Source organism: Hoplias malabaricus, chromosome 4 (assembly GCF_029633855.1).
Source record: "Hoplias malabaricus isolate fHopMal1 chromosome 4, fHopMal1.hap1, whole genome shotgun sequence".
In the NCBI taxonomy this organism is placed as follows: Eukaryota; Metazoa; Chordata; class Actinopteri; order Characiformes; family Erythrinidae; genus Hoplias; species Hoplias malabaricus.
In genome coordinates, this window is record NC_089803.1 from 71,221,531 (window position 1) to 71,292,219 (window position 70,689).

The 70,689-nt window shown below is 48.2% G+C and overlaps 3 protein-coding genes across 8 annotated transcripts in view; 2 read left to right on the forward strand and 1 right to left on the reverse strand.

The window, feature by feature from the left end:
- Positions 1 to 2,238: 2,238 nt before the first annotated feature.
- kics2 (KICSTOR subunit 2) lies at positions 2,239 to 9,493 on the reverse strand. Of its 5 annotated transcripts, none has more exons than XM_066668068.1 (4): positions 9,300 to 9,493; positions 6,732 to 6,984; positions 4,795 to 5,083; positions 2,239 to 3,519 (listed from the first exon to the last, which is right to left on the reverse strand). In XM_066668068.1, exons 2-4 carry the CDS (start codon positions 6,973 to 6,975, stop codon positions 2,700 to 2,702), a joined length of 1,353 nt encoding a protein of 450 aa, XP_066524165.1. In that variant the 5' UTR covers positions 6,976 to 6,984; positions 9,300 to 9,493; the 3' UTR covers positions 2,239 to 2,699. The 5 variants fall into 5 exon arrangements, with proteins under 5 accessions (XP_066524165.1, XP_066524163.1, XP_066524160.1 ...); XM_066668066.1 differs by lacking the exon at positions 9,300 to 9,493 and adding an exon at positions 8,104 to 8,217; XM_066668063.1 differs by lacking the exon at positions 9,300 to 9,493 and adding an exon at positions 7,920 to 8,049.
- Positions 9,321 to 43,768, forward strand: ipo8 (importin 8). Of its 2 annotated transcripts, none has more exons than XM_066668061.1 (25): positions 9,321 to 9,516; positions 10,951 to 11,032; positions 11,953 to 12,109; positions 17,468 to 17,626; positions 19,989 to 20,145; positions 20,354 to 20,443; positions 21,739 to 21,833; positions 21,919 to 22,003; positions 22,855 to 22,989; positions 23,171 to 23,270; positions 24,544 to 24,620; positions 25,204 to 25,320; positions 25,860 to 25,949; positions 26,324 to 26,489; positions 27,968 to 28,128; positions 30,774 to 30,899; positions 31,839 to 31,914; positions 32,053 to 32,178; positions 33,635 to 33,732; positions 36,167 to 36,262; positions 36,699 to 36,919; positions 38,159 to 38,364; positions 40,109 to 40,336; positions 42,380 to 42,509; positions 43,620 to 43,768. In XM_066668061.1, coding segments are annotated over exons 1-25 (3,063 nt in total). In that variant the 5' UTR covers positions 9,321 to 9,432; the 3' UTR covers positions 43,621 to 43,768. The 2 variants fall into 2 exon arrangements, with proteins under 2 accessions (XP_066524158.1, XP_066524159.1); XM_066668062.1 differs by having other exon boundaries at positions 31,839 to 31,905.
- Positions 43,769 to 45,661: 1,893 nt separating this feature from the next.
- tmtc1 (transmembrane O-mannosyltransferase targeting cadherins 1) overlaps positions 45,662 to 70,689 on the forward strand; it is a 36,763-nt gene continuing 11,735 nt past the window's right edge. Inside the window, exons 1-3 of the mRNA XM_066668898.1 lie at positions 45,662 to 46,057; positions 58,642 to 58,819; positions 70,667 to 70,689. The exon at positions 70,667 to 70,689 is cut by the window's right edge and continues 51 nt beyond it. Coding sequence (XP_066524995.1) covers positions 45,786 to 46,057; positions 58,642 to 58,819; positions 70,667 to 70,689 — 473 coding nt within the window. The 5' untranslated portion in view covers positions 45,662 to 45,785. The remainder of the gene's footprint in view (positions 46,058 to 58,641; positions 58,820 to 70,666) is intronic.

Here is a 70,689-nt window from a genome sequence, read left to right on the forward strand (position 1 = left end):
AAAGCAGCCCCCGGGGACTCTCAGCAGTGATATAATAGATGACATCCAATGTGGCGACTCCACAGGGGGGTGAGGTGATGCGATGACGTTACAGGGTCTTTTCAGTGTAGCTCTCTGGCGCCATCTGCAGTGCACATCAGCTGTGTGTCATTACCAAACAGTTACCAGCTCTGGCTAACTTCTGTAAAGGGGCCATTAGCTACATTTCAGTTTAAACATAGATGTTGGATCATTGATTTGATGGCATTCAGCCACAAAAGCATTAATAAGGTCAGGTGCTGTTGCTGGAGGATCTGATTGGCTACTTCAACTCATCCCAAAGGTATTGAATGTGGCGCTATCAGTGCAGGAAGAGCAGTACCATTCCTCCACAGCTGCATACGGGGGACTGGGCAATGGAGGCATTAAGCTCATGTGCAGCTGCTCCAGGACTGTATCCCAGTGTTGCCTGCAGTGTAGTTGTTCTTATCCTGAAAACAGATTATGCTACTAAGCTAATGCTAAATTCGACTTCTCACACAGTCAGAAATACAACTTTAAATGTTCATAAAGTATCACGGTTTTTCACTTATGAAGAAGAAACATACAGATTCCCATTCTACAGTCACTCAAACATAAACAAGGCCTAATGCAATTTATATATCATAGGCTGCCATTCTAACGCAAAATATATGTACGCTAATTCTATTACATTCTATTACCATCTTTAAACTACGGCAAATAATTGTACCTTATTCTATTAAAATTGTAAATGTAACAATTGTGTTGATTTCACACAGACCTTTTTCTTTCCAGGACTTTTATTATGTTCTTTTATTTTACACCAGTGGTCACAAATAAACAGTCCGTGGTCTGAGTCCGGACCCAGCCGCTGTCCGATCTGGACCTGGACCTCTAACTGATAAACCACTGAGACTATTGTTAACTTTTGAACAGAGTGCGTGATTGACTCTTCTAGTCGTTACGGTGCAGGTTTAGCGCTCCAGGAAACTCACAGACCAATCACATGTGTTTCTTCATATCACACGTGAGGCTCCTCAGCCAATCAGATCTGTGCATTATGATGAGCGCTGTGACTCCACTGAGTGACACACACAGGGCAGGGTCCAGACGCCGCTGTCCTGGGGCCAGTAAAAACAGCCCAAGAGACGAGATAAAAGCTCTTTTGGGACACTTGAAATTCTCATAACGATGAACATGGATTCGCGCCCTTCAGCAAAAACAGCCAATCAGATCGCTGGTTATTGAAAGGTCAACTGCAACTACAAAAGTCATTAGGGACTTTATTTAAATATGCATTTTTTTCTAAATCATTGTTTTATTTCTAAATTGTATTTAAAACGAAAACAGGACATTTTATTTAGAGGATTTGTTACTTATAATAACAATAATAAAACTATAATAAAACTCCTGTGCAGCAGGTAGGTGTCGCAGTCACACAGCTCCAGGGACCTGGAGGTTGTAGGTTCAATTCCCGTTCCGGGTGACTGTCTGTGAGGAGTGTGGTGTGTTCTCCCTGTGTCTGCGTGGGTTTCCTCCGGGTGACTGTCTGTGAGGAGTGTGGTGTGTTCTCCTTGTGTCTGCGTGGGTTTCCTCCGGGTGACTGTCTGTGAGGAGTGTGGTGTGTTCTCTCTGTGTCTGCGTGGGTTTCCTCCAGGTGACTGTCTGTGAGGAGTGTGGTGTGTTCTCTCTGTGTCTGCGTGGGTTTCCTCTGGGTGACTGTCTGTGAGGAGTGTGGTGTGTTCTCTCTGTGTCTGCGTGGGTTTCCTCCAGGTGACTGTCTGTGAGGAGTGTGGTGTGTTCTCTCTGTGTCTGCGTGGGTTTCCTCTGGGTGACTGTCTGTGTGCTTTGTTGTGCTGTGAAGGACTGGCGCCCCCTCCAGGGTGTGTTCCCGCCTTGCGCCCAATGATTCCAGGTAGACTCTGGACCCACCGTGGCCCTGAACTGGATAAGGGTTACAGATAATGAATGAATGAATGAATAAAACTCCTATTCTTATTCTTACTCCTAATAAATCTAGAGCATAAAGGCCCTGTCTGGTTGGAGTGTGTGTAAACGAGCATTTACCAGTTCAACAGCTGAGAAATATATTAGACTTGAATTCAAATCTAAATCAAAACTGTAAACATCATCAATACCAGCCATAACAATAAGAACAGAACCATACAATAACACTGAGACATTAGTGAGAGGTCTTTATAAAAATCACACAACTTTTCAAATTTATTTTTAACCACTTTTATTTTAGCACAAACAGAGGGACTCTAAAAGCAATCTCTTCACTGTTAAAAATGTCTAGTAAATTAAAAATGAAAAGAGAATAAAGCAAATACTGTGATTAGAGCAAGACTATCGTAGTCTGTTAAAAATTAAAGGGGCGGGGCACTTTGGTCTGATGAGGATTGGTCACAGAATTCACAGTAAGAAAAATTAGCGTTGTGTACTGGACCTCTGATATTTCAGTGAGATTAAAAATAAAGTTTAAAACTGATATCGTTTGCAGCAGCATCACGACTCAAAGAGCAACTGAGAGAACACACTTCAGAAACGTGGAGAGGCCCTGAACAAATCGATTTCTTCTCCACGAAGGAATTACTATTCAATAGAACTGCATGCTTGCTCTGGTTTAAGTCGTTTAGGAGTGGGATGCTCTTCCTGCAGCGCTGCAGTCAGACGTGGTCTTCAGGGACTGGACATGGTCAGCCTTTGGATCCTGGCTTGAGTGAACTGAAGGGCTTTGAGTTCCTCAAAGAAATGCAGATCTCCTGCATGAAGGCCACCACATGCGAGTCCTTCTCAGACTTCCTCCCGTCGAAGATGACCAGGAAGGTGAAATTGGGCTCCGGCCGCGCCAAGAAGTACGTGCTCTGGACCTTGTCGTCATAGAAGTGCACCACCTTCTCCAGTGTGTTGAGTTCGGCTGCTCGGTCACTCATGAGCATGATGACGTTGGGCCAGTGCGCGAACGGCCTCTCGCCCCCGGGAAGCGAGACCACGGCTGGAAACAGGTCCACTCCTTTGGGCGCTTCGCGGTACGAATGCGGGTGATGGTAGCCGTGACCCTGGAAGTTCTCGGAGCCGCGGTTGTCGAACACCAGCGAGACGTTGAAGGCATCATGTTTGCGGATGAAGGCCGACAGCTTGCCGAAGTAGTCTGGTGAAGTGTGGGCGGTCAGGGACTTCATGTCGGCCGGCGGCGCTTGTCGGCTTAGCGCCTCGTGGAAGTAAAAGGAGAACTTGGCCAGCAGCGCCCCCTGCAGGCGTTGGAGCCACAGGTAAAGGTGCGGAGGTTGAGCGGTCCGCTGCGACTGGCCACCGAACAGGTGCTTGCGTGTCTCGATTTGGCGCTCGAAAGCCTGGCCCCACGCCTGTAACTTGGTGTGGGCGCCGTGGAGGTTGAGTAGAGAAGGCAGGAAACACCACTTCGAAATCTCGGCCTGGCAGCGCAGCAGCTGGGTCAGGACATCCACCTCCACCTGGAAACTCCCCTCCAGACGACTCAGGATGGGGTGGTGGAACCTACGAGTCAGAAAAACCAAAACGTCTTGTTCATATTAGAGCCAAACGGTCACAAATACAGCAGCAGATAATGAATTATTATTGTCTAATAATAATTAGACAGGCTCCTTGAGGAGTGTGGTGTGTTCTCCCTGTGTCTGCGTGGGTTTCCTCCGGGTGACTGTCTGTAAGGAGTGTGGTGGGTTCTCCCTGTGTCTGTGTGGGTTTCCTCCGGGTGACTGTCTGTGAGGAGTGTGGTGTGTTCTCTCTGTGTCTGCGTGGGTTTCCTCCGGGTGACTGTCTGTGAGGAGTGTGGTGTGTTCTCTGTGTCCGCGAGGGTTTCCTCCGGGTGACTGTCTGTGAGGAGTGTGGTGTGTTCTCTCTGTGTCTGCGTGGGTTTCCTCCGGGTGACTGTCTGTGAGCAGTGTGGTGTGTTCTCTCTGTGTCTGCGTGGGTTTCCTCCGGGTGACTGTCTGTGAGCAGTGTGGTGTGTTCTCCCTGTGTCTGCGTGGGTTTCCTCCGGGTGACTGTCTGTGAGGAGTGTGGTGTGTTCTCTCTGTGTCTGCGTGGGTTTCCTCCGGGTGACTGTCTGTGAGGAGTGTGGTGTGTTCTCTCTGTGTCTGCGTGGGTTTCCTCCAGGTGACTGTCTGTGAGGAGTGTGGTGTGTTCTCTCTGTGTCTGCGTGGGTTTCCTCCGGGTGACTGCCTGTGAGGAGTGTGGTGTGTTCGCCCTGTGCCTCATTCTCCTTCAGAAGAGTTCCACAATCAGAGATTACCCCCCCTCTCCTCACTCTTCTGTGAAATGGAGCTCAGTTCTGATTCCGTGTTGGAACCTTCCAGTTCCACCTTAAATATTGCAGAAGCCTCATGCACTAGGATGAAATTTCTTCACTATTTAAGGTGGAACTGGAAATTTACAGCTAACTCTCGAGACCATCAGCTGCTCCTTGTGCTGTTTTCTGCTCGTTCTGAAGTAAACGGCCATAATCCACTGAAACTACATTAAACTCAGAGAATACACTGAGTATACCGACATCTGTGGGTTTCCTTCTCGCCGCGGATTCACAACACAACCCTCCGTTTGGAGCGTGACTCTGAAACATCTCAGTTTGAAGGGCCATGTCGCTCTGACACTTCACCCCACCCCTCACTCCCAACAAGAACTGAGACCCTCCCCAAACACACACCTAGGCAAAACAGAGAGGTAGGGCTAAGTGGTAAGGGCCAGGGCCGCCAATTTAAGCATCCATCATGGCATGGTACCACACCAAACACAAACCCCCTACTCTGTACTGACCTGGAGCTGTATTTCTGCAGGATACTCTCCAGCGTGCTCACCAGCTCCTCAGAGTTGACCGTTTTCTGAGAGCTGAGAGAGTGCACCTTCTCGTACAGGTCGGCGATCTCCATTCGGGCCTGTGTGAAGTGGCACAGCTGCTCGGAGAGGTGGGATAGAAGCTCTTCCAGGTAAGGGCTGGGGCCCCCGGGCGGGTGACGGCCCATGGACACCACCTTCTTCAGTTCGTTGTGTAAGGACGTGTAAATGGTCCTGATGGAGTCTTTCCTGCTGAAGAACGACTGACCTCCTGGAAACAAACACAGAGAAACATGAATCCAAAGCAGCCCCCGGGGACTCACAGCAGTGATATAATAGATGACATCCAATGTGGCGACTCCACAGGGGGGTGAGGTGATGCGATGACGTTACAGGGTCTTTTCAGTGTAGCTCTCTGGCGCCATCTGCAGTGCACATTATTATTATTATTATTATCGTTACACTTATATAGCGCCTTTCCAGACACCCAAGGACGCTTTACAATCTACACTGCTCAGAACGCTCAATTCACACACACACTGGCGAGAAGCGGCAGCCAAACGCGCACAGCGTACTCTCAACCAGAAACGACCGTCCACCTGGAGGACTGCATCGGGCACTAGGATTTAACCCAGGACAGAGCGCCAATCCATATCTGGGCTCACACATACAGACATTCATTCACACACCAGGACAGTTATTAGAGAAGCCAATTCACCTACCCTCCATGTTTTTGGACTGTGGGAGGAAACATCAGCTGTGTGTCATTACCAAACAGTTACCAGCTCTGGCTAACTTCTGTAAAGGGGCCATTAGCTACATTTCAGTTTAAACCTAGATGTTGGATCATTGATTTGATGGCATTCAGCCACATAAGCATTAATGAGGTCAGGTGCTGTTGCTGGAGGATCTGATTGGCTATTCACACTGGAATAGATTTCAGTGGCTGAACCTCCGAGACATGCAGGACTTTGGACCTCAGTACGTGTCGTAATTATAATCTCTGAACGCTGATCTAAGTTCTGTGTAGCTTTATTAGAATGACTGGGTGAAGTGAAGTATTGCTAAAACATTATAGCATAGTAATAACAATGAAAACTAACAACAATAAATGAAAACAAATAATTACAATATTAAAGAGGACACATCCTCCCTCATCTCCACAGTTCTGGTTCTTAATGAAACGTCTGTGACCCTCTTTGGTCCAAACCCCACGAGCCCCACAGCAGTGTTCTCCCCCTGTGTAAACAGCCCCTGTTCAGAACGCCCGCTTTCAGCACCTGTTCCTTTAAATGATAACGAGCCGCTCACTGTTCACCCCGACCCCGAGCGCACAGCAGTGAGGAGCGAGGAGCAGAAGCTCTGGTTTTTAGCCGTTTTCACTCTGTTCTCTTTCTTCTCCGTTTTTACTCAGTGCTCTTATTTCTCCGCGCTCGTTGTGTCTGTTTTGCTGAGTTTAACCTCGTCTTTACGCTCTGCGCTGTGATTGGACAGACTCAGACGAGGGGGCGGGGCCATTCTAAAGTCTCTGCACTTGACGACAGAAGCGGAGCAGAATCAGAACGCCTCGTTTTATCCCGTGTATTCTGATTTAGGCAGCACACAGAAAACTGACTGGGGTCTTGTTTCACAGTGTGTGGGTTGGTGGGCTTCAGATCCCCATTGAACAAGTGATTTATTTATAACATGTCTGCGTTTTTAATTATAAAACTAACCACTGTAATGTTAACAAACAAAATGTCACGTGTTGATCTGATTTACAGAATAAAGTGCACCTCTGTCTCTCCGTCACCAGTTCTACAGTGACCCAGTCTTTCCTCTCTGGTCGGCAGGGACATTTTTATACCTTTCTGTTTCTGTGGCCAGGTTCAGGGCTGGATGTCTTTGATTAACAGAGTTAAGGTACGCCTCGGTCTCACCCAGTTTCTGCCCAAGCAGCGTCATGTTGTGGTAGGCTTTTTCCGCAGCAGCGAGGTGAGCCAAAGCGGCCAGCAGCGAGGCCCAGATGGCGGCGCCACTCCGGCTGCTGTCCTTCTCCTTCTCCACGTAATCCTTGGCCCGGTCAAAGGACAGCATGCCCAGCTGGGTGAAGAAACTCTCAAGGATCGCCCGCTCCTTTGGGACAGGCCGCAGCTCCTCGTCGCGCACAGACTCGCTCATCATGGGGAAAACCTGAAGGGAGTGGGGCAGGAAACAGGGGTTTATTACTCCTGGGGCTCCCCCTAGTGTAATTCATTTTTATAGCACTGTACAGAAACAAATGGGGAGGAGGAGGAAGTGGTAGTAGTGGTGGTGGTGGGTTCCTACCCTCCTCCAAATGTTACACAGTTAAGTTTCTGCAGGGCTGTGCCCGGACTAGCAATGACAGAGACTCTACTCTCCCTGTTACAGCTCAGTGGAACGTCACAATGAATTTGCAGCTGTGTTTTTAATGGTAAAATATTACATAGTGTTCCTTTAATATCTAGAGAGAGAGAGAGAGAGAAAGAGAGAAATAAAGAGAGAAAGAGAGAGAGAGAGAAAGAGAGAGAGAGAAAAAGAAAGAAAGAGAGAGAGAGAAAGAGAGAAAGAGAGAGAGAGAGAGAGAAAGAACAGGAGAGAGTGAGAGAGGTGAGGGAGAGACATAGCATGAGAGAGAGACCGTCAGACAGACAGAACAGTGAGTGAGAGGGAGAGAAAATAAAGGTAAAGAGAATTACAGTCAGAAACAGAGAGAGGGTGTTCAGTTCCACCTTAAATTGTGTTGTGCTGGGAGACAGGTACTGTCCGGTCAGCAGGGCTCTTGCCCCATTTAAGGTGGAATTGAAAATTGTTCCCAACTTTCAAACTCTCGCTGCTGCCTTAACAACCAGTACACCTTTGTCCAGCTGCAGCGAGCTGTGTGTAGATGGAGTGTCAGGCGCCAGGCATTAACTGCTGCACTATTTAAGGTGGAACTGAGAGTTTCAGTAAGAACGCATTCATAGAGCATAGCTCCCGAGCAGCTAGCGACACCAACACAAACAAACACGACAAACACGAACTGTAGAGCGTCCGAAAGACCCTTCTGACCAGCTCCAGGAATAAAGAAATAATAATCAATAGACAAACAACATAAACATCCAGACCTGCTTTAACGGTACGAGTCCTCCGCTATCATTACATCTCCCCATGACAACAGTACGGCAAGCGAGGAGGGTCAGCGGCGGCCTAAACCTCTATCAACGCGTTTTCAAAGTCTCTGCGACTGAACGACACATTAAAGCGTGGGAACAAGATACAGACACTTTTGACTTTCGCCAGTCCACCTACCAACGTGTGTTTTTGGAGTGTGGGAGGAAACCGGAGCACCCGGAGGAAACCCACGCAGACACAGGGAGAACACACCACACTCCTCACAGACAGTCACCCGGAGGAAACCCACGCAGACACAGAGAGAACACACCACACTCCTCACAGACAGTCACCCAGAGGAAACCCACGCAGACACAGGGAGAACACACCACACTCCTCACAGACAGTCACCTGGAGGAAACCCACGCAGACACAGGGAGAACACACCACACTCCTCACAGACAGTCACCCGGAGCGGGACTTGAACCCACAACCTCCAGATCCCTGGAGCTGTGACAGAGACACTACCTGCTGCGCTACAGTGCCGCCCTACAGGGGAATAATAATACAGGGGAAACCAGGAGCCTTATATTTAGAAAGCACCAGATTAGAGATCTCAGTTTGTGAGCCGAGAAAACCCAGACATTACAGAGGTTTGTTCATGTCTCTGTAACTGTTCTGTTCCTTGTTGCATTCCTAGTGTTATGTGAGTCAGCTCACTGTGCTCTGCAGATAAACTGTACATGAATCATCACAACAGATAACACAAGGGTATGCAGAAAATGTATGGGTCCTCACTGCTTCTGGATTATACTGAATAACCAGGATACACACACAAAATCAGTACTTCACTACACATACACTTGCTCAGCGCTGCAGTGACACTGACGTGGTGGTGGTGTGTTAGTGTGTGTTGTGCTGGTGTAGAGTGGATCAGACACAGCAGTGCTGCTGGAGTTTTTAAACCCCTCAGTGTCTGGACTGAGAACAGTCCACCGACCAAAAACATCCAGCCGACAGCGTCCTGTGTCACTGATGAAGGACTAGAGGACGAGCGACACACACTGTGCAGCGACAGATGAGCTACTGTCTCTGACTCTACATCTACAAGGTGGACCAACGAGGGAGGAGTGTCTCACAGAGTGGACAGAGAGTGGACACAGGGTTTAAAAACTCCAGCAGCACTGCTGTGTCTGATCCACTCTACACCAGCACAACACACACTAACACACCACCACCACGTCAGTGTCACTGCAGCGCTGAGAACGATCCACCGCCCATTTCATAAGCTACAGTGCTCCTGTGTAGACAGTGGCCATGCTGATTCAGCTCTTCTGTGATTGGCCCGCGGTTGCCATGGTACCGCCGGGCTGTCGTGAAGCGCTGGTGTTTACCCTGTTTTGCGGCGGAGGGCTGTGTGTTGGCGGTAGTCGGTGTGGAAGTGGAGGACAGGGGCCGAGTGGAGTCCGCCTTTAGCGCCGCAGTAGTCCGCTGGTTTCCGAGCAGCAGCCCGCCCTGCCGAGCCCCATGGACCCCAACCGGATCATACAGGCCCTGAAAGGCACCATAGACCCGAACCTGAGACTAGCGGCGGAGAATGAGCTCAACCAGGTGAACACACACTTCCCCCTGCTCTCGTGTGTGTGTGTGTTTGTTTGAGAGAGAGAGACACACACACACACAGAAGCTTCATCTGTAGAAATACTGCGGAATTTATCACTATAACTGCCTTTGTCCTGGACCGTCTCTCTCTCTCTCTCTCTCTCTCTCTGTGTGTGTGTGTGTGTGTGTGTGTGTGTGTGTGTAAAGCAGACTGATTTTTGTAATGGTGTACATTGAAACCGAGTGACAGACGGGAAGAGAGATAGAGAGAGAAAGCAAAATAAAGAGAGGAGCTTCTGCTGGAGAACTAAAGCAATCACTTCATCCACAACCTTTTTCCTGAACCATGTCAGTTCTCTCTCTCTTTCTTTCTCTTTCTCTCTCTCTTTCTCTCTCTCTCTCTTTCTCTCTCTCCCTCTTTCTCTCTCTTTTTCTTTCTCTCTCTTTCTCTCTCTCTTTATTTCTCTTTATCTCTCTCTTTCTCTCCCTCTTTCTCTCTCTTTTTCTTTCTCTCTCTCTCTTTATTTCTCTTTCTCTCTCTTTCTCTCTCTCTCTTTATCTGTCTCTTTCTCTATCTCTCTCTCTCTCTCCCTCTTTCTCTTTCTCTCTCTTTATTTCTCTCTCTTTTTCTTTCTCTCTCCTCTCTCTCTTTCTCTCTCTCTCTATTTCTCTTTCTCTCTCTTTCTTTCTCTCTTTCTCTCTCTTTATTTCTCTTTCTCTCTCTTTCTCTCTCTCTTTATCTGTCTCTTTCTCTATCTCTCTCTCTCTCCCTCTTTCTCTATCTCTCTCTCTCTTTCTCTTTATCTCTCTTTATTTCTCTTTATCTCTCTCTTTCTCTATCTCTCTCTCTCCCTCTTTCTCTATCTCTCTCTCTCTTTCTTTCTCTTTATCTCTTTTTCTCTCTCTCTCTCTCTGGCCATTTCTCTTTTTAACAGCAGAACTTTTCACAGCAGTTTCACTGAGGAACTGTGATAAATCAGTGGTGAAAGAGAACAGTTAACTTTCACATCACACACTGTTTACAGATGAGCTACTGTCTCTGACTCTACATCTACAAGGTGGACCAACGAGGGAGGAGTGTCTCACAGAGTGGACAGAGAGTGGACACAGGGTTTAAAAACTCCAGCAGCACTGCTGTGTCTGATCCACTCTACACCAGCACAACACACACTAACACACCACCACCACGTCAGTGTCACTGCAGCGCTGAGAATGATCCACCACCACATCACACCTGCTCTGTGGGGGTCCTGAGCGCTGAGGAACAGGGGGAAAGGGCGTTGACTCTGTTTTTGCACATGATGTGTATTGTAGCATGTAAACACCACGACACAGACTTCACCGTAACCTGGGAAAACCCCTGATTTTAAATGGAGGAAGTCTGTAAAAATGTACAGCCATTGTACTTCAGGTGTGACCTCTCTTTTCACTTTTGTTTTCCAGTCGTACAAGATCATCAACTTCGCTCCGACTCTGCTGCAGATCATCGTGTCGGAGCAGGTGGAGTTCCCTGTGCGGCAGGCAGGTGAGGACCACACGCGTGATGTCACAGAGTTCGTAGACGCTCCGTGTAATAAGTGAAATCAGCTGGTTTTAAAGCGACACTAGGTCATTACATTAAAGGAGATGTTCAAGATTTGAATCCTGTTTATTTATCTTTATTTATTTATAAAATTCAGACGATGTCTCCTCAACAAGTGCAGTCGGTTTGTGCCGTGTTTACGAAGCCCCACTGTCTGTAAATGGGTAAAAAAAAAAAGCGTCTCGGTCTGGTATGCTAAGATTTCTCTCTCTCTTTCTCTGCTCATTGACACAGAAACAGCATCCAGAGTGATTTAGACAAAGAGACCTGAGGGTAGTGCTCTATTCCTGCTCCATAGGTGGCAGATGTTGATGTGTTTCAGATCATTTAAGGTGGAAATGTCTCCAAACTCAGGAGACGGCTAACTGCTAAAAGACGGCTAACTGCTAAAAGACGGCTAACTGCTAAAAGACGGCAAACTGCTAAAAGACGGCTAACTGCTAATGGGACAAGACAATTGTAGATGTTCCCATTAAACGTACAGCTTCAAAACCACTGAGATGCTTCACTTACCTGTGATAGAGCCTCTGTCATTGCTACCATGGGCTCAACACTGCAGAAACTGCGCTATGTAATTTTAGGAGGAGGGAAGGAAATCACTCCCCGTCTCCACCTCCCCTTTAATTACACTCTGCAACTGTAGGGGCAGCCCAGGATCAAAAATACTAAACCTTACCTTGTGTTGCTTTAAGCCCCCAGTGCAGACCCAGTTTGTACAACCTTCATAGGAGTGTGAAATGAAACGAGACGCTCTGGAGCAGTCACCGTGCTCAGACAGAAGGGTGTTCAGAGGCGTGTGGTGGGCATGGTTTCAGTTTCACTCTGTGTCTGGCTGATTTCACGATGCCCTTTGTGTCCCATAGCTGCCATCTACCTGAAGAACATGGTGAGCCAGTACTGGCAGGACCGGGAGCCCACCCTAGGGGAGGTGGTGTTCCCCTTCAACATCCACGAGAACGACCGCGGGCAGATCCGCGAGAACGTGGTGGAGGCCATTATTCAGTGTCCTGAGTCCATACGGTCAGTCAGTAGCTTGCACACTAGGGTCCTCAGTAGTGCATCTAAACCAAAATGAGGACTTTCTGGAGAGGCTTGTTGCTTAACCTTGTGAGTGGAGGAGTGAATGTTCGTAATGTTTTTATTGTTCCCCACTGAGGCTCTGACGATGTGTGAACATAAAATCGGAGTGGGGGGCGGGGGTGGAGACTTTTATTCTGCGGAAATAAAGGGCCTCTGTTACACAGGGGATCAACAAGAGGCAGATTTAAGGGCTTGTGTGAGAGTGCTCAAAGTTTTAAAATAACATTCACCCACTTTATTGTCTCCATAAAGGGAGTGAAAACTTGGAAATGCACTTTAGATTTGCATTTCATAACCATAATAATAATAATTATCTTATAGCACCTTTTAATGCAAAAGATATACAATTAAAACATGCACATAAACATTCATTCATTGTCTGTAACCCTTATCCAGTTCAGGGTGGCGGTGGGTCCAGAGTCTACCTGGAATCATTGGGCGCAAGGCAGGAATACACCCTGGAGGGGGCTCCAGTCCTTCACAGGGCAAAACACACTCACACATTCACTCACACACTCACACCTACGGACACTTTTGAGTCTCCAATCCACCTACCAACGTGTGTTTTTGGACTGTGGGAGGAAACTGGAGCACCCGTAGGAAACCCACGCAGACACAGGGAGAACACACCACACTCCTCACAGACAGTCACCCGGAGGAAACCCATGCAGACACAGGGAGAACACACCACACTCCTCACAGACAGTCACCCGGAGGAAACCCACGCAGACACAGGGAGAACACATCACACTCCTCACAGACAGTCACCCGGAGGAAACCCACGCAGACACAGGGAGAACACACCACACTCCTCACAGACAGTCACCCGGAGGAAACCCACGCAGACACAGGGAGAACACACCACACTCCTCACAGACAGTCACCCGGAGGAAACCCACGCAGACACAGGGAGAACACACCACACTCCTCACAGACAGTCACCCGGAGGAAACCCACGCAGACACAGGGAGAACACACCACACTCCTCACAGACAGTCACCCGGAGGAAACCCACGCAGACAAAGGGAGAACACACCACACTCCTCACAGACAGTCACCCGGAGGAAACCCACGCAGACACAGGGAGAACACACCACACTCCTCACAGACAGTCACCCGGAGGAAACCCACGCAGACACAGAGAGAACACACCACACTCCTCACAGACAGTCACCCGGAGGAAACCCACGCAGACACAGAGAGAACACACCACACTCCTCACAGACAGTCACCCGGAGGAAACCCACGCAGACACAGAGAGAACACACCACACTCCTCACAGACAGTCACCCGGAGGAAACCCACGCAGACACAGGGAGAACACACCACACTCCTCACAGACAGTCACCCGGAGGAAACCCACGCAGACACAGGGAGAACACACCACACTCCTCACAGACAGTCACCCGGAGGAAACCCACGCAGACACAGGGAGAACACACCACACTCCTCACAGACAGTCACCCGGAGGAAACCCACACAGACACAGAGAGAACACACCACACTCCTCACAGACAGTCACCCAGAGGAAACCCACACAGACACAGAGAGACAGAGAGAACACACCACACTCCTCACAGACAGTCACCCGGAGGAAACCCACACAGACACAGAGAGAACACACCACACTCCTCACAGACAGTCACCCGGAGGAAACCCACACAGACACAGAGAGAACACACCACACTCCTCACAGACAGTCACCCGGAGGAAACCCACACAGACACAGGGAGAACACACCACACTCCTCACAGACAGTCACCCGGAGGAAACCCACGCAGACACAGGGAGAACACATCACACTCCTCACAGACAGTCACCCGGAGGAAACCCACGCAGACACAGGGAGAACACACCACACTCCTCACAGACAGTCACCCGGAGGAAACCCACACAGACACAGAGAGAACACACCACACTCCTCACAGACAGTCACCCGGAGGAAACCCACGCAGACACAGAGAGAACACACCACACTCCTCACAGACAGTCACCCGGAGGAAACCCACGCAGACACAGAGAGAACACACCACACTCCTCACAGACAGTCACCCGGAGGAAACCCACGCAGACACAGGGAGAACACACCACACTCCTCACAGACAATCACCCGGAGGAAACCCACGCAGACACAGGGAGAACACACCACACTCCTCACAGACAGTCACCCGGAGGAAACCCACGCAGACACAGAGAGAACACACCACACTCCTCACAGACAGTCACCCGGAGGAAACCCACGCAGACACAGAGAGAACACACCACACTCCTCACAGACAGTCACCCGGAGGAAACCCACGCAGACACAGAGAGAACACACCACACTCCTCACAGACAGTCACCCGGAGGAAACCCACGCAGACACAGGGAGAACACACCACACTCCTCACAGACAGTCACCCGGAGGAAACCCACGCAGACACAGGGAGAACACACCACACTCCTCACAGACAGTCACCCGGAGGAAACCCACGCAGACACAGAGAGAACACACCACACTCCTCACAGACAGTCACCCGGAGGAAACCCACGCAGACAAAGGGAGAACACACCATACTCCTCACAGACAGTCACCCGGAGGAAACCCACGCAGACACAGGGAGAACACACCACACTCCTCACAGACAGTCACCCGGAGGAAACCCACGCAGACACAGGGAGAACACATCACACTCCTCACAGACAGTCACCCGGAGGAAACCCACGCAGACACAGGGAGAACACACCACACTCCTCACAGACAGTCACCCGGAGGAAACCCACACAGACACAGAGAGAACACACCACACTCCTCACAGACAGTCACCCGGAGGAAACCCACGCAGACACAGAGAGAACACACCACACTCCTCACAGACAGTCACCCGGAGGAAACCCACGCAGACACAGAGAGAACACACCACACTCCTCACAGACAGTCACCCGGAGGAAACCCACGCAGACACAGGGAGAACACACCACACTCCTCACAGACAATCACCCGGAGGAAACCCACGCACACACAGGGAGAACACACCACACTCCTCACAGACAGTCACCCGGAGGAAACCCACGCAGACACAGGGAGAACACACCACACTCCTCACAGACAGTCACCCGGAGGAAACCCACACAGACACAGAGAGAACACACCACACTCCTCACAGACAGTCACCCGGAGGAAACCCACACAGACACAGAGAGACAGAGAGAACACACCACACTCCTCACAGACAGTCACCCGGAGGAAACCCACACAGACACAGAGAGAACACACCACACTCCTCACAGACAGTCACCCGGAGGAAACCCACACAGACACAGAGAGAACACACCACACTCCTCACAGACAGTCACCCGGAGGAAACCCACACAGACACAGAGAGAACACACCACACTCCTCACAGACAGTCACCCGGAGGAAACCCATGCAGACACAGGGAGAACACACCACACTCCTCACAGACAGTCACCCGGAGGAAACCCACGCAGACACAGGGAGAACACACCACACTCCTCACAGACAGTCACCCGGAGGAAACCCACGCAGACACAGAGAGAACACACCACACTCCTCACAGACAGTCACCCGGAGGAAACCCACGCAGACAAAGGGAGAACACACCACACTCCTCAGAGACAGTCACCCGGAGGAAACCCACGCAGACACAGGGAGAACACACCACACTCCTCACAGACAGTCACCCGGAGGAAACCCACGCAGACACAGGGAGAACACATCACACTCCTCACAGACAGTCACCCGGAGGAAACCCACGCAGACACAGGGAGAACACACCACACTCCTCACAGACAGTCACCCGGAGGAAACCCACACAGACACAGAGAGAACACACCACACTCCTCACAGACAGTCACCCGGAGGAAACCCACGCAGACACAGAGAGAACACACCACACTCCTCACAGACAGTCACCCGGAGGAAACCCACGCAGACACAGAGAGAACACACCACACTCCTCACAGACAGTCACCCGGAGGAAACCCACGCAGACACAGGGAGAACACACCACACTCCTCACAGACAATCACCTGGAGGAAACCCACGCAGACACAGGGAGAACACACCACACTCCTCACAGACAGTCACCCGGAGGAAACCCACGCAGACACAGGGAGAACACACCACACTCCTCACAGACAGTCACCTGGAGGAAACCCACACAGACACAGAGAGAACACACCACACTCCTCACAGACAGTCACCCGGAGGAAACCCACACAGACACAGAGAGACAGAGAGAACACACCACACTCCTCACAGACAGTCACCCGGAGGAAACCCACACAGACACAGAGAGAACACACCACACTCCTCACAGACAGTCACCCGGAGGAAACCCACACAGACACAGAGAGAACACACCACACTCCTCACAGACAGTCACCCGGAGGAAACCCACACAGACACAGGGAGAACACACCACACTCCTCACAGACAGTCACCCGGAGGAAACCCACGCAGACACAGGGAGAACACATCACACTCCTCACAGACAGTCACCCGGAGGAAACCCACGCAGACACAGGGAGAACACACCACACTCCTCACAGACAGTCACCCGGAGGAAACCCACACAGACACAGAGAGAACACACCACACTCCTCACAGACAGTCACCCGGAGGAAACCCATGCAGACACAGAGAGAACACACCACACTCCTCACAGACAGTCACCCGGAGGAAACCCACGCAGACACAGAGAGAACACACCACACTCCTCACAGACAGTCACCCGGAGGAAACCCACGCAGACACAGGGAGAACACACCACACTCCTCACAGACAGTCACCCGGAGGAAACCCACGCAGACACAGGGAGAACACACCACACTCCTCACAGACAGTCACCCGGAGGAAACCCACACAGACACAGAGAGAACACACCACACTCCTCACAGACAGTCACCCGGAGGAAACCCACACAGACACAGAGAGACAGAGAGAACACACCACACTCCTCACAGACAGTCACCCGGAGCGGGAATCAAACCCACAACCTCCAGGACCCTGGAGCTGTGTGACTGCGACACTAACCTGCTGCACCACTTTGCCACATAAAAATATCCCTAATTAAAATAAAGTATAAAAATAATAAAAGGGTTAATAGTGTAACCACTGATAAACTAATAGTTAAAAATGAAAGTGACGATAGGATAAAAGGTAGAGTAAATAATAAAAATCAGAAAAGATGATAGATTTAGTTTAAAGTGACTACAGTTACTCGAGCAGCTTTGTGTGTTCTGTTCGTTTAAAGCCGTGTGTTGTTCTGACGCAGTGTGTGTTGTGATCCACAGGGCGCAGCTGACCGTCTGCTTGCGTGTTATCATAAAGCACGATTTCCCCGGCCGCTGGACAGGCATCGTAGATAAGATCGGCCTGTACCTGCAGTCACAGAACAGCGGGAGCTGGTACGGAAGCCTCCTCGCGCTCTATCAGCTCGTCAAGACCTATGAGTAAGTGCTGTGCGTGTTAAATGACCCTTGTCCACTGTATTATCAAACCTTTGTGGACACCGACTAACCCAGGGTTTCTTCTGAAATCAATGGCATCAATAGTTGGTTCGTAGGTGGTGAACAAAATCTGTGAGGATTTGATGGCATTCGGCTGAGGTCAGGAGCTGGTGATTAGTTCTGGATCTCAAACATAGGGTTGCAAAGGGGTGGGAAATTACTGGTATTTTTCCATGGGAACTTTGGATATATTCCAAAATCTAAACTTTCTGTTGGAATTAATAGGAAATAGTGGATAATTTAAAAGCACTGTATAATACGCTACATAGGCATAACAATACAAATAATAACATCAGATACATAGTTAGTTGCAAGCAGAACTTTATAAATGCTTAATTATTTTATTAAACAAATAAAAGTTTAATCAAAAAACAATCAAAAGAACACAACTCCGGCCCCCCCTCAAAACAGTGACATTCAAAATGTAAAACAAAGCAGACTTCCTTCTTCTTAAAATAAATAAATAAATAAATAAAGGTCAAATTTAACATAAAATCATATAAAGGTATTTTCCTCTTCATGTTCTTCATGTTTGCTTTAACAATTTCAGGCTTCTTCCTGAAACTCAGTATCCTCAATGTTCAAATAAATAATAATTATTAATTATTGGTTATGGAAACCCGTTGAGGCAAAAAATATAGGAAGCTAGCCTTGGTAAGCAAACTTCTTGTTAGCCTATGCTAGCCTTGGTAAGTAAACCTCTTGTTAGCCTATGCTAGCCTTGGTAAGTTAACCTCTTGTTAGCCTATGCTAGCCTTGGTAAGCTAACCTCTTGTTAGCCTATGCTAGCCTTGGTAAGCTAACCTCTTGTTAGCCTATGCTAGCCTTGGTAAGCTAACCTCTTGTTAGCCTATGCTAGCCTTGGTAAGCTAACCTCTTGTTAGCCTATGCTAGCCTTGGTAAGCTAACCTCTTACATGACATTGCTCATTGAGCTTTTCTGATTCAGCAGATAGTAAACAAATGTGAGATTACACCTTGATTTAACAGTTGCTTAAATATTTCAATGCTTTTACTGTCAATAAAAATATGAACCTCGTCAAAAATTTCCTGACTTCGGGTGGTGCTTTGGTCCAAACATGTGCCTTCAGTAGGAGTGTGTCAGGTTTCTATAAATCATCTGGACATGGGCTGTACCTGTGATGGAGGAGTGAACAGTGTGGTCTCAGTAACCCTTCAGTGTGTAATGTGCCTGGGATTGAGGAGCTTTGCGATCCAACTGTTTTGGATTTATATCTAATTATTTTAGCCAGGATTATGCTATATTTGGTCTGATTTTTTTTTACCAATTATATGTAAGTTTCTCACCTTTGGCTTTAAATATTCCCATTAATTCCCTGTTAATTCCCATGGTAAATTTCCCGACTTTGAAACCCTACTCAAACACCACTCCAGCTCATCACTAAGCTCCATCACTCCAGAGAACGTAGTTCCACTATTCCAGAGCCCAGTGCCGGGGGTGTTATTGACCTCTAGACCACTCTAAAATAAACTAGAAGATCACCCTCAGTGTCTGCGTCTGCTGGGCATTCCTCCCACAGTCTAAACACATGTGTTCTGAGTGTGTGAGAGTCCATTGGTGTGAGTATGTGACACTGCCACAGCTGTGTGTGTCTGTGTGAAAGTGTGACTGGGTGAGTGTGTGAGTGACTGGATGAGTGTGACTCGGTGAGTGTGTGAGTGACTCGGTGAGTGGGTGAGTGATTGTGTGAGAGTGTGACTGGGTGAGTGTGTGAGTGACTGTGTGAGAGTGTGACTGGGTGAGTGACTGTGTGAGTGACTGGTTGAGTGTGTGGGTGAGTGTGTGACTGGGTGAGTGTGTGAGTGACTGGGTGAGTGTGTGAGTGACTGGATGAGTGTGTGAGTGACTGGATGAGTGTGTGAGTGACTGGATGAGTGTGTGAGTGACTGGATGAGTGTGTGAGTGACTGGATGAGTGTGTGGGTGACTGTGTGAGAGTGTGGGTGACTGTGTGAGAGTGTGGGTGACTGTGTGAGAGTGTGAGTGTGTGACTGGGTGAGTGTAACTGGGTGACTGTGTGAGAGAGTGACTGGATGAGTGTGTGAGTAACTGGGTGAGTGTATGAGTGATTGGATGAGTGTGTGAGTGACTGGTTGTGTTTGAAGCCCTGTGATGGACTGTGTTTGAAGCCCTGCTCCTAATGTTTCTGTGTTTTCTGTGGACCACTGCATCCCTGATCAAGATGAAGCACTTCTATAGGAGATGAATGAATACATGAATGACTGAATGAATGACCTGTTGCTTTAACGTTGTGTAAAGTGATGTGGGGCTGTTGCTGTGGGCAGGTTTAGGAAAGCAGAGGAGAGGACGCCGCTGCTGGCCGCTATGCAGCTCTTTCTGCCCCGAATCCAGCAGCTCACCACTCAGCTCCTGCCTGACGCCACCGTCTTCTCCGTGCTCATCCAGAAACAGATCCTCAAGATATTCCACGCTCTCGTACAGGTGCTCGCCACACGCTGGATTATTGATTACTATTATTTGTTTAATTATTCACATGTTTATATCATAATTCAGTGTAATATGTGAAAGCATGGCTTGTTTTACAGTAATGCTGCCTCTGCTGGTCATGTTTCTGTTGTGGTGTTTCCAATAGTTCACATAGATATATATATATATATATATGTGTGTGTGTGTGTGTGTGTGTGTGTAGTACTCCCTGCCTCTTCAGCTGCTCAGTAACACAGTCATGACCCAGTGGATGGAGATCCTGAGAACAGTCGTGGATCGAGACGTACCCCTGGTAAGTTGTGTGTCTACTTTTTTTTTTTATGCGTGTCATTTCTGTCAAAAGGGCGTCACGGTATAGCAGCAGGTAGTGTCTCTGTCACAGCTCTGTCTGTGAGGAGTGTGCAGTGTGGTGTGTTCACCCTGTGACTGTGTGGGTTTCCTCCGGGTGACTGTCTGTGAGGAGTGTGGTGTGTTCTCCCTGTGTCTGTGTGGGTTTCCTCCGGGTGACTGTCTGTGAGGAGTGTGGTGTGTTCTCTCTGTGTCTGCGTTGGTTTCTTCCGGGTGACTGTCTGTGAGGAGTGTGGTGTGTTCTCTCTGTGTCTGCGTTGGTTTCCTCCAGGTGACTGTCTGTGAGGAGTGTGGTGTGTTCTCTCTGTGTCTGCGTTGGTTTCCTCCAGGTGACTGTCTGTGAGGAGTGTGGTGTGTTCTCTCTGTGTCTGCGTTGGTTTCCTCCAGGTGACTGTCTGTGAGGAGTGTGGTGTGTTCTCTCTGTGTCTGCGTTGGTTTCTTCCGGGTGACTGTCTGTGAGGAGTGTGGTGTGTTCTCTCTGTGTCTGCGTTGGTTTCCTCCGGGTGACTGTCTGTGAGGAGTGTGGTGTGTTCTCTCTGTGTCTGCGTTGGTTTCCTCCAGGTGACTGTCTGTGAGGAGTGTGGTGTGTTCTCTCTGTGTCTGCGTTGGTTTCCTCCAGGTGACTGTCTGTGAGGAGTGTGGTGTGTTCTCCCTGTGTCTGTGTGGGTTTCCTCCGGGTGACTGTCTGTGAGGAGTGTGGTGTGTTCTCTCTGTGTCTGCGTTGGTTTCCTCCAGGTGACTGTCTGTGAGGAGTGTGGTGTGTTCTCCCTGTGTCTGCGTGGGTTTCCTCCGGGTGCTCCGGTTTCCTCCCACGCTCCAAAAACACACGTTGGTAGGTGGATTGGAGACTCAAAAGTGTCCATAGGTGTGTGTGTGAGAGTGAGTGTGTGTTGCCCTGTAAAGGAATGGCGCCCTCATCAGGGTGTGTTCCTGTCTTGCACGCAATGATTCCAGGTAGGCTCTGGACCCACCGCCGCCCTGAACTGGATAAGGGTTACAGGCAATGAATGAATGAATTAATTAATTGGAGGAGCAAAAATAGCTAACCTTACTTAGTGTTGCTTTAGGGATGCTCAATCTCCAGGAAACAGGTGTGGAACTGGAGATGTGTTGTTACTGGGTGAATAAACAGGCTATAAAACAATATTTAAAATGTAAATATAAAGATAAAGCAAGCAGGGAGTTGTAGATATTGTAGTGGTCTTGAAGCCTCATCACGTTTGCCTCTGTGTCTTACAGGAGACTCTGGAGGTGGACGAAGACGATCGACCAGAATTAGTTTGGTGGAAGTGTAAGAAATGGGCTCTGCACATCATCACCAGGCTGTTTGAGAGGTGACGTCACAAATCGACGCAGGATCCACGTGGTATCTTTATCAATAAAGTCTCTCACACCGTTTCCTCTCCGCCCCGTCTGTAGGTATGGAAGCCCTGGCAACGTGACGAAGGAGTACTTTGAGTTTGCAGACTTCTTTCTGAAGACGTATGCTGTTGGGCTCCAGCAGGTCAGAGTTGTGTGGATTTGGTTTAAAAGAATGGCTCCTTCATGAAGCGAAATTGTGTCTGCTCCACTCTCCAGCCCTAGTGTGATTAGTTAGTGTACATAGTGTCTTTTGGCGCTTTTCCACTGCATGGAGCTATGCGACTCGACACGTCTCCACTGGCCAAATCTGGCCTTGGGACCCAGGTTCTTTTTTTAGTCCCTGTTCCCTTACGGTTCCAACCGAGCCGAGTCAGTGCTAAATGTGAGGCGTAAACCCTGCAGAGCTCTGATTGGCCAGAGACCTGTCAATCACCACAAACGCAGAGCCCCAGCACAAACTCGCCTCTTGTAAAACATCTGAAGTTACAGCTTCTTTCACATTTGTTTTTATCCGACTCCCAGCAGCCGCTCGTAACGTTCCCCCGAGGGGTTTCTGAAGAGGTTCAAACGCTTTTTGGGTTGGTGTTCAGTCTGAAAAACAACAAAACACACGAATACACAACGAGTAAAAGAGTGCCTATCATTACCGCCAGCATTGTTGTAGTTTTCAAAGCCCACGGTTCCCGTTAGAGACGAAGTTTTGTGATGTCACAAGCTCCATTTCGCGGGGCAGCTGTGCTAGTGGAAAAGCGACAAGCTAAAAGCGAGTCGAGTCGATCCCATGCCGTGGAAAAGCACCATTTGATGCAACATTGAACAGCACCCCTTAAACAACTCCTGAACATGAGTGAGTAGCGCCACCTTGTGGAGAATTGTAGTCCATGCATGAGTGAGTTCCGAGCCAGTTCCATGTAGTTCTTTGCATCTTAAAAACAGATACTGAACCTTACTGAAAGTAAACGCGTGTTTGGTATGTCGTCTTTCCTCGTGCAGGTGTTATTGAAAGTGGTGGATCAGCACAGACAGAAGCAGTACGTGAGTCCGCGTGTGCTGCAGCAGACTCTGAACTACCTGACCCAGAGCATCTCTCACTCCATCACATGGAAACAGATGAAGCCACACATGCAGGTCTGACTGAGCAGTGACTAGGAGAAACGTACACTGTGTTGATGATGTCTCATTGCTTTTATGTAAACTTAACACGTAAATGGTCCTCTGCCTCGTGACGTGCTGCTTCTCTGTATTGTCGTAGTTTGGTGCGTTTTTTCACGAAGCCCTAATAGTGTGTGTACGTTTCTCTGGTTCCCAGACCATAACTCAGGAGGTGGTGTTTCCTCTCATGTGCTACAAGGACGAGGACGAGAAGCTGTGGCAGGAAGATCCATACGAGTACATTCGCATGAAATTCAGTTAGTGCATTCCACTCCTTCCTCCCCCCTCCCCCCTCCATCCTGTTTTCTCTTTCTGTGTTTTCAGTCTTTTCTGTACTCTCTCATAAAAGACCCCTCGGTAGTTTTCCTGGAATGCCTCTCGGTCATGGGGGACCTCCAGTGGACAAGTAAGCAAACTGCAACAACACTTACTGTGAAGGGCAATCATATACAGAGTGAGCACCTGTGTGTCACATGAGCACATAGATAACACCATGATGGTTTTAAACGCTCTAGATCTCAAGCCGAAAACCTGCGGGCACACTTAGTCTTCAGCAACACTTGCTAAAACTCCCCTGCCTCACATTTCACTGTGTAATTTGACCAAGAAACACCTACTGCTGCAGGAAATGACCAATCACACGTCTGCTATTTTGACATGACACAGTCTTTTTGATTCACTCGGACCAGTGAGAGCCAGTACAAAACGATACACGGACGTGTGTATTTGCTGAGGTGCACAGAGCCAATCAGAATGCATCTGGAGAGTGCACTGAACGTATTAGACACTGTCTATTTGTGGCCGGAGCGTCATACTGTCATACCTTCTCAAAACATTAACACTGAACACGGTGAGTTACTGAGTTGGAGGGGCTGGGTGCACTGTCGGCTTCAAATCTGTGAGCGCAGAGTCGAATGGAGGGGTTTTCGGCGCTGTGCAGTTCAGCTCAGCACAGCCCCACAGTGCACACACATGTTGATGATTAAAGACCCGTTTCTGAGAGAGAGCAGATTTCAGCGCCTGCTGCTGGAGGAACAGAACAGGTGTAAAATAAGTGAAATAAGACCGTTCTTCACTGTTTAGAAGCACAGCAGGCGCTAACAGACACTCGTGGTTTAACACACACCACAGCAGATGATTCACCAGTGAAACAGAGGCTCAAATCACACACATTTAGAGATAAAGCCTCATAGCTGTGAATCGACTGAAGGCTCTTCTGAGTGTTTTGTCTGTTTTCAGCTTCATTTCTCTCTCTTTTAACCCAAACTCAGCTCTAAACTCACACTGCGGTGGGTGACTGGGCTTGTGTTTCTCCCCCAGTTTGTTTTCAGTGTGTGACATCAGCAGTCAGTGAGCTCCCACTGCGCCCTTTTTTTAAGACACCTTCCACTTTTTTAAATACTGCGGTATATGATATAACCTCCCCCCCAGTCACACAGTGTTCCCTCTGAGACATTTGAAGACAGCTGTTCTACAGGATTTTATTGTTCTGCTCCTGTTTACTGAAGTGCTGTGGTTTTGTTGCTGTAGATATGTTTGATGACCATGTTTTCCCGGCGACTGCAGCCCAGACTTTGCTGTGTAAGGCTTCCAGGATGAGGAAAGAGGTGAGTACAACAGTTTTTGAGTGCTACTGTACTGTTTTTAACCCCTGTGTCCACTCTGTCCACTCTGTGAGACACTCCTCCCTCGTTGGTCCACCTTGTAGATGTAGAGTCAGAGACAGTAGCTCATCTGTCGCTGCACAGTGTGTGTCTCTCGTCCTCTAGTCCTTCATCAGTGACACAGGACGCTGTCGGCTGGATGTTTTTGGTCGGTGGACTGTTCTCGGTCCAGACACTGAGGGGTTTACAAACTCCAGCAGCACTGCTGTGTCTGATCCACTCTACACCAGCACAACACACACTAACACACCACCACCACGTCAGTGTCACTGCAGCGCTGAGAATGATCCACCACCACATCACACCTGCTCTGTGGGGGTCCTGAACGCTGAAGAACAGGGGGAAAGGGGGGTAACTAAGTATGCAGAACAACAGATTAACTACAGTCTGTAACTAGAACTTCAGAGTGGCCGTGTGGTCAGTGGAACTGAGAGAATGGACAGTGAGGGCAGAAACAAGCATGTGGCTTTAATGTTATGGCCGATGGCTGTGTGTATGTTATGACCTTGTGTTGTTCCTGGATCAGGTTCTTCCTCAGATGATGGAGTTCTGTCATCAGATTTTGATGGACCCCAGCGCTGACCCCCGCAGGAAGGATGGGGCACTACATGTCATTGGAGCGTTGGCTGATCCTTTGCTAAAGGTTTGAGTTTGAGGCCTGAGCTTTTTTAAGATGTTCACTTTTAGAGAACGCTTACAGATTTTACAGGGAATTCATCTTCTCTCTCTCTCTCTCTCTTTCTCTCTATTTCTCTCTCTCTCTCTCTCTCTATTTCTGTCTATACTTTTCTGTCTCTCTCTCCCTCTTTGTCTGTTTCTGTCCCTCTCTCTCTATCTCTCTTTCCCTCTCTGTATCACTCTCTGTCTCTGTTTCTCTCTCTCTCTCTCTCCTTTTCTGTCTATACTTTTCTGTCTCTCCCTCTTTGTCTGTCTCTCTCTCTCTGTCTCTCTCTCTCACTCTCTTTCTCTCGCTTTGTCTCTCTCTCTCTCTCCTTTTCTGTCTCTCTGTCTCTCTCTCTCACTCTCTCTCTCGCTTTGTCTCTCTCTCTCCTTTTCTGTCTATACTTTTCTGTCTCTTTCTCCCTTTGTCTCTCTCTCTCTCTCTCTCTCTCTCTCTCTCTCTCTCTTTGTCTCTCTCTACTTTTCTGTCTCTCCTGTCTGTCTCTCTCTCTCTCTCTGCAGAAGCGTGTGTACAGAGATCAGATGGAGTTGGTGTTACAGAATTATGTGTTTCCTCTGCTCAACTCAAACCTCGGCTACCTGCGGGCCAGGGTGAGTGTGTATACACACACACACACACACACATGCCTGTGAGTGCTGAAGTCTCAGAGGCTAAAATCCTCCTAATGCTATTCAAGGCTATTCATCTATCCCAAAGATGTTTACATCCTGGTGATGAGTCGGTTGTGCTTCAGAACCACTAACAAACGTTAAAGGACACTAATCACCTTTTTCCACAAGTTCCAGAAATCTTAATAAAACATGTATGACATGCTCTTATTAAAATACCACAGGGATCCAACATCACAGCTCTGGTTTTCAGTTCTCTTTCTTCTCTGTTCTAAGTTTTTACTCAGTGCTCTTGAGGTTAAACGGCCACTGGTGTGCGCTAAAGGCACTGTGCTCCTCCTCTGTGTTGTGTGCAGTCCTGCTGGGTCCTGCACTGTTTCAGCCCTCTGAAGTTTCATAACGAGCTGGTCCTGAGGAACGCTGTGGAGCTGGTCAAACAGGACCTCATCGCTGACCAGGAGATGCCTGTCAAAGTAGAGGCAGCCATTGCCCTTCAGACTCTGATCAGCAACCAGGAGCAAGGTCAGTCCCACAGACTTTAAAATGAGCACGAGGAGTCGTTTGGAGCATCTGACGTCCTAGAGATCATCCTCAATTCTCATTGGTTATTTCTACATTCATTTGCATCTAATTTGCATATAGTTGAAGTTTGCGTGACAGACTTTTGGAAAACTTTTGACACAAAATTCACTCCATAATTTTCACAGCAGCACTACAGTCTCTCTGTGTCTCTCTCTCTCTCTCTTTCTCTCTCTGTCTCACTCTCTCTCTCTCTGTCTCTCTCTCTTTCTCTCTTTCTGTCTCACTCTCTCTCTCTCTGTCTCTCTCTCTTTCTCTCTCTCTGTCTCACTCTCTCTCTCTCTCTCTCTCTCTCTCTGTTGCTCTCTGTCTCACTCTCTCTCTGTCGCTCTCTCTGTCTCTGTTTCTCTCTCTCTCTGTCGCTCTCTCTGTCTCTCTCTCTCTCTCTCTGTCTAACTCTCTCACCCTCTCTCTCACTCTCTCTATCTCTCTCTTACTGTTTATCTCTCACACTCTCTCTCTATCTCTCTCTGTCTGTCTCTCTCACACTCTCTCTATCTCTCTCTCTCTGTTTATCTCTCACACTCTCTCTGTCACACTCTCTCTCTCTCTCTCTGTCTATCTCTCTCACACTCTCTCTCTCTCTCTCTCTCTCTGTCTATCTCTCTCACCCTCTCTATCTCTCTCTCTCTCTCTATCTCTCACACTCTCTCTCTATCTCTCTCTGTCTGTCTCTCTCACACTCTCTCTATCTCTCTCTCTCTGTTTATCTCTCACACTCTCTCTGTCACACTCCCTCTCTCTCTCTCTCTCTCTCTCTCTCTCTGTCTATCTCTCTCACACTCTCTCTCTCACTCTCTCTATCTCTCTCTATCTGTTTATCTCTCACTCTCTCTCTATCTCTCTCTGTCTGTCTCTCTCACCCTCTCTCTCACTCTCTCTATCTCTCTCTGTCGGTCTCTGTTTATCTCTCACACTCCCTCTCTCTCTCACTCTCTCTGTCTCTCTCTTTGTTTATCTCTCACTATCTCTATCTCTCTCTCTCTTTGTTTATCTCTCACTCTCTATCTCTCTCTCTCAGTTCAGTTCAGCATGTTACAGAAAATACAGATACAGTTACGACAACAGGAAATGATATTTTCAAGATTACTGATAATCAAAGAGACAATATAGATGTGTAATATTCAGTAATAATTAGTTACACTGTTGATTGACCACACTGGTTGTCCCTCAGGTTGTGGCAGTCTGTCTTGTATTTGGCTGCGTGTGATCAGCTCCTTCTTCCTCTCTCTCTCTCACACACTATCTCTCTCTTTCTGTCTCTCTCTGTTTCTCTCTCACTCTGTGACAGACTCATTGTGTAAAGCATACCCTGGATAACGGGCTTAAAACTGCACTTCTTGATTTAGAGTTTATCAATGAACAGCTGAGGCTTTCTCCTCTTAGAGATTTACTCAGCGTCTCGTTTGTTTGGTCTGTAGCTAAGATGTACATCAGGCCGTTCATCAGGTCTGTGATGCAGGAGCTGCTGCACGTCATCAAAGAGACGGAGAACGATGACCTGGCGAGCGTCATTCAGAAGATGATCTGCGAATACAACCAGGAAGTAGCAGCGATAGCAGTGGATATGACTCAGAACCTGGTACCTGCTCTTTCTGTATATCGCTACATAAAATATAATAATATAAAAACATTTATAAATAATAAACAGGCAGGTCCTCGTAACTGTGCCATGTCTGATGCTGAGCAGCTGTTTGTGATGTGTTTATCCCATCTCTTAAATTAAAGGAGGAAGACCTCAATAAATAAGGATATTTCTGACAGAACGATGCAGGGTAGATACCACACACGTCATTAAGTCAGATTCAGCCTCCAATCCTGTGGGCGTGTGTTGGAAAGTTAATGGAGCCGAATAATTCAGCAGCTGTAGACTGTCTCTAAACAGCAGTGAAGGATGTTGGGGAAACAGTTTTATTAAATTTGTGAGATGCAGCAGGGGACTGTTGGAGACTGTGGGAGACACTGAGATGCAGTGGGAGACTGTGGGCGACACTGAGATGCAGTGGGAGACTGTGGGCGACACTGAGATGCAGTGGGAGACACTGAGATGCAGTGGGAGACTGTGGGCGACACTGAGATGCAGTGGAAGACTGGGCGACACTGACATGCAGTGGGAGACTGTGAGATACACTGAGATGCAGTGAGAGACTGTGGGAGACTCTGAGATGCAGTGGGAGACTGTGGGAGACTCTGAGATGCAGTGGGAGACTGTGGGCGACACTGAGATGCAGTGGGAGACTGTGGGCGACACTGAGATGCAGTGGGAGACTGTGGGCGACACTGAGATGCAGTGGGAGACTGTGGGCGACACTGAGATGCAGTGGGAGACTGTGGGCGACACTGAGATGCAGTGGGAGACTGTGGGAGACTCTGAGATGCAGTGGGAGACTGTGGGAGACTCTGAGATGCAGTGGGAGACTGTGGGCGACACTGAGATGAAGTGGGAGACTGTGGGCGACACTGAGATGCAGTGGGAGACTGTGGGCGACACTGAGATGCAGTGGGAGACTGTGGGCGACACTGAGATGCAGTGGGAGACTGTGGGCGACACTGAGATGCAGTGGGAGACTGTGGGCGACACTGAGATGCAGTGGGAGACTGGGCGACACTGAGATGCAGTGGGAGACTGTGGGCGACACTGAGATGCAGTGGGAGACTGGGCGACACTGAGATGCAGTGGGAGACTGTGGGCGACTCTGAGATGCAGTGGGAGACTGTGGGCGACACTGAGATGCAGTGGGAGACTGTGGGCGACACTGAGATGCAGTGGGAGACTGTGGGCGACACTGAGATGCAGTGGGAGACTGTGGGCGACACTGAGATGCAGTGGGAGACTGTGGGCGACACTGAGATGCAGTGGGAGACTGTGGGCGACACTGAGATGCAGTGGGAGACTGTGGGCGACACTGAGATGCAGTGGGAGACTGTGGGAGACACTGAGATGCAGTGGGAGACTGTGGGCGACACTGAGATGCAGTGGGAGACTGTGGGCGACACTGAGATGCAGTGGGAGACTGTGGGCGACACTGAGATGCAGTGGGAGACTGTGGGCGACACTGAGATGCAGTGGGAGACTGTGGGCGACACTGAGATGCAGTGGGAGACTGTGGGCGACACTGAGATGCAGTGGGAGACTGTGGGAGACATTGAGATGCAGTGGGAGACTGTGGGAGACACTGAGATGCAGTGAGAGACAGTTGGAGACAGTGGGAGACTGGGAGGTGGTGAGATGCACTGGGAGACTTGGAGGTGGTCAGAGGCAGTGAAAGGCACTGGGCGACTGTGGGAGGCGGTGAAAGACACTCTGAGACTGTGGGGGGCGGTGAGAGACACTGGGGGTGCGGTGAGAGACACTAGGAAACTGTGGGAGGCTGTGAGAGACACTGGGAGATGGTGAAAGACACTGGGAGACTGGGAGGCGGTGAGAAGCAGTGAGAGGCACTGGGCGACTGGGAAGCAATGAGGGGCACTGGGAGACGGTGGGAGGCAGTGAGAGACACTTGGAGGCAGTGAGAGACACTTGGAGACTGTGGGGGGGCTGTGAGAGACACTGGGAGACTGAAACACACTGGGAGGCAGTGAAGAGATACAGTGACACTGTGGGAGGCGGTGAGAGACACTGGGAGACTGCGGGGGGGCAGTGACACACACTGGGAGACTGTGGGGAGGGTTAGAGACTGGGAGACACTGGGAGGTGGTGAGAGACACTGGGAGGCTGTGAAAGACACTGGGAGAATGTGGGAGGCAGAGAGAAACATTGGGAGACTGTGGGGTTGCGGTGAGAGAGAGACACTGGGAGGTGGTGAAAGACACTGGGAGGCAGAGAAAAACACTGGGAGACTGTGGGGGGGGGCAGTGAGAGACACTGGGAGACTGTGGGGGTGCGGTGGGAGACACTGGGAGGCAGTGAGAGACACGGAGACTGGGAGGCAGAGAGAGACACTGGGAGACTGTGGGAGGCAGAGAGAGACACTGGGAGACTGTGGGAGGCAGAGAGAGACACTGGGAGACTGTGGGAGGCAGAGAGAGACACTGGGAGACTGATAAAGTATTTTGATGAATAAAAACACATCATAAACGCACACTGCTTGGAAAACCAGTGCATTTTTCTTTCTGTTTTCCCTTGTGTTTTAAAACTCTTTCTTGAGAGGATCATGAGCTTTCCAAACCTTGCACATAAGCAGTAGCTACATCTCGGTGAGAAAGCAGAATCTCCTGTGTGTGCAGGCAGAGATCTTCAGCAAGGTTCTGCAGAGCGAAGAGTATGAGGAGAGTGAGGATAAGACCGTGATGGCACTGGGCATCCTCAGCACCATAGACACCATCCTCACCGTCATGGAGGACCACAAAGAGGTCTACACCTGCAGACGCACACCGAGAGAAACCAAATAACGCAGCAAAGCTAAATGGAGTTGACGTATTAGGCGTACAAATAAGTTTAAAAGTGTTTTTGTGTAGCGTATGATTGTAATTCAGGATTCAAACATTCTGCTGCTCTTTTGTAATTTTATTCAACAAAAAAATAACCTAAAAGTGAAGTAGTTAAAACGTTTGAAAACGTATTGTAAAATTAAATGAATAAGAAATACTTAATTAAAAGGAGAATGAATTAATTAAAATGTTTCGTAAAGATTAAATAATGTGATTTATTTAATCGTTATTTATATGTGCTTTTAAAATATTTTAATTGTATCATTCATTCATTCATTCATTGGCTGTAACCGTTTACCCATTTACATTTTTTAATTAATTATTTAACGATTTATATTTTTTTTTTTCATGAGCCTTGTCGCCTTGCACTATGACAAAATTAAATCTGTCAAAATTACCCATCATCCGTCAGTGGGCGGGGCTACTCTGATCCAGTCAGATCGATAGCCTGTGTTTGGCTAACACTTCCTAGCTAGCGCTAACTAACTTACCTTGTACAGGCGGTGTGTTGGGTGCTGGGGTGTTTCTTAAAGCCTCTTCGATTAAATTTACAGCCTCCCTTAAGAGTTCAGTGCAGCTTTTCCCACATTCTTCTCTCGTAAAACTATCATCAGTGGACGGAAATATGAATCAATCTGTCTTGCCTTTACTGCGCAATCTCGCCAATCAGTCTGACTGGATCAGATTTAGCCCCGCCCACTGACGGGTGATGGATGTTGACAGAGTTAATTATTTAAGGCGCATGACATAAATATATAAATAATTAAAATAATACAATTAATAAGAAAAGTTTTATTTCGTACATTAATAATAAAGTGAAACTTTTAATTAATTAATATTAATTAGTCTCTCATATCACAGATCACGCAGCAGCTGGAGGGAATCTGCCTGCAGGTGATTGGTCTGGTGCTCCAGAAGCCCATCATAGGTATGGCAGGTGTGTCTGTGATGTCATTTTTGCGTACAGAATAATACATTACTATTTATTACAGTGAATATGAAGATCTTTGGGTTTACGCTTCAGTTCGTTTTACCAAATTGACGTAACCCTCTGGTGTCTCTCGCCGTGTCTCAGAGTTCTACGAGGAAATCCTCTCGCTGGCCTTTGGCCTCACCTGCCAGACCATCTCCCCTCAGATGTGGCAGCTGCTGGGGGTGCTGTATGACGTCTTCCAGCACGATTACTTCGACTACTTCACAGGTGGGGCTCCATTACAGCGCTGGGAGGCTGACTGTGTCTGTAGTGGTGGTGAGAGGAATCAGACATAGCAGGGTGCGCAGTATATGGTCCTTAGCCAGACGCGGCTCTGCAGAATGTTTAATCACGCATTTTTAAATAAATAATGTTGCCATGTAACATCCATTGGAGTTTTGTGAAATTGCGTAACACTGCCACCTAGTGTTTACTTTTCCCCGCACAAATCTATCTGATGAACTTTCTTTAGTTTGTTAGCAATGTCACTGATGATGATGGACAAAATATGGAAAAAAGGCAAGAAAGGGTGGGAGAAGAAGAGTGGATAATTTTTTTTGCGGAGGAAACCCACGCAGACACAGGGAGAACACACCACACTCCTCACAGACAGTCACCCGGAGGAAACCCACGCAGACACAGAGAGAACACACCACTCTCCTCACAGACAGTCACCTGGAGGAAACCCACGCAGACACAGGGAGAACACACCACACTCCTCACAGACAGTCACCCGGAGGAAACCCACGCAGACACAGAGAGAACACACCACACTCCTCACAGACAGTCACCCGGAGGAAACCCACACAGACACAGAGAGAACACACCACACTCCTCACAGACAGTCACCCGGAGGAAACCCACGCAGACACAGGGAGAACATACCACACTCCTCACAGACAGTCACCCGGAGGAAACCCACGCAGACACAGGGAGAACACACCACACTCCTCACAGACAGTCACCCGGAGGAAACCCACGCAGACACAGAGAGAACACACCACACTCCTCACAGACAGTCACCCGGAGGAAACCCACGCAGACACAGGGAGAACACACCACACTCCTCACAGACAGTCACCCGGAGGAAACCCACGCAGACACAGAGAGAACACACCACACTCCTCACAGACAGTCACCCGGAGGAAACCCACACAGACACAGAGAGAACACACCACACTCCTCACAGACAGTCACCCGGAGGAAACCCACGCAGACACAGAGAGAACACCACACTCCTCACAGACAGTCACCCGGAGGAAACCCACGCAGACACAGGGAGAACACACCACACTCCTCACAGACAATCACCCGGAGGAAACCCACGCAGACACAGGGAGAACACACCACACTCCTCACAGACAGTCACCCGGAGGAAACCGGAGAAATTACACTGTAATTACATAACGTTGTTTTATAAGATGGTCCTGAATATTTTTGCTTGATGCCTGACATTTTGTTTTAAGGCAAAGACCCTAAAGGAGTGGGATTTAACACTAGGGTAAAGTCAGCAGCAGTCTGTATGTTCCCTGATGCCAATATTTGTGTTGTTTTTGAGTCCTGGTCTTTTACTGCCACCACTGTAACTTAAACAGAGAGTGATTTTAATCTATTTCCCTTCAATCTTAATGCTCTCTTTATGTGAATGTGTTTAAACCACATGGTGTTTGCTGTGTTCCTGCAGATATGATGCCTCTCTTGCACAATTATGTTACTGTGGACACAGACACACTGCTCTCCAATCCCAAACACCTGGAGGTCATTTACACCATGTGCAAAAAGGTGGGTTTATATCGTCTAGGGCAGAGGTGTTAAAACCTTTTCTTCCCGAGCCCCAATTGCCAGGTTTATTTTGTTTAACCAACCTCCTAAACTACTGCTGAATCTGTATAAAACACTTAGGTCAATTCATCACATCTGTCCAGGACTTTTATTATGTTTTATACAGTGGAGTTTGAGTTCCTAACTTGTGTTTATTGATAGTCAGAAAACATGTTATTTCTTACTAATTGAAGGAATAAGGTTTAAAAGACCGTTGCCCTCCACCCCCCCCCCCCCCCCCAACGGTGTTGGGAAACTCTAATAGGCGTCTTGCCTGTGACGTAGATGGTAGACAACAACTCTAGAAGCTGCACTTAACTTAATGCAAAATGACAAAAAGGTGTGTTGTTTTTGGCTGCAATCATTCAATGTACAGTGGGACATCTGTGAACAAATGACCCAAAGATCCCAAAATATACTGACAGATATAAGTATGATTTAAAATGAAAATAGCAGCTTAATTTGCTTTAAAACGGACAATTTTATCAAATTGACGCAAAAACCCGAGCTCGCTACGGAAATTCTTGAACGCGACCGTGACGTCACTGGTGGACAACAGCTGAACTACGCCGCGGTAAAACACCGTTATGACTGACTGTTATGACAGTATCTAGCTAAATAACCAACATTATTCATGACAATAGCCTAGCAATAAGCTAAACTCAAATGTAGAGGTACCGTTATTCTTGTAAATGTGATCGAAGTCGAACTCGAATTCATCCGACACTATAAACCTCCGTAATGCAGCTTTGTAGCCGAGTATAATCTGAGCCACCGAGTTTAGCGAGTCAAGCTAACGTTAACCAACACCAACTAAAACAGGCGAAGTGAGTGTCCTTACCCTGTTTACCTCCATGTTACAGAGGCTCTTGAACACCTTTCGTTGGTGTCCTTACATGCCCATATTGTTGGAAAAGCGCCAGTGAAATGAGTTACAGATAACGGAGTGAGCGGATGGTCCTTTCCAAAGTGCCCGTTTAAAGTGGACAGATTTAGTCCATTTTCTGGATATTTTGGGATCTTTGGTCCATTTGTTCACAGATGTCCAACTGTACATTGAATGATTGCAGCCAAAAACAACACACCTTTTCGTCACTTTGCATTAAATTAAGTGCAGCTTCTAGAGTGTTGTCCACCATCTACGTCACAGGCAATAACTACTTTACTACAGTTGAATTTTTTCTTTACGTGTTCACTATTGTTGTAACATCAAGGAGCGTAGTGTGTGTTCACAGAAGTTTTATTCTCATGGTGTAAAAGTGACTTACCCTTAGGAAGTGCTTATTAATGCTATGGTACATAATAACAATACCGTAACGCAGTTGAACCCTAACCCTAACAGTTAATAGCTTATTTAAACAATCGTCAAAAATACATTAAATAAATGCATTGTATTTTACACATTTGTAGGTGCTTACAGCTGATATTCATTCATTCATTCATTATCTGTATCCCTTATCCAGTTCAGGGTCACGGTGGGTCCAGAGCCTACCTGGAATCATTGGGTGCAAGGTGGGAATACACCCTGGAGGGGGCGCCAGTCCTTCACAGGGCGACACACACTCACATATTCACTCACACACTCACACCTACGGACACTCTTGAGTCTCCAATCCTACAGCTGATATATCACTATTAAATACGTAGCAGTTAATTCCTGGTTAATTGTTAAATAACTGCTTGCTAAAAGTTAATTAATTGTTACGAAGCCGGCCTTAAAATAAAGTGTTACCCATTTTATTTAAATAAAGTTTTTTCAAGACAATAGCAAAGGGATCAAATAACAAATTAAATAATACACTGCCCAAATAATTGACTCTGCCCATCCGTTCTGTCACACTGAAGCCTCACGGAGGAGAACCTAAACACAGAGGCCGACCGAGCCACTCGAGCAGCACCAGTACCAAAGAAAGAAGGCTGCGTCTGTGATTTTAACTTTAGTGAAGACAACACAGAACTTAAAGAGGTCAAATGTAAACACAGGGGGAGAAAAGACCGCTTCAGACCAAAGTTGATCCCCCAGTGTGTTTTTATTGTGGGGGGAAATGTGCGGATTCTGACACCACGACTCTCCCGTGTGGCCCGGTGTTGACCGCAGGTTCGATCTCTGGGGCTGCCTCAGCCGTCCGAGGCCGGGAGTCCTAAGAGAGCCCTCTTGGCTTCACTCTCAGTTTGAAGTCGGTGCTCCACACATCTCTGGTGTGTGAGGTCAGGTGACGGTGCATTAGTAACAGTGGAGTGTGTGTGAAGGGCAGAGATCTGCTGGAGGGAAATTGGAGACGAATAATGAATGAGTAGAAAAACCAGGGGATTAAAAAGATTCTGGAACCACGCCAAGTGGAAAAGGGGCCTGAATGTACCTACTTTGACTTTGTCTTTGTCATCCGACCCTCAGGTTCTGACGAGCGATGCAGGGGAGGACGCAGAATGCCACGCCGCCAAGTTGTTAGAGGTCATCATCTTACAGTGCCGCGGCCGGGGCATTGACCAGGTCAGCTGGGGTAAAAGAGCGGTGGGAAATGCCGTATGAAGACTCACATGAGACAAAGCACCTGGAATTAACCACTTAAAGCCCCTTATAGCAGAACCCCCACATAGGAGCAGCTGTGTTTATAATGGGTTAAAGGAACGCTGTGTAGTATTCGTACTTTAAAATTACAGCTTCAAAATCTGCACTGAGCTGTAACAGGGAGAATATGGCCTCTGTCGTTGCTCCTCCAGACTTAGCACTACCCAAGCTGCACTATGTAACTTTTGGAGGAGGGTAAAAAACAGTGCTGTGAAACTGAAACTGTAGGGGGAGCCCAGGAGCAAAGAAAGCAAATCTCACCTAGTGTTCCTTTAAGTGCAAAACCTCTGATTCACTCAGGCCACTGAATCATAAGAGAAAATGACTGATTTTGTGTGTGTGTGTGTGTGTGTCCCAGTGTATCCCGCTGTTTGTGGAGGCTGTGCTGGAGAGGCTGACGCGGGGTGTGAAGTCCACAGAGCTGCGCACCATGTGTCTGCAGGTGGCCATCGCTGCTCTGTACTACAGCCCCTCGCTGCTGATGAACACACTGGAGAACATCCGCTTCCCCCACAGCCCCGAGCCCATCACAGCGCAGTTCATCAACCAGTGGATGAACGACACCGAGTTCTTCCTGGGGTACGCCCACTAGCCCCGAATCACACCGCTTCATGCCGCACTTCCTTCAGATCATCTTCTGGCGATTTGCCGTTTGGTGCCGTACTCTTCTGGGGCTTTTGGCTTTTCAGCAGATGACTTCTCAACAGATTTCTGTCAGGATTTGGTTGCGTTTAACCGTGAGACATTTAGTGAAGTCGGGTGATATTAGAAAACTATATTTCATTAATTTCAGAAGATACAGGGGTTGGACAATGAAAGTGAAACACCTGGTTTTAGACCACAGTAATGTATTAGTGTGGTGTAGGGCCTCCTTTTGCGGCCGATACAGCGTCAGTTGGTCTTGGGAATGACATACACAAGTCCTGCACAGTGGTCAGAGGGATTTGAAGCCATTCTTCTTGCAGGATAGTGGCCAGGTCTCTACGTGATGCCGGTGGAGGAAAACGTTTCCTGACTCGCTCCTCCAAAACACCCCAAAGTGGCTCAATAATATTTAGATCTGGTGACTGTGCAGGCCATGGGAGATGTTCAACTTCACTTTCATGTTCATCAAACCAGTCTTTCACCAGTCTTGTGTGTATTCACTAGTATTTCACTAGTCACCTGTGTGTATTGGTGCGTTGTCGTCCTGATACACGGCACCACCTTCAGGACACAGTGTTTGAACCATTGGATGCACGTGGTCTTACTGGTACAATGTGCAGTTAATGAAGATTGTCCACCAGGCTGCTCCAATTTAGCCATGACACCTCCCACACTACAATGACAGGTGTTTCAGCGGTGTGAACGTAACCTTATATCGTCACGATCCAAATAAGAACATACATCTCCCACAAGAGTAACTCTACAGGTTCACAACCTTCTGTACTTCCAGTGGAAGTCAGTGTCAATGATTTTATTCAGAGTACTTTTGGAGCATTTCTATTGGTCCGTTTATAATGAGATTTTCACACGGTGTGAAGGACGGCTGCTGTGTTCAGAGAGAGTCAAAACTCCCAGGACACTCTTTTATTTCAGAAAGGAAAGAGAAAATGACAGATCTGAACACTCCAGCGTGTCATGGGGGAGGCCGCCATCTTGAAAGCCGCCATATTGGATCAAGGGCGGGTTTTTCCCATGAGAACATGGTCATATGGAATATCAAAGAATATGTTAGATATTAATTTAGAGATTATACAAGATGTTCGTGCACAATATAATGATACGATGATAATTTGATACGAGCCGTGTCACTGACCGCTCTGTCCCTGTGCGCAGGCTCCACGACCGTAAGATGTGCATCATTGGCCTCAGTCTGCTCATGGAGCTGTCCAGCAGACCTGCCGTTCTGGAAGGAGTGGCCAGTCAGATCATCCCCTCCATCCTGCTCCTCTTTTTGGGCCTCAAACACATCTACGCCTCCCGGGTTCTTAAAAAACCCGAGCAGCTCTGCAGGGTACAGGGCACCGACGAGGACGAGAACGGTGAGAGAGGAGAGCGTGTTCAGGCTTGTGCTGTGGTTTCTATCTTTAGTAAAGCTCTAGTGCTGGAGGGAAACAGTCCACTCTGAGTTTGTGCCGCACCTGATTCAGCTCACGCAGGGCTCGATACGCTGTGGGGGAAACGCTGAAGCACGCAGAGCTTTGTACGTGCAGATTAGTGTCTTTTTGCACTGTTAAAGGGGACGTGTTATAATTAAACCTCAATGTCTCGTCGTTTGTGCTCATGCATTTGAGTTATCTGGAGCCTTCTAACCCACAAACTGTGAGAAAAAGACAGCCCAGTCCGTTTTCATGGGGCTGCTCTCTCTATCAGAAGATGAAAAATAAATGAGCAACAAGAAGAGACATGAGCAAAAACAGAGAAAAAAAAAGAGCAGAGAAATGAGAACCAAGCAAAAAATGTTTGAGAAAAATGAGAATGAAAGCAAGGAAAAAGAGAGAGAGAGGAACTGAGCTAAAGCTAAAGAAATAAGAAAAAACAATGAAAACAGGGAAGACGAGTGGAGAAATGAGAACAGAGCAAAAACTGATAAAAGGAGAGCAGAGAGTTGCGAGAGTTAGGAGCGGAGGAGAAAGAGAACCCAGAGGCGACTGGAAAAGGAAAAGAAGAGAAGTAAGAGAACAGTAAAAATGGAGTAAATGAGAAGGGAACAGTGAAAGTAATTGTAGTCATATTTCTCAAGAACGTTTAGAGAGTCGTGAATAGAGCTGTGTGTGTTTCCTCCTGACTCCTGTTTATCAGCACCACCTCTAAAACCCCAGGCATCCGGCAGCGGCCTGAAATAAACTGAATTAATTACACTGCGTTTCCCTGCAGCTCCTCTAGCTTCCCAATGTTCTTGTGTAGTCAAGTGTACAGACTTCATTTTAAGGCAGCCATGATGCCCCAAGGTGACTCTCCAACCTGGAAATCCTCATCTTATTCACCTGCAGCCAGCCCATGTTTCAGCTTTACCGAGCTTCCATGTGCTAGCTTTTTTCATTCTCACTAATAATGTAGTGTTCCAAGAGGGCAGGAGCGTGACCTGCAGTGCTCTGGTCTAGAGTGTCGATGTAATCCCGGGATCAGACTGCACCAATTTGGCCGCGTAGTGCGACATAATCAAAGAACAGCGATGTGTGACGCCCCACGACTCCCCGAGGAAAAGCGGAGCGTGTTAGAGTTGTTTGGATCTTTGGGCCCGGTCTGACGTTTCCTACGCCGTGTTCCTGACGATGACCAATAGGAGACAGAGCTCTGTCCGGAGCACATCTGTAAACACGGAGAAGAGAGAGAGAGAGGCTCTGCTGCAGCTGTCAGTGGAACAACCGAACTGAGGACACGCTCTGGACGTGTAACACACTCCCTCAGGTTCTCTTTGTAGGAGACGGTCCACACCGTCCTCTCCGTGACACCCAGGAACCGCCCACTATCACTTTTACTTCTTCTTCTTTTCAGAACAAAACCTCCAGCGTCTCACACAGTGCTTCTGTCGCCGTGATCCACAGTTTATAGCTCCGCCTCCCGACGACCTCTGACCTCACACAACGAGGAGAAGGAAGAGTGGTCCGTGTCAAACCTGTAGTGTCCCCAGTCTCCGACCGAGACACGGCACCAGTTTATAGCTCTAATCTGACACAGGGCACGTCCTGAAAGACTGAAATATCGTGTGGTCTGATCCCGGTGTTAACTGCACGTTTGCTTGTGTGGGACGACTGCAGTTTACAGGGGTGTTTATTTTCTCAGAGGAGATTCCGAGTGACGAGGACGAAGTGGGAGGGAAGAGGTCCAGCATGCAGCCAGCCAGCGCTTCCTCTAACAATGACAACGAAGATGATGACGACGACGACGACGAGGATGATGATTACTGGGACGAGGAAGGTCTGGAGGGCACTGCCTTGGAGGAATACAGTACGCCACTGGACTACGACAACGGAGAAGACGAGTATCAGTTCTTTTCTGCCTCCCTGCTCCGTAAGCGCCACTGTTTAAATCTAAGCTGGTTTTCTGACTGAATGAAAGCAGATTCATGTTGAAAAATTGACCCTGAGGATTTGGATCTGGGTTTTTAAAATCTTTTAATTCCAAATAACACTCTCCCTTTATACAGAAATTACATGACTCTGTTAAAAAAAAACACTAATAAAAATGATGTAAACTTACTCTGTAAAAAAAATCAACTAATTTAAAACATCTTTTGGAACATAAAAAAATTGATCAATTACAAACATTTAAATAAAAGTAAAATACATTTTCACGTAATCAGTTTGAGAACCATGCTAATCATATCATAATTTGTCCAGCAGAGGGCCACAGAAAGGAGTTAAAAAGCACTCTCATTCATTCATTGTCTGTAACCCTTATCCAGTTCAGGGTCGTGATGGGTCCAGGGTCTACCTGGAATCATTGGGCGCAAGGCGGGAATACACCCTGGAGGGGGCGCCAGTCCTTCACAGGGCAACACACACTCATACATTCACTCACACACTCACACCTACAGACACTTTTGAGTCTCCAATCCACCTACCAACGTGTGTTATTGGAGCATGGGAGGAAACTGGAGCACCCGGAGGAAACCCACGCAGACACAGAGAGAACACACCACACACCTCACAGACAGTCACCCGGAGGAAACCCACGCAGACACAGGGAGAACACACCACACTCCTCACAGACAGTCACCCGGAGGAAACCCACGCAGACACAGGGAGAACACACCAACTCCTCACAGACAGTCATCCGGAGGAAACCCACGCAGACACAGGGAGAACACACCACACTCCTCACAGACAGTCACCTGGAGGAAACCCACACAGACACAGGGAGAACACACCACACTCCTCACAGACAGTCACCCGGAGGAAACCCACGCAGACACAGGGAGAACACACCAACTCCTCACAGACAGTCACCCGGAGGAAACCCACGCAGACACAGGGAGAACACACCACACTCCTCACAGACAGTCATCCGGAGGAAACCCACGCAGACACAGGGAGAACACACCACAGTCCTCACAGACAGTCACCCGGAGAAAACCCACACAGACACAGGGAGAACACACCACACTTTTAAAAAAAACTGGGACAAAATCCACATGATATAAAAAAGGGATTTGATAATCTGGGAAGTTTATGTAAGTAGTTCAGTCCTTGCCCACACGAGTGTTGTAGAGATCACAGTTTACCTCAGGGACCTCTCGGCTGATGTGATAGATGTGGGCAGTTTGCGCTCTCCTCTGAGGCGTTAAGCTTTTCATTGGCATTGTGTTAGCAGTGTTTCAGGACGAAGAGGAGGCTTGTCCTCTTGGGTCTCAGAGTAAACCTCCCCCGAGGCTGAGGGGGAGGCTCACTGACGCGGAGAAATCAGTTCCAATACAGTGTTCCTTTTCTTTGCAGGAGATGGTTTATATCAAGAGAATGCATCAATACATTCAGGTGACACTTTATTTTAACTGAAGGAACATGATATTAGCAAAAAAATTGGTGCTTTGAACAGTGATAAAAACCCAGTAGCAGCTAAAGGGAGATGTTTTTGTAATTCACCTACATGGCCACCAGAGGTCGGACGTCTTAAACCCCAGGCATTTCACTAGTGCATCAGTCCAGCGACCTGCAGAGGCCAAGCAAACAAACACAGCTTCTCTGTCCCCGAGTGCATGTCTCAAACAGATTTTCTCAGCTCTGCTGATGCCGTTGGTGCTGTAATTAGTTATAAAACACTCTTCCTCTTTTACAGCTACTCTGTACTGAAAGAAATCACCCAGTGCAACTTTAAACAAAAATAAAACTATGCACAGTATTTTGGGGAATGATTTAATATGGCGCCCCCTCCAGGGTGTGTTCCCGCCTTGCGCCCAATGATTCCAGGTAGGCTCTAGACCCACCGCGACCCTGAACTGGATGAGGGTTACAGACAATGAATGAATGAATGAATTAATACGGCAGTGCTCAGATACAGATACCGTTCCTCTGTGTTCTAGTAAATAACCGAGTGACTGATGTGTGGCATTTGCAGGAGTCCAGAGCTCAGACACGAACTGGTACCAGTGTCTAACGCAGCGACTGAGCGACGATCAGAAGAAGCAGCTGCAGGAGATCTACAGCCTGGCCCAGCAGAGGAGGAGTGCAGCAGGCAAAGGCCTGTGGTGAGCAGCCCCAGCGCTCTGTGCTTAACCCTTTAAGGTCAACCCAAACACGTCCTGCTGCATTAGTGTGGATTGTGGATTCTGTGGGTCATTACAGAGAGAGCAGGAGTGCGATGTTACGCCACGATTCATCACATTACGCTCTTTTGTGAATACACTCTCTATTTAACACACTGAGGATGTTGAATAAAACCGATTGTACTGGGTATTCCTCGTCTAAATCTTGTGATCTCTGATCGTCCCTGAACTCGGAGACACGTGGGCTTCATGACGTTTGTTACGGGGGGTGGGGGAGGGGAAGACCACAGGGCTGTAATCTTGTTCTTTGAGGCTGTGAAGGTGGTTCTTACACAGACTTTGTTCATTTTGTTCGACTCGGCTCTTTTGCTTTTTCACTGGCCGCGTCTGGTCCTGGTCCTTGGAACAAGATACTCATCCAGTCCCTGCTCTCTTACGGTTCCAACAGTAGTAAATGTGAGGTGTAAATCCTGCAGAGCTCTGATTGGCCAGAGACCTGTCAATCACCACGACACGCAGAGCTCCAGCACACACTCGCAGCGGCCCGTAACATTCTCCCGAGGGGTTTCTGAAGAGGGTCAGACGCTCTTTGGGTCGATGGCCGACAAAAATCTCCAGCGAAAGCTGACCTTGCGACAGGGAAAACTGATCTGTGAGAACTGAGGGAGCTGTGTTCAGTCCAAAAACATGTGAACACACGCTAAGTAAACAGCGCCTTACTTTACCTGCGCCGTTGTTGTGGTTTTCAAAGCCCATGGTTCCTGTTAAAGACAGGGTATTGCAATGTCATCACCTCCTTTTTGTGGGGTAGCTGTGGTATTGGAGACTTTAAGCGAGCCGAGCCGTGTCTAGTCGAGCCGAGCCACGTTGTGTCGAGCCCAGCCGTGTCTAGCCGAGCCGAGCAGAGCCGAGCCGTGTCAAGCCGTGTCTAGTCGAGCCGAGCCATGTCTAGTCGAGCTGAGCCGTGTCTAGTCGAGCCGAGCCGTGTCTAGTCAAGTAGAGCGGGCCCATGCAGTGGAAAAGCACCATATGTAGACAGCTTACTAGGTTTTGGGACAAACACTTCACTCCTGTATCTTCTCCCTCTTGTAGAGATCTGTGAGGTGCCACAGCGGCCGGACAGTGAGGAGACTGTGGGTTTGGATCTGCACGAGTATGGACCTTGGAACTGAACCCCACTTACACAGACGTACCTGAGAAAGATCTCCCACCAGAGAGAGCCATTAAACACTGAGACTAGAGGGGGTTTAGGGGAGGGGGGTGGGAGGGGGGGTGGGTGCAAGCTGGGACCCAGAGCAGCCTGGAAACATCCAGGACCCAGAAGAAGACCACAGACATTTAAACTTCCGGAGAGAGACGAGAGGCCTTCTGCTGGAGGAAATGAAGATGATGGGTCTGGGTCTACCACTGGGGAGTGTGTGTGTGTGTGTGTAAAAGTTGTTTGCTGATTGTTCTCCCCTCTCCACATTTTGCTGATTCTCGGTTTAGAGGATGAAGAAAAGCGTACACACACACACACACACACACACACACACGGACAGGCTCAGACTGGTGGACTGATACAGACACACACACAGTGCGGTGGGGGAGACGGAGGTGGTCAGGGCGGTCGGTGTATCGTAGGTGTGTTCCTGTGTAGCTCGTGATCTCGCTCTGAGAGGACTGTGCTGTTTGTAAAATGTTTGTACGTTTGATTTTGCTTTTTGTAACGGTATGTTTTCAGAATTAACTTAAGTCATAAAAACTAGTCAAACACTGTTGTGTGTCTCTCTGTGTTTCCATGTGTTTCTGGTTCAGGTGAGTGTGTGTGTGAGAGTGACTGGGTGAGTGCGTAAGTGGCTGTGTGAGTGTTTGAGTGACAGGATGAGTGTGAATGACTGGGTGAGTGTGAGGGACTGGTTGAATGTTTGAGTGACAGGATGTGTGTAAGTGACGGGGTGAGTGGATGAATGTGTGTGTAAGTGACTGGATGAGTGTAAGTAAAGTACTGGGACTGGATGAGTGAGTAAGTAATTGGGTGAGTGGGAGTGACTGGATGAGTGTGAAACTGGCCACAGGTGTGTGTGTGTGTGTGTGTTTAAATGTGGAACCACACTTTCATTTTACTGCAGTGGAATGACAATAAAAGCACTTTAAGGTTTACGTAACTTTACTGTCTCTAAGAGCTCCCCGTCCTCTCCTGACTGCCTCCAGAACTGAGCCCAAACCCTGTAATACCGACGATTGGCCACAGGGGGGCGACCAGATGGTTTCATCAATACTCGGACAAGCCATAACATTAACGCCACCTCCCTGTTTCTCCACTCACTGTCCATTCTCTCAGCTCCACTCTCCACACAGGTCTCTTTTTAGTCCATCTGTGGCTCTGCATACTTTTTCAGCCCCCTCCCCCTGTTCCTCAGCGCTCAGGACCCCCACAGAGCAGGTGTGATGTGGTGGTGGATCATTCTCAGCGCTGCAGTGACACTGACGTGGTGGTGGTGTGTTAGTGTGTGTTGTGCTGGTGTAGAGTGGATCAGACACAGCAGTGCTGCTGGAGTTTTTAAACCCCTCAGTGTCTGGACCGAGAACAGTCCACCGACCAAAAACATCCAGCCGACAGCGTCCTGTGTCACTGATGAAGGACTAGAGGACGAGCGACACACACTGTGCAGCGACAGATGAGCTACTGTCTCTGACTCTACATCTACAAGGTGGACCAACGAGGGAGGAGTGTCTCACAGAGTGGACAGAGAGTGGACACAGGGTTTAAAAACTCCAGCAGCACTGCTGTGTCTGATCCACTCAGAGTAGAGACTGATTACAGTGGAGATTTCTAAAAACCAATCGCTTATAACCATCGCTCTCTCCCTCTCTGCTTTTTTCCTTTCTTCTCCTCTCCATCTCCTTCTTTTTCACTGTCCACATCTCTCTGCGTTTTTGTCTCCTTTTTGTTCCCTTTCTTTCTTCTTTTCCTCCTATTCTCCACCTCTTTCAAATTGTCCGTATATTGCTCGCTCTCTCTCTCTCTCTCTCTCTCTCTCTCTCGCTCTCTCTGCGCATGCGCGGGGAGGCGGTTTCTTGCCTTGTACTGCTCGTGTGTTCCCAGTGTTTTCTCAGTGCTGCTCCGCGGCGAGTGTGTGCCAGTAGGGGTGTGTGTGTGTGTGTGAGAGAGAGAGAGAGAGAGTGTGTCGCGCACGAAATCCACACGGAGCCCGGTGATAAGATGTTGTCAGCCGCGTGCGCGCCTCTCGAGCCCCGCGCACGGAGGCTGCTGAGATGACGCGGCGGCGGCGGCTGTGCGCGCTCCCGCGGCCGGGCGCCGCGCTGCTGCGTCACTACGGCGCGCTGCTGGCGGCGTGCGCGCTCTGCTACCGCAACTCGCTGCGCGGGGAGTTTGTGCACGACGACGTGTGGGCCATCGTCAACAACGCGGACGTGCGTCCGACCTCCAGCCTGCGGAGCATCTTCAGCAACGACTTCTGGGGAAAGACGATGGCGGACAACACGAGCCACAAGTCCTACCGCCCCCTCTGCGTCCTGTCCTTCAAGTAAGACCACTCTCCGCGGACCACTCCTCCTCCTCTTCTTTCTCTCCCCTTCTCTACTCCTCTCTACTTTCCTCTTCTCTTCCCTTCTCTTCTCTACTCATCTCTCCTCTACTTTTCTCTTCTCTACTTTTCCCTTCTCTCCTTTTCTCTTCTCTACTCTTCTCTTCTTTCCTTTTCTCTTCTCTACTCTTCTCTTCTTTCCTTTTCTCTTCTCTACTATTCTCTTCTTTCCTTTTCTCTTCTCTACTCTTCTCTTCTTTCCTTTTCTCTTCTCTACTTTTCCCTTCTCTCCTTTTCTCTTCTCTACTATTCTCTTCTTTCCTTTTCTCTTCTCTACTCTTCTCTTCTTTCCTTTTCTCTTCTCTACTCTTCTCTTCTTTCCTTTTCTCTTCTCTACTATTCTCTTCTTTCCTTTTCTCTTCTCTACTCTTCTCTTCTTTCCTTTTCTCTTCTCTACTTTTCCCTTCTCTCCTTTTCTCTTCTCTACTATTCTCTTCTTTCCTTTTCTCTTCTCTACTTTTCCCTTCTCTCCTTTTCTCTTCTCTACTATTCTCTTCTTTCCTTTTCTCTTCTCTACTCTTCTCTTCTTTCCTTTTCTCTTCTCTACTCTTCTCTTCTTTCCTTTTCTCTTCTCTACTCTACTCTTCTTTCCTTTTCTCTTCTCTACTCTACTCTTCTCTTCTTTCCTTTTCTCTTCTCTACTCTTCTCTTCTTTCCTTTTCTCTTCTCTACTCTTCTCATCTTTTTCCTCTCCTCTCCCATTTGCTCCTTTTTATTTCTCCTCTCCTCTCGTCTTGTCTCTGCACATATTCCCACAGTTCCTTCTGTTTCTGAAGTCCTACAGTTGTGTGTATAATTCATGACTGAAGTAAAAGTGCAGGTTGTTGTTCCAGGGTGAGCACACGCTCTTTACCTCTGTGTTTACCGTTTCTCTCACGGCTCTTGAGCCGTTGTTTTGTGGAGACGATGCTTGAATTTCTGGCCGAGGCGGTTGTGCTGGACCTCAGGTAGCTGTACTTCCCCTTTTCACAGTGACTTTTCTGGAACTCTTTCTTTTCATTTGGTGGACAGCTGAAATGTTCCAAACCGGTGAAGTTACATTTGATTTTTCTCTGTGTCTGCGTGGGTTTCCTCCGGGTGACTGTCTATGAGGAGTGTGGTGTGTTCTCTCTGTGTCTGCGTGGGTTTCCTCCGGGTGACTGTCTATGAGGAGTGTGGTGTGTTCTCCCTGTGTCTGCGTGGGTTTCCTCCGGGTGACTGTCTGTGAGGAGTGTGGTGTGTTCTCCCTGTGTCTGCGTGGGTTTCCTCCGGGTGACTGTCTGTGAGGAGTGTGGTGTGTTCTCTCTGTGTCTGCGTGGGTTTCCTCCGGGTGACTGTCTGTGAGGTGTGTGGTGTGTTCTCCCTGTGTCTGCGTGGGTTTCCTCCGGGTGACTGTCTGTGAGGAGTGTGGTGTGTTCTCTCTGTGTCTGCGTGGGTTTCCTCCGGGTGACTGTCTGTGAGGAGTGTGGTGTGTTCTCCCTGTGACTGCGTGGGTTTCCTCCGGGTGACTGTCTGTGAGGAGTGTGGTGTGTTCTCTCTGTGTCTGCGTGGGTTTCCTCCGGGTGACTGTCTGTGAGGAGTGTGGTGTGTTCTCCCTGTGTCTGCGTGGGTTTCCTCCAGGTGTCTGTCTGTGAGGAGTGTGGTGTGTTCTCTCTGTGTCTGCTTGGGTTTCCTCCGGGTGACTGTCTGTGAGGAGTGTGGTGTGTTCTCTCTGTGTCTGTGTGGGTTTCCTCCGGGTGTCTGTCTGTGAGGAGTGTGGTGTGTTATCTCTGTGTCTGCGTGGGTTTCCTCCGGGTGTCTGTCTGTGAGGAGTGTGGTGTGTTCTCTCTGTGTCTGCTTGGGTTTCCTCCGGGTGACTGTCTGTGAGGTGTGTGGTGTGTTCTCCCTGTGTCTGCGTGGGTTTCCTCCGGGTGACTGTCTGTGAGGAGTGTGGTGTGTTCTCCCTGTGTCTGCGTGGGTTTCCTCCGGGTGACTGTCTGTGAGGAGTGTGGTGTGTTCTCTCTGTGTCTGCGTGGGTTTCCTCCGGGTGACTGTCTGTGAGGAGTGTGGTGTGTTCTCCCTGTGACTGCGTGGGTTTCCTCCGGGTGACTGTCTGTGAGGAGTGTGGTGTGTTCTCTCTGTGTCTGCGTGGGTTTCCTCCGGGTGACTGTCTGTGAGGAGTGTGGTGTGTTCTCCCTGTGTCTGCGTGGGTTTCCTCCAGGTGTCTGTCTGTGAGGAGTGTGGTGTGTTCTCCCTGTGTCTGCGTGGGTTTCCTCCGGGTGACTGTCTGTGAGGAGTGTGGTGTGTTCTCCCTGTGTCTGCGTGGGTTTCCTCCGGGTGACTGTCTGTGAGGAGTGTGGTGTGTTCTCTCTGTGTCTGCGTGGGTTTCCTCCGGGTGACTGTCTGTGAGGAGTGTGGTGTGTTCTCCCTGTGACTGCGTGGGTTTCCTCCGGGTGACTGTCTGTGAGGAGTGTGGTGTGTTCTCTCTGTGTCTGCGTGGGTTTCCTCCGGGTGACTGTCTGTGAGGAGTGTGGTGTGTTTTCCCTGTGTCTGCGTGGGTTTCCTCCAGGTGTCTGTCTGTGAGGAGTGTGGTGTGTTCTCTCTGTGTCTGCTTGGGTTTCCTCCGGGTGACTGTCTGTGAGGAGTGTGGTGTGTTCTCTCTGTGTCTGTGTGGGTTTCCTCCGGGTGTCTGTCTGTGAGGAGTGTGGTGTGTTATCTCTGTGTCTGCGTGGGTTTCCTCCGGGTGTCTGTCTGTGAGGAGTGTGGTGTGTTCTCTCTGTGTCTGCTTGGGTTTCCTCCGGGTGACTGTCTGTGAGGAGTGTGGTGTGTTCTCTCTGTGTCTGTGTGGGTTGAACAGCACCCTCTAGTGAAACAGTTCCATGAGATGCTTTGCATTAAAAAATCATTGAGTTCAGTTTGTAATGTTGTACAGAAATGACCTGAGTGATAAATTGAGTAAATGTAGTTGTTTAAAATTTAGTTTAAAGCTCAGACTCTTCTCATTTCAGTCCTCTACCTGATCATTAGACTTCAGACGGATGATTACAAAACGTACTGAAGTGAATACGAAGAGATAAACGTGAAATAGACTGTCTTTTCTCACTCGATTGCTCAGCGTATGAAGATGTGAACTCTTTACAGATTAAAGATTAAACTCGGAATACACTGGCGTTTCTCACACAAATGAGTTGTAGTCAGAGAATGAGCTGCTGTTTGTGAGTTTTATTTAGATGTAACCTGTAAGATTTGGGCTAATACTCTGTTTTGCCGGGTGTTGAATGCTAGGCTAAACATTTGATTGTGTTAGAACTGAAGGCTGTGGGGTTATTTATGATCTGTTTCTCACTTTTGTGGGTTTATTTGGTGTTTACAGGTACGGAAATGCCACTTCAGATCAAATATAGCTTTATTCTGTGAGACAGTGTGGGAAGGAAGGTGCGCTGTGGTTGAGTAACAGCATTAGCCGCAGTGCTTTTGTTTATGGAAACTCCACAGGGACTGAGAGAGAAAGAAGAGTCTCTCTCTCTCTCTCTCTCTCTCTCTCTCTCTTTCTCTTCTCTCTCTCTCTCTCTCTTTCTCCTCTCTCTCTCTCTCTGTCTCTCTCTCTGTCTCTCTCTCTCCTCTCTCTCTCCTCTCCTCTCTCTCTCTCTTTCTCCTCTCTCTCTTTTTTCTCTCTCTCCACAAAGTACTTTTTTTCTTTCCTCACAGAATAAATCCTGAGTGGATTCACAGGTCCAAATGAGTTTTTTTTTTTTAGGAAATGTTTAAGTGTCATGTTCTAAACAGCCTGCTACTTATAAATTCTTCACTCACAATAGTTTTCAATATATCCAAAGAAGGGCATTCACTTTAAAGCTCCTCGTCTCCACAGTGGAACACAGTTCTGGTTCTTAATGAAACGTCTGTGACCCGCTTTGGTCCAAACCCCACGAGCCCCACAGCAGTGTTCTCCCCCTGTGTAAACAGCCCCTGTTCAGAACGCCCGCTTTCAGCACCTGTTCCTTTAAATGATAACGAGCCGCTCGCTGTTCACCCCGACCCCGAGCGCACAGCAGTGAGGAGCGAGGAGCAGAAGCTCTGGTTTTTAGCCGTTTTCACTCTGTTCTCTTTCTTCTCCGTTTTTACTCAGTGCTCTTATTTCTCCGCGCTCGTTGTGTCTGTTTCGCTGAGTTCAACCTCGTCTTTGCGCTCTCACATAAACACGGGTCCAGCGCTGTGATTGGACAGACTCAGACGAGGGGGCGGGGCCATTCTAACGTCTCTGCTCTTGACATCCATCAGAAGCGGAGCAGAATCTGAACGGCTCGTTTTATCCCGTGTTTTCTGACTTCTGGTAGCTCACAGAAAACGGAGGTGTGGGTCTTGTTTCACAGTGTGTGGGTTGGTGGGCTCCAGATGAACACAGTTATTTGAACATGCTTTAAACAAGGGATTTCTTCATGCCATGTGCCGTGTAAAACTCTGTTACGTACAGAAACAGATTCCCCATTTTGATCAATTTGTTTATGCTTTGAGTGTAACATGCATTAATGATGATGACAGCTGTGATCTCTGCGGTCTGATACAGCACTGCCATTTAGGTCTGTTTCTTGTGCATCAACAACCAAGTCGAGGGATTCCGGATCCAAGAACACGCTGAGCAAAGTGCTCTAAAAGGCCAAAGCCATTTCTGTAGAGTGCTGCTTGAAAACGCTAAGCCTAAGCCCCACGCTGCTAATGATTGCTCTGAGAGTTGTCTGACAAGTGACGAGTGTTCATGCGCGCAGCCCGACAGGATGTGCTCCGTTTTGTCGCCGTGATGCAGCTCTGTCTCTTAACCCCATCGTGTGGAAACGTCTCCTGTTCGCCCTCGTGTTGTTGTCATATTGCAGCGTGTGCCCTGATCACAGACAGACACCCGGACTGCTTCGTGCGGCTGGGATTATTTTAGGAATGAGTCGTTGTTTTCTGAAACTGAAAAATAAGAAGATTACATACATGGTGCTAAATCTGAATTGAGCTGTGGGTAGAGTTTTCTAAGTCATGTTTACAGAGAGCCTGTGGAAAACCCTCTGACAGCGGACTAATGTAATCCCTCTTTGTGTTTTTAGAGAGATGCACTGTAACACCTCGCGTATTTTGTGTTTAAAAGGCACTGAAGCTTTGTCTTCTTTGTCTGAAGTGCTGTCTTTATCTTTGAGAGATCACAGTTCACAGCTCATCGTCCCCCATTAAACCTCAACTGTTCAAGGTCGGGATCAGAAGCAAGGCTTAGCCAGCACGTCGATCTGTGTTTTGACACGACAAGTCTGGATATTTAGCATTCTCCTCCAAGCGTGTTGAGCTGTCCAGAGACGTGGCGTTATTCATTCATTCAATCATTGTCTGTAACCCTCATCCAGTTCAGGGTCGCGGTGGGTCCAGAGCCTACCTGGAATCATTGGGCGCAAGGGGGGAATACACCCTGGAGGGGGTGCCAGTCCTTCACAGGGCAACACACACACTCACACATTCACTCACACACTCACACCTACGTACACTTTCAAGTCGCCAATCCACCTACCAACGTGTGTTTTTGGACTGTAGGAGGAAACCCACGCAGACACAGGGAGAACACACCACACTCCTCACAGACAGTCACCTGGAGCAGGAATTGAACCCACAACCTCCAGGCCCCTGGAGCTGTGTGACTGCGACACTGAGACGTGGAGTTAGCGTCTGATAAAATGTGGGGGCTGGAGTCATGTGTCTCAAGGGAGGGAAAGAAATCTTTACTTGCCTTTACGCTCCAAGGTTGGTGGCACTGTTAGCCCTTTTTCCAGCAAAGAAAAGTAGCCAACACTCCTCGACTTGCACTGACCACAGCCCCAAGAAACACACACTGAGCACTTTCCTGTTTTTATCTCATCAATCAATCAATCAATCAGTCTTTATTTATACAGTGCTTTTCACAGAGCAGCGTTACAGAGATCCGGGTCCCAGCCTCTTAGAGACCCGGATCTCTGTAATCCGGTCTCTCAATCAATCAATCAATCTTTATTTATACAGTGCTTTTCACAGAGCAGCGTTACAGAGATCCGGTCCTTAGCCTCTGCACACGAGGATGAAACCTTGGAAGGAACCAAGACTCATACGGGGAACCCATCCTCCTCGGGTCGATACCGGAGACACAGCAGAGAGCAGAACAGAAGTAAAAGTGAAGTGATGACAGATGAAGGGGTTAATAGTGATGTGAATGTAGAGTATTAGTGATGTATGAGTCTGAGGAAGGAGGAGGTGGTCAGTGATTCTGTGAGAGTTAAAGGAAGGTGCAGAGTTAATTTGAGATAAAAGCATGGCCAAGCATGATAGTGTAGATGAGACAAGGCCAGGATCTTGTACAGGACACAGGGGCTGGATCAGGGCGACACCTGGAGAGCAGCAGGACGTCTCAAAACATGAGAGAGACAGGAGAAAGAAAACCAGACAAAGGGAGCATCGTATTTCCCAGGTTTTTTTAGTTTGTTTTGTTTTCAAACCCATTTTCCCATTTCAAAACGAAAAGATCCACAGGTGTGTCTCTGGTCTTTACCCAGAACAGCATCGAGGACGATATAACACCCTGTAAACGACCCGTCCAGCTCCCACTGTGCCACAGCACTTTATTTGAGGCTCTGAGCTCTTTCTGGAGCTTCTTCATCTTGATTCGCCCACAGACGCTGTCGCGATTCGCACTGAAGAACTGACTATTCTTTTAAATTCTCTGATTTGGGAACCAGCTTATGTAGGATTTTCAACGGGAGCCGGTGGAAAAGGGCTAAGTGTTTGATTGGGGGGGAACTGGTGATGACTAAGGATCCAGAGAAATAGTTGAGGTAGTTCAGGGATGCAGTCGATCCCACGCTGCACCTGTTCTCCGTGGTATCCATCTGTGACTGTGGCCTTTGTGTTGTCTTCAGATCTCTCTCATCCCTGGAGCACATCGGGGTAATGGGCCGTGTTAGAGAGAGAGAGAGAGAGAGGTGTCCTGGAAAGTACAGTGAGTGATGTGTGTGTGTGTGTGTGTGTGTGTAAATCTTCATGAGTGACTGAACTCAAAGCCTGGTGTTTGCCAGTGAGTGAAGTCATGTGAGTCTCAGATCCTCTGCCTCTTCTCCTCGAGTCTCTTATCCCTAGCTTCGAGGCAGGTCCGACTCCCTTCCTCAGATGTGTGGAGAGAAGAGACAGGGGAATCACAGCTCAACTCTAACGACAAGTAGACGACGGTCCGTTTCGGTGCCCACTCCTCGGTCCAGAATTTGATTTTGAGGGTTGTCTGCTCGTCACGGACTCGTTTAATGAAAAGGATCCTTTTACCAGGTCAAAGCAGAGACAGAAACCACAGATTCTTTCACAAGGCAGGAGTTGGATAAAGGACTGAAGTTCATTTTCAGCCTCACTTCCACTGTGTCTGTGATATACGACTATATTCATTCGTTTATCTTTCGTAAGCACGTTGTCTTTGTCAGATGTTCCATCCGGAAATATTGGGTTAAAGGCAGGAACAGAAAACACAATGTCCCCAAAGTCCTTTAAACGTCTTTGTGTTCACTGTGTGCTCTTCCAAAAGTGAACCTGACTCTTTAAGAAAACCGAAATGAATGTAGCGTGATCACACCTCATGACTGGTTCAGGACGACACTGTTAGTCGCACAGAGCACTGCCGCCGGTGTGTTTTATGTGAATAGAGAAAGTAGAAAGGGAGATGTCATCACTCACAGATGACTAAATGTGTGCAAAACGGGATGGAACACATACTGCATTTATTTGAACATCTTTGTCATTTTTCATCTTACAAAGAAGTGGAAAAAAGATTGGAATCCGCTGACTCTTCTACAAGCTGAATAGACTGAGGAGGGGAAGGAGGGGCAGAATTGGAGAGAGAGAGAGAGAGAGAGAGCTCATAAAAAGCCAAACACAGGCATGAAACATTGTTTAATGTGGAATGTAAAGGCAGAGGCAGAAGGACACAGAAAGTCCAAAATAAGACTCCTAAGGGTTAAACATGGGGGACATTCTGCAATAAAGAATGTCCCCTATGTCTCATCAGATCGATACGTTCCTGTCCATGAGCTCCATTACTGACGAGGAAGAGGACGTCTACCAAGCAGTGGGTTGCCTCTATTTTGGGTTTCCCTCGGTGAACGTTCTGGATTGTGCTTTTCCTCAGCTCTTTAACTGCGCAGTTTCTTCAGGAGCATTTTAAGAAGCATCTCCCGGTAAAAATGAAAAGCTAACTGCCGAGTTATAAAGTGGTGATTCAGAGAAATTTTGAACCGAACGATGTTCTGAAGCACCTTCTTCACACCTCTGAATCAACTAGAATCCACATTCATTTCACAATTCATTTCACACAAAACCTCGGTACAAGACGGCATGCTGTCTCTAGGTCCAGGGGCAAGACCCTACCCCGAGTGGAGGACTTCTTCAGGAGGTGGTGTGAAGACGGATTGTGAGTGAAAGTGGGAGCTGAGCCAGAAAGCAAAGTTGTAGTTTACCAGTCGACATGTGTCACCACTCTCACCTGTCCCCAGTGGTATTCTGGGTAAAGACCAGAGAACCAGACGTGTCTGTGGACCTTCTTCTGAAGTAGGGAAATGACACTTCTGATTTGGAAAAAAAAAACCACAAAATAAAAGAAGCCAATAAAAACAAGAAACTGCGTCGTATGGGTGCGTTTCTTTGGGTGTCGAGGTGCATTGGCTACTTTTCTCCTCTGTTCCTGAGCTCCACAGACGACTCAGAACTCAGCATCACTTTCACATGTGTATCATATCTCACTCTGATCTGACCTCGATGTAAACAGTGGATTAACCATGACTCTGTCCTGACTCTGTGAGGAGGAAATTACCAGTCCCCACTGCAGAAAAATAAGGATAGCGCTTGAAAAAGCTTTGTATCCAGCTCTGTAGTGTCCCCCTGCTTCTCAGTTAGCGCTTTTCCAACAAAAGAACGTTTCATTCCTGATACTTGGAACCTTGGTTCTCTCCAGCGCACCAGACCTCCACGTTTCCACCAGTTTTGATGGTTCCAGCGTAGCTGTGGAGTTAGGACATCATCGCTCTTCATTCTTTGTTTACAGTGAGTTCAGATCGTAGTGAGGTATGATGCGTAAATGTAAATGTTGCCTGTCCTACACTCTCAAAACAAAAAAACGTAATGTACAGGAACATCACTGTCACTGAAGCTACAAACAGTGGAGTGTATCTTTAAAGGTGCAGCAGTGGTGTTAGAGTCCAGTTGTGTTCCTAAAGGTTCAGTACATTCTCTTCTCCAGAAGGAGAGGGGGATCTCTGTAATCTTTCATTATACAACTGTGGAGAATAAAATAACACAATAAAAGTCCTGGAGATGAAACGGGGCGAACAGGGGGGAGAGAGACGCTGTGATTTAAAGTGTATTTGTGCTGTAAACGGTAACTGGATGTAAAGAGGATTTGTGTAAACAGTACACTCATTTACAGTCCAACAGACCTGTGTTTGTGTGAAATGTGTGTGTGTGTGCTTCTTTCAGTCCAGTCTCAGTCTCTAGATGTTCAGGAGGAGTCTGATAGCATGTGGGAAGAAGCTGTTACGGAGTCTGGATGTGAGGGCTCGAATGCTTCGATACCTTTTTCCAGACGGCGGTAGGTTGAAGAGTGTGTGTGTGAAGGGTGTGTGTGATCTCCCACAATGCTGAGTGCTTTGCGGGTACAGCGAGTGGTGTAGATGTCTGTGATGGAGGGAAGAGACACAGCGATAATCTTCTCAGCTGTCTTCACGATCCACTGGAGGGACTTGCGATCTGCCACAGTGCAGTTCCCGAACCAGACAGTGCTGCAGCTGGTCATGATGCTCTCGATGACTCCTCTGTAAAACGTGTAATCAGTGGATAAAAGTAACCAACACTGACTAAAGCATCCTCACATCGCACTAAACACAGCCCCAGAAAACAGCCACAAAAGTAGCGCACTACTGTTTTATTTCTCATTATTTATTTATTTATATAACACTCTGTAAATGACCCGTCCATCTCCACTGCGCCATGACTCTTTATTTGAGGCTCTGAGTTCTTTCTGGAGCTTCTTTATGACGTCACACCCTCGGATGCTGTCACGGTTTGAGTCGAGTAATCAACTCTTCTTTGGCTCCAGCTGGGAACCAACTTCAAACGTCTCCGTGGAAGCCGTTCTGTTTTCTCGTTGGTGGAAAAGCACTGTCTGCTCCTCTGAAGTTGGTTTTGGTCGTGTGCGTGATTTTAATTGCAGCTGAAAGCTTTTCGCGGCCGTTGTTTTCTGGGAGTGATCTGTAAACATCAGACGTGTTCTCCTGTTGTTCGGCTGTGATTGTAATGCACACGCTGTCGCTCTGTTACACACTCTCTCTCTCTCGCTCACACACACAGGCCTCGGCTGACCGGGTGCATGCAGAAGACGGGGCTGTGTGAGGTTAGAGTACAGCTAAATGCCCGATGACAGGTTTGTTCTCTGACTGTTACAGTGAAGGGGCCGAGCGATGGATTTAAAGCTATGGATGTCCTCAAGTGTCCCGTCCCTGCAGTCGTTCATCATCAGCTCACTTAGGAGGGCTGTTGCTTTTAATCTTTAAGCTGGGTTCCTACACTAACCGCTCTGGGCTGGTGCTGGGCGATATGAGCGTGGGTCAGTATCACGATGATTTGAAGAGTTTACCTCGATTACGGTTTAATGAAGGATTATTTTGTTGTTGCTTGTTTGACTCTCAGTTCCCTGTCGAGGCTCGTGCTGTAAACACACTCCAGTGTTAATGGTGGGGTGTGTGTCTCTGATGCGGCTGGGAGCTCCGTCTCTGCGTCTGAGCCGTGCTCTGTTCGTATTCAGTGTGTGATTGTGTTCAGTGTGAAACAGACCGGGGGATTCACTTTGGAAACTGACTTCTTTATGTTCGGTGTTTCTCTTTGGTACGAGCCGCTCCAGTCGCTCGGTCCACCTCCGTGTTTAGGCTCTCCTCCGTGTGGCAGACTGAACGAGGCAGAGTCACATGACTACGGTGTGGTGGTGTGGGTTTAAAGGGACAGTACGTGAACACACAGTGGGGACATGTTAACAGAATTAACAAAAAAAAGATTAATAGAATTAAAACAAAAATCAATATAATTAGATTATGAAGATTAGAAGTTTTGAATAATTTCTGACTCATTGCCCAGCCCTACTCTGCACACACTTTACGTTACACAGCCGCACTGCCCCCGCTCTGAGCCAAGGTGACCCTCCGTACCTCATTACCGCTCTGTTGCAGTCGTCAGAGTAATTGTTTCTATCTCTTTTCTGCTTCGCTCTCTCTCCTGTCTTTGTCTGTCTCTCTCTCTCTCTCTCTCTCTCTCTCTCTCTCTCCTGTCTCTCCTGTCTTTGTCTCTCTCTCTCCTGTCTCTCCTGTCTTTGTCTCTCTCTCTCTCTCCTGTCTCTCTCTCTCTCTCTCTCTCTCTCTCTCTCTCTCTCCTGTCTCTCCTGTCTTTGTCTCGCTCTCTCTCTCCTGTCTCTCCTGTCTTTCTCTCTCCTGTCTTTGTCTCTCTCTCTCTCTCTCTCTCTAAATGCTCCCTGCAGACAGAATATCCAGCAGCGTGTGCTTAAAAAAGCCCATGCCAGACTCACTCAATGTGTATTAGATGGTGTGTGTGTGTGTGTGTGTGTGTGAGAGAGAGAGAGAGAGAAAAGAGAGATCTATTCATTGATTTATGTTGTATTCTGTTCTGAGTAAAACCTTCTGCTGTTGGGTCTTTTACCATTTAAAGTGGCAGTCAGCAGTGATTAAAGGAACACTAAGTAAGAGGTGGTATTTTTGCTCTAGGGCTCCCCCAGCAGAATGAATGTTACTTTTACAGAACTGCCCTGAAGTCATGGAGAGAGCGGAGAGGGTGTGGTGGTGGTGGTTCCCTACACTCCTTCATAAGTTACATAGTGCAGTTTCTGCAGTGCTGAGCTCGGAGTAGCAAAGACAGAGGCTCTGTTCTATCTGTTACAGCTGTAAATATAAGACAGAAATATAACCTAGTGTCCTTTAATCACTCCTGTCTCTCTCTCCTGTCTCTCTCTCTCTCTCTCTCTCTCTCTCTCTCTCTCTCTCTCTCTCTCTCATCTGTATCTGTTTTCTCTCCTCTTTGTGTTTATTCCGATATGAACTGTGTTGATGTTGTTGTTGTTGACACTCCATCTTCATATGAGTCACGCTTTAAAGAATATTTAGATTTTACGATGATTGTCTCATGCTCTTTACTCTCTGATTTTCACATTGATATAAATGTTTACCCTCTCTCTCTCTCTCTCTTTCTCCTTGCGCTCTTTCTCCTTGCTCTCTCTCTCTACACTCACTCTCTCCTCTCTCTCTTGCTCTCTCTCTCTCTCTCTCTCTCTCTCCTGTCTCTCTCTTTCCTGTCTCTCTACTCTCTCTCTCTCTCTCTCCTCTCTCTCCCTGTCTCTCTCTTTCTCCTCTCTCTCTCTCCTCTCTCTCCCTGTCTCTCTCTTTCTCCTCTCTCTCTCTCCTCTCTCTCCCTGTCTCTCTTTCTCCTCTCTCTCTCTCCTGTCTCTCTACTCTACTCTCTCTCTCTCTCTCTAGGCTGAACGTTCTGCTGGGTGGTATGAATCCGTTTTATTTCCACGTGGTGAACGTGTGTCTGCACTGCGCAGTGAGTGCTCTCCTAATGCACACGTGTGAACGCTTCGTCTTCAAGAACGGACGCCTGGCGCTGCTCACTGCGCTGCTGTTCGCAGTCCACCCCATCCACACAGAGGCGGTGAGTCCACGCGTGTCCTGTACTCGTCTGATTCTGGCGTCTGTGTCCAGACCGGTTGATTCAGCCGTGAGCGTGCAGGGGTCTAAGCGTTAGCGCCACCTCCTGGAGACTTGAGATCTGCACCGTCTCAGGCCAGGAGTCCAGTCTGATCGTCCTCGGGGTGGTTGGGGTGGGCTTCCCTCTCCCCAAGCAGAACCACAGCCAGCAGGACATCTGTTAGCTGACACAGATCTGGGCGCTCCTTCGAATGTGTTGAGCTTGTGAAAGGAAGCTGTTGTTGTGTGTGATTGAAGGGACTGCCAGGTAACGTGTGAAGACTACTTTACCCTCCTCCAAAAGTTACACAGTGCAGTTTCTGCAGTGCTGAGCCCAGAGTAGCAACGACAGAGTTTCTGTTCTTCCTGTTACAGCTCAGTGGAGCATCACAGTGATTTTGAAGCTGTAATTTAAAGGTAAAAATAATACCTAATGTTACTTTAATACTTTTATCCTATGTGGCACTTCTAAATGTTTATAACTCTCGCTGGGCAGAGGCCTGGGGTTTTGTTTTCAGCCTGTGGAGCAGCACCAATGTTTCCCTTTGTGTGTTAGGCACCAGACTGAGAGAAGGAGAAGTAGTTTTCTCTGTAGCTGTCTCTCAGAGCCTGAGTGTGGACAGTCCTCTGTAGGTCAGTCTCTAAAACTGAGGAGCCACCGATCTCTCAGAGAGAAGGCTGCATTTCTCTGCTGCGCATGTATCACACTTCACTCTGTGACGTACCGGCCGAGAAATGAGGCCCAGGCCTCGGGACCCGTCATGTGTTTTGATTTAGAGTTGGTGGCGTTTGAGGGTGTGTCTTCATGTGGCAGGGTCTAAGTAAACACCTTATATCATCAGCAGAGGACAGCAGCTGCAGCTTATTTTGCTTCCATTAATGAGAAACACACGCTGGAGCAGCAGAGAGCCGCCGAACGCATGGACTCCTCGGATTTGATCGATCAGGCAGAAATTTAATTACTGTCTGCACAAACTTCTTCAGTCAAAGGAGAAACAATTACCTCAAGGCTGTGTGTGTGTGTGTGTGTGTGTGTGTGTTGTAACTCAGTCTCACTTCTGTTTGCGAGAGTTTCTGTCTGTTATTTTCATATAAACATAGAGAAAAAGTCCATGATACAATTTACGGGTCGTAGGCCGTCATTTCTATTCAAAAGACACTTGAGCTAATTGTATTTCACACAATGAGCTATTCCCATTCCAGCTTTAGCTAACGCTAACAAGAACATGTGTTTCTCTGTCACTCACCAGTGTTTTTTGTCTATAACCATTATCCAGTGCAGGGCCTACCTGGAATCACTGGCGCAAGGCACACACATTCACAGGGCATCACTCACACACTCATACACTCACACCTACGGACACTTTGGAGTCGCCAATCCACCTACCAACAAGCGTTTTTGGAGCGTGGGAGGAAACCGGAGCACCAGGAGGAAACCCACGCAGACACAGGGAGAACACACCACACTCCTCACAGACAGTCACCCGGAGGAAACCCACGCAGACACAGGGAGAACACACCACACTCCTCACAGACAGTCACCAGGAGGAAACCCACGCAGACACAGGGAGAACACACCACACTCCTCACAGACAGTCACCCGGAGGAAACCCACGCAGACACAGGGAGAACACACCACACTCCTCACAGACAGTCACCCGGAGGAAACCCACGCAGACACAGGGAGAACACACCACACTCCTCACAGACAGTCACCCGGAGGAAACCCACGCAGACACAGGGAGAACACACCACACTCCTCACAGACAGTCACCCGGAGGAAACCCACGCAGACACAGGGAGAACACACCACACTCCTCACAGACAGTCACCCGGAGGAAACCCACGCAGACACAGGGAGAACACACCACACTCCTCACAGACAGTCACCCGGAGGAAACCCACGCAGACACAGGGAGAACACACCACACTCCTCACAGACAGTCACCCGGAGGAAACCCACACAGACACAGGGAGAACACACCACACTCCTCACAGACAGTCACCCGGAGGAAACCCACGCAGACACAGAGAGAACACACCACACTCCTCACAGACAGTCACCCAGAGGAAACCCACGCAGACACAGGGAGAACACACCACACTCCTCACAGACAGTCACCCGGAGGAAACCCACGCAGACACAGGGAGAACACACCACACTCCTTAAATTATTTTATTTTCCAGAGACTGTTTAAGAACACAGTGATGTTGATTTGGAATGATTTTGGAACACTGGAATGGATTCACGCTCTCTTCCAGAACCAGCTCTCACTCCTCACTCCTCCCTGATTTAAGGCGAAGGATCCGCTGCCAAATCCAGGGCAATATTTCAGACTCATTTTCTGAATGTTAATCTGAAGTGAGAAGGTGCACATCTGGTGAATATAGCACTAGAGAACAAGAGCAGCAGAGCTCATATATATTAATAGATTCTGTGTACTTAGGATCTCACACCCTGGGCACTTTATGACTATGTTAAAGAGACTATGCTGAAACGCTGGTGTCCCTGATAGCTGCGCTGAAGCAGTGTATTCTCTTTGAGATGTGCCCAGTCAGGAGCGGAGCTGTGTGGATGTTCCTGACTGTGATCCCACCCTCTGTCCAATCAGAGTCCAGCCAGAAAATCTCGAGTTGCCAGATGCGAAACACAAACCCTGTTTTAAAGGCTTGCTGTCAGTATTACAGATTGTATCATTAACTAATGCACTCCGTGTGCTTATAAGCTTTGGGGTTTAACCTCGTGTGCACAATTCCTCCGTGCACTCCGTCAGAACTTATCTTAGAAAAGCTTGGGTGGTGCTGGAGGTGGGGTTGGTGTGTCCAACGGGGGGTGCTGTCCCTGAGGTCTGTGTGGATCCCAGTGTCTGGGTGCAGTGACAGGAATAAACACAGCTGTCACTCCCTCTCATGGTCCCAAGGATTGTAAAGCTCTTTGAGGGTTCATTCATTCATTCATTTATTATTATGATAATCAACACAGTACTGTGTGTAACGTTATCAGTAGAGTTTAGACGTTTGTGGCTGACTGCAGCATATGCATTAGACTCTGAGGAAGCACCGTGTAGTTCCTGGACAATAAGAGCTAAAGGCTACTCGACTCTCACTCCTCCACCAGGTGAATCAGGTCCTGGTTCTGGAAGCGGGTTCTTGTTTAGTGGCTGTTCTCTCGTGGTTCAGAGCGAGTCGAGTAGGGACTAAACCGTGGCGTGTAAACCTTGCAGAGCGCTGATCGTCCAGAGAGAGTCGTCACTCTACGCCACGCAACGCAGACGACCAGCACCAACTCTCCATCTGTAAAATCTCCAGCTGCAGCAGAGATCACGTTTGTTTTTATCCGACTCACGACGGCAGCTCGTAAAATGACGCCGTGGTCTTTTGAAGAGGTTCAAACGCTCCTTGGATCGGTGGCCGACGAAAGAATCCAGCGAGAGCTGGACGCTGCAACAAGGAAGGAACAAACTCTACTGATCTGTCTGAACTGATGACGGAGCTGTGTTCAGTCCCCAACAACAACAACACGCCAATACACCATGAGTAAACACCTCTTAACACTACCACCGCCGTTGTTGTGGTTTCAAAAGCCCACTGTTCCTCTTAGAGACGGGGTTTGGAGACGACACCAGATACACTTCAGGCGGGAAGCTGTGGGAGTGGAATATGAACCAAACAGAGAGTAGAGTCCAGTAGTGGATTCCCCTTGTAGTGAAAAAGTGGCGTAAGACGGATGTCTGAATAATCACTCCTGTGTTTCCAGGTTCACTCACAGTCTTTAAAGCATTGACTCTAATCTTCAGATCATGACTCGCTGTTAAGAGCCGAAAGGAGAGAAACAGCTTTGCTTTGCTCTTGCGTGTGGTTCCTGAGGCTGAAAAGCCTCTATTCACTGACACTCACTCTGTCTCCCCCTGGAGAATGCACTGGCCTCGGCACACAACCCACTGACCATCTGTCTCACTTCCTCACTGTGGCTCCCACCACTGCTGCCAAGCTGCAGTCAGCACCACTCTCTGCCGGCCGCGGAGACACCCCTCCTGGTGACAGTCCAGTGTTGTTGGAGGTGTTCGTCCAGTGCCTAGTTTTAGTCGTTAATAAATACTTCACTGTGTTAAATGAAGTGTGCTGTAGATTTAACAAATCCATACTTTGTCATAATGTTTTGGACAGAACCTTAGGTCTGTGTTGTGTCCCCGTTGTGCAGTGGTCAGTATCGACCCAAAGTGTTCAGAGGAAGTGCGAGCGGTGAGTGGAACCACGGTCCTGGGTCCGAGACTCACTGACTGTGGGAGGAGTGAAGGGAGTCCGTCTGGTCCCGACCCACAGAGGAGCTACTGTAGCACACCTAGTAGTTAACACCTAGATAGAACCGGGTCACAACACACACCGCTGGAAGGGTTAACTCCGCTCTGATAGAACCGGGTCAGAACACACAGGTCAGTGCAGATCTCTCTGTTCACAAGCGACTGGAGAGTGTTGGGGTTGTAACTCTATCCTCATTCACTCCTCTCTGCTGTGTCCTGTTCAACCAGTTCACACGTTATCACCTAGTGGTTTTGGTTTTTGGGTGCTATGATCCAGTTTTTCCCGCTCTCTGCCACACACACACACACACACACACAGCTGCTTTGTGTGTTTGTTCTCCTGAAAGAGGATCCTGTGCCAGAAACATTCCTGTGTTTCAGTGCAGCGAGAGATTTGACTTTTCTTACCAAAGCAGGCCGTCAAATTGTGTGTGTTCACGCATGTCTGTCTGTCTGTCTGTCTGTCTGTCTGTCTGTGTGTGTGTGTGTGTGTGTGTATGAGAAAGAAAGAGAAATTTATATATAACAACTAAATACTTGTTTACCATCCATGGGTGCACATTTTGTGTGTGTGTGTGTGTGTGTCTGCACGCGTGCAGAGACACTCTTCCTGTTCTAGAGTCTGCAGACAGGTCAGGACTGGGCTGCAGCTGCTGTGGTGGAATTCTTGTAGAATTAGGTAACCAGCTGAAATGAAATGCTCTGAAAAGCACAAGTGTTTCAGATTCTCAAATCAATATACAATTACCTCTATATTGTGTGTGTGTGTGTGTGTGTGTGATGCTGTGGAGTGAGGGGTACACTGCAAGTGAGCCCCCCTCCCTTAGGGGAACCTCGCACTCACAGTAACATTTCCTATCTGAACACTGCCTACACACAATGGTGTCCGTACATTGTGGGGACACTGATTTACATTCATTTCATGGAGACTTATCCATACCTTAACCATAACTAAACTAACCATTACTAATCTAACCATTGCTAAACTAACTACACCAGCCATAACAACACTAACCATAACTGCACTAACCATTACTAATCTAACTACACCAACCATAACACTAACATAACTAATCTAACCCAAACTACACTAACCATAACTAATCTAACCATAACTACACCAACATAACACTAACCATAACTACACTAACCATAACTACACCAACATAACACTAACCATAACTAATCTAACCATAACTACACCAACATAACACTAACCATAACTACACTAACCATAACTACACCAACATAACACTAACCATAACTAATCTAACCATAACTACACCAACATAACACTAACCATAACTAATCTAACCATAACTACACCAACATAACACTAACCATAACTAATCTAACCATAACTACACCAACATAACACTAACCATAACTACACTAACCATAACTACACCAACATAACACTAACCATAACTAATCTAACCATAACTACACCAACATAACACTAACCATAACTAATCTAACCATAACTAATCTAACCATAACTACTGATGGCAGATATTGATGTTCGTTGTTTTTCTTGCCCATTTTTAAATTTGTTATAAAGTTTTTAAATCTTTAACATCTGTTTATTAATAGTTATTAATTATGTTGTTAATACATTAAAAGTCAGTAATGATCAGTTATAACACACAGACAGAAACAATGGCCTTGGCCATCATTGGCCACCCCCTGGCTCCGCCCCTGGCTGTGCCCTATTACATGAAGTAGCTAAATTCACATTCTCAGGTCTGAGCTTGTTCTTCATCTCCACATTCTCAGTAAGTTCTCTTTCACTTTCAGTATGAGACAAAAGAGATCTCTGTTAGAAATCTTTATGTTAGAAATGATTATCAAAGAATTTTAAGATGTTTACATCCAAAATAATAACCATGTAATAAACAGGTTTTTATGCGATTCATAAAGGTGTTCTAAATGTAGTTTATTAAGTTAAAGATATTAATTTTTATAAACTCCTCTCCGTGTGCTGCTCTGGAAACCGCTCTAATGTGTTTACGAAGCCCCAGTGTCTGTAAATGAGTAAAAAAACAAAGTGTCTCAGTCCGGTGCTAGGCTTTCTCTCTCTCTCTCTCTCTCTCTCTCTCTCTCTCTCTCTCTCTGTGTGTGTGTGTGTGTGTTACTCACCTGAATGCAACAAGAAATGTAATGATAAAAGCTAACACACCTCTGAGGCTTTAACACACACACACACACACACACAGAGGCAATGGCGTCACATGCTGCTGTTCCTGACTGGACTTTATTCCACCTCTGAATTGTGCGGGAAGCTGTCAGGAAGTGCCTTGGCCTGTGGGAGGGTTGGTAATTGCCTGCTGCTCTGATAAATAGGTTCCTGAAGGGCAGCAGCAAGTCAAACCTTACAAGGGCGTGAGAGCAGTGCATGTGGGCACGTGGACATTTATTTGAGGGCACGAGTCTGATGATTAACAGGGAAAAGGGCCTGTGTCCATCTAGTTTCTCTGTGATGGAGCGCTGCTGTTTTCAGCGGGTCACTTTTGTGTGTCAAGGCAAGGCAGGTTTGTATAGAGGACCTTTCAAACACAGCGGTGATTCAGAAGGTTTACAGAGAGAGTGCAGGGAAAAGACAGAGATGTTGGAGCAGTAAATGAAATAAAACAACAAAAGATTAATCATTTTTAAACAGATAAAGAAATAAAACGAAGACTGCAGTCAATGACACACATCCTTTAGTCTGCAAACTCCTTTTAAAATGAAGTAGTTTGAAAAGCATGTGGTGGATTTGCGCTGTTCTTGAGGATAATATTGTGTCCAAATGTACGAGTGAGTTTGGGTTTAGACGAGTTTCAGATGAGAATCTCGGTGTTAATGTAACATTCATTCATTCATTCATTCATTATCTGTAACCGCTTATCAAATTCAGGGTCGCGGTGGGTCCAGAGCCTACCTGGAATCATTGGGCGCAAGGCGGGAATACACCCTGGAGGGGGCGCCAGTCCTTCACAGGGCAACACACACACACACACACACACATTCACTCACACACTCACACCTACGGACACTTTTGAGTCACCAATCCACCTACCAACGTGTGTTTTTGGACTGTGGGAGGAAACCGGAGCACCCGGAGGAAACCCACGCGGACACAGAGAGAACACACCACACTCCTCACAGACAGTCACCCGGAGGAAACCCACGCAGACACAGAGAGAACACACCACGCTCCTCACAGACAGTCACCCGGAGGAAACCCACGCAGACACAGAGAGAACACACCACGCTCCTCACAGACAGTCACCCGGAGGAAACCCACGCAGACACAGAGAGAACACACCACACTCCTCACAGACAGTCACCCGGAGGAAACCCACGCAGACACAGAGAGAACACACCACGCTCCTCACGACAGTCACCCGGAGGAAACCCACGCAGACACAGAGACAACACACCACGCTCCTCACAGACAGTCACCCGGAGGAAACCCACGCAGACACAGAGACAACACACCACGCTCCTCACAGACAGTCACCCGGAGGAAACCCACGCAGACACAGAGACAACACACCACGCTCCTCACAGACAGTCACCCGGAGGAAACCCACGCAGACACCGGGAGAACACACCACGCTCCTCACAGACAGTCACCCGGAGGAAACCCACGCAGACACAGAGAGAACACACCACGCTCCTCACAGACAGTCACCCGGAGGAAACCCACGCAGACACAGAGAGAACACACCACGCTCCTCACAGACAGTCACCCGGAGGAAACCCACGCAGACACAGAGAGAACACACCACACTCCTCACAGACAGTCACCCGGAGGAAACCCACGCAGACACCGGGAGAACACACCACACTCCTCACAGACAGTCACCCGGAGGAAACCCACGCAGACACAGAGAGAACACACCACGCTCCTCACAGACAGTCACCCGGAGGAAACCCACGCAGACACAGAGAGAACACACCACGCTCCTCACAGACAGTCACCCGGAGGAAACCCACGCAGACACAGAGACAACACACCACGCTCCTCACAGACAGTCACCCGGAGGAAACCCACGCAGACACAGAGAGAACACACCACACTCCTCACAGACAGTCACCCGGAGCGGAAATTGAACCCACAACCTCCAGGACCCTGGAGCTGTGACAGAGACACTACCTGCTGCTCCACCATGCCGCCTGAATGTAACATATTAATGATAATTTATATTTAGGTTTTGTTTTTTTTTATATAAAAATTGTTGGTAACATTTTAGAATAAGACTAAACTCATAAAGGTGTATAAATGTTTTACAATCAGCTTAGTAATGTTATTAAGTTGTAAACACAGTAATAGTAATTAATAATCAGTTATAACACATCGAAAGGATCACAGTGAACTGTTCTTTGCCAAATAGTGAACCCCCATCCATCTGTAACCCTTATCCAATTCAGGGTCATGGTGGGTCTGGTCAGTCTGTAGCTCTGCATACTTTGTTACCCCCCATCTCCCCCCTGTTCCTCAGCGCTCAGGACCCCCACAGAGCAGGTGTGATGTGGTGGTGGATCATTCTCAGCGCTGCAGTGACACTGACGTGGTGGTGGTGTGTGAGTGTAAACAGATTGTGTAGTTGGTGAACTACAGTGTGACCTGTGTGGTGTGCGGAGCTGAGCAAATGTGCGTAAACAAGGAGGTGGTTTTAATGATGAGGCTGGAGCCGTGGAAATGCACTGAACTGAGTGTGAATTTCACACTTTTGGCTGTTTTTGGGTGTAGTTGTCCTTTCAAGTCAGGGGTTGGTGTAGAAACAGGATGATGGCTACGAGCAGAGCAACTGTGTATACAGGACTCTGCAGGGTGTGTGTGTGTGTGCGCGCGCTTTGGAATCCAGCCTGCAGGGGGGATGGGCTTCAGAGCCTTCCAGATGTTGGAGAGTGTGTTTTTGTATCGTTTAAATGATTGTCCTAGTGGCAGAGAGAAATGAGGGAGTGAAATATAGAGAAGAGACAGAGAGAGATGTGGGGGTTAAAGTACATACTGCCTCCTGAAGAGGGCGAGGGTTAAGATGAAAGGATGTGGATGAGTAGATTGTAGTTAGTAACCAATGAATCTCTGTGAGTGTGTGTGAGAGAGAGAGACCCTGAAGGCGTCCTCAGTCACACGTTGTTCTCTTTGACCCCTCTCAGGATGTTTCACTCAGGTTTATAGCTGTCTCTGCAGCTGATGTTTTGACGTGCTCAGCCTCAGCAGAAAAACCCCTTCAGTGTCACCCAGTGTGTGTGTGTGTGGGTGAGTGACTGGGGGGGGGGGGTGTGGGTGAGTGACTGGGGGGGGTGTGGGTGAGTGACTGGGGGGGGGGGTGAGTGACTGGTTGAGTGTGTGTGTGTGTGTGAGTGACTGGTTGAGTGTGTGTGTGTGTGTGTGTGTGAGTGACTGGTTGGGTGTGTGTGTGTGTGTGTGAGTGACTGGTTGGGTGTGTGTGTGTGTGTGTGAGTGACTGGTTGAGTGTGAGTGAGAGTGACTGGTTGAGTGTGAGTGAGAGTGACTGGTTGAGTGTGAGTGTGAGTGACTGGTTGAGTGTGTGTGTGTGTGTGTGTGAGTGACTGGTTGGGTGTGTGTGTGTGTGTGTGTGTGTGAGTGACTGGTTGGGTGTGTGTGTGTGTGTGAGTGACTGGTTGAGTGTGAGTGAGAGTGACTGGTTGAGTGTGAGTGAGAGTGACTGGTTGAGTGTGAGTGAGAGTGACTGGTTGAGTGTGAGTGAGAGTGACTGGTTGAGTGTGAGTGAGAGTGACTGGTTGAGTGTGAGTGAGAGTGACTGGTTGAGTGTGTGTGAGTGACTGGTTGAGTGTGTGTGTGTGTGTGTGAGTGACTAGTTGAGTGTGTGTGTGAGAGTGACTGGTTGAGTGTGTGTGTGTGTGTGAGTGACTGGTTGAGTGTGTGTGTGTGTGTGAGTGACTGGTTGAGTGTGTGTGTGTGTGTGTGTGTGAGTGACTGGTTGGGTGTGTGTGTGTGTGTGTGAGTGACTGGTTGAGTGTGAGTGAGAGTGACTGGTTGAGTGTGAGTGAGAGTGACTGGTTGAGTGTGAGTGTGAGTGACTGGTTGAGTGTGTGTGTGTGTGTGTGTGAGTGACTGGTTGGGTGTGTGTGTGTGTGTGTGTGTGTGAGTGACTGGTTGGGTGTGTGTGTGTGTGTGAGTGACTGGTTGAGTGTGAGTGAGAGTGACTGGTTGAGTGTGAGTGAGAGTGACTGGTTGAGTGTGAGTGACTGGTTGAGTGTGTGTGAGTGACTGGTTGAGTGTGTGTGTGTGTGTGTGAGTGACTAGTTGAGTGTGTGTGTGAGAGTGACTGGTTGAGTGTGTGTGTGTGAGAGTGACTGGTTGAGTGTGAGTGACTGGTTGACTGTGTGTGACTGAGTGACTGGTTGACTGTGTGTGACTGAGTGAGTGTGAGTGACTGGTTGAGTGTGTGTGTGTGTGTGTGTGAGTGACTGGTTGAGTGTGTGTGTGTGTGAGTGACTGGTTGAGTGTGTGTGTGTGTGAGTGACTGGTTGAGTGTGTGTGTGTGTGAGTGACTGGTTGATTGTGTGTGTGTGTGTGAGTGACTGGTTGAGTGTGTGTGTGTGTGAGTGACTGGTTGAGTGTGTGTGTGTGTGAGTGACTGGTTGAGTGTGTGTGTGTGTGTGAGTGTGAGTGACTGGTTGAGTGTGTGTGTGTGTGTGTGTGTGTGTGTGTGTGTGTGTGTGTGAGTGACTGGTTGAGTGTGTGTGTGTGTGAGAGTGACTGGTTGAGTGTGTGTGTGTGAGAGTGACTGGTTGAGTGTGAGTGTGAGTGACTGGGTGACTGTGTGTGACTGAGTGACTGGTTGAGTGTGTGTGTATTTCCTGCCTCGTGCTGTCGTCTCTGTACTGAAGAGCCTGTGTGTGCTGTGAATACTGATGTGGATTGTCTGCAGTTGCATCACCCAGGTGTCTGAGGGGCTGTGGGAGTCTGTAGAAGTGCTGTAGTGTTGAGTAAGTGTCCACAGACAGATCTGGGATTATTGAAATATTTAAATCCACCCACCTGTAAAACAATGGCCCTAAACCCACCCCCAGACTGTGTCAGAAATACCTCAGTGGATAAGAATAATAAGAACAGTAAATGTGCAGTTATTTCTTATTGTACCTTCCGGGTGTAACCCACCTACGGGGCTGTGAACAAACACCCAGAGCGGGGGGGGGGGGCAGTCATCCCCGGGGCCCGGGGAGCAGCTGTGGGTTCGGTGCCTTGCTCAGGGGCCCCTCGGGTGTGGATTGAGGAGGAGGACAGTGCTGTTCCTGCACTCCCATCGCCCCAAGTTTTGCTGAGGGTCACGGAGCCCTAAGGAAGGGCCCTAAGCCCTCTCCTCTACCATTAGTCCACGGCTGCCCACTAATGGAAGATCATGGAAGGATCAGAACAGTGTCCGGACCTGGATGGAAAGACAGTAACATCTGGAATATAGGGAGTGTCCTATATGTTCTGTATTTGTTATGTACTGAAGAAAGTGTGTGTGTGTGTGTGTGTTTTCCAGGTATCCGGTATTGTTGGGAGAGC

What these genes read in the sequence shown, in the direction of transcription:
- ipo8 (XM_066668061.1), top strand. Translation starts at nt 9,433, where the DNA reads ATGGACCCCAACCGGATCATACAGGCCCTGAAAGGCACCATAGACCCG. An exon ending in ATGCTGTTGGGCTCCAGCAG is followed by an intron (nt 22,004 to 22,854) that starts GTCAGAGTTGTG and finishes TTCCTCGTGCAG; the next exon opens with GTGTTATTGAAAGTGGTGGA. An exon ending in TCGGCTACCTGCGGGCCAGG is followed by an intron (nt 25,950 to 26,323) that starts GTGAGTGTGTAT and finishes TGTTGTGTGCAG; the next exon opens with TCCTGCTGGGTCCTGCACTG.
- kics2 (XM_066668063.1), bottom strand. Translation starts at nt 7,964, where the DNA reads ATGGGGAGATGTAATGATAGCGGAGGACTCGTACCGTTAAAGCAG. An exon ending in GACTCGTACCGTTAAAGCAG is followed by an intron (nt 6,985 to 7,919) that starts GTCTGGATGTTT and finishes CACTCCCTTCAG; the next exon opens with GTTTTCCCCATGATGAGCGA. An exon ending in GCTGCTTGGGCAGAAACTGG is followed by an intron (nt 5,084 to 6,731) that starts GTGAGACCGAGG and finishes GTTTGTTTCCAG; the next exon opens with GAGGTCAGTCGTTCTTCAGC.